Source organism: Durio zibethinus, chromosome 23, assembly GCF_047325235.1.
Source record: "Durio zibethinus cultivar Kanyao isolate XHJ-2024 chromosome 23, ASM4732523v1, whole genome shotgun sequence".
Classification (NCBI taxonomy): Eukaryota; Viridiplantae; Streptophyta; class Magnoliopsida; order Malvales; family Malvaceae; genus Durio; species Durio zibethinus.
In genome coordinates this window covers 15,706,136-15,778,224 of record NC_143184.1, presented here as the reverse complement: position 1 = coordinate 15,778,224, position 72,089 = coordinate 15,706,136, and the positions used below count along the sequence as shown (strand labels likewise).

Sequence of the window (72,089 nt, the reverse complement as noted above, 5' to 3'; positions counted from 1 at the left end):
AAGAAAATTTTGAAGGGAAAAAGTTATTGAAAATTTATAAAATAAAACAAAAAATAGCAAAAAAAATAGTCAAAAAAATAGGAAAATGAAAAAATAAAAAATTTTGAACTTTATAAAAAATTTTTAAAATATAAATAAAAAATAAATTAAGAGAAAATATTAATATAAAAGAAAAAATTAAATAAAATACCAAAAAAGGAAAAAAATGAAAAGTAACAAAGTAAGAAAATAAAAAATTTACGAATCAAAAAAATATAAAAAGAATAAAAATTTCAAATACAAAATGGAAAAAACTTTTAGTTTAGAACGTACAAAGAAAACAAAAAAAAAAATATATATATATATATATATAACAAATAGAGGAAAAAGATGAAAAATAAAATAAAAGTTAATAAAAAATAAAAATAAAAATAAAAGAATGTGCACAAAAAAAGAAGTTTGAGGTTTTAAAATTATAAAGAAGAAATAAAAAAAGTGCGAACAAAAAGATTTAAGAGAAAGCAAGAAAAAAATAAAAAATGAAAATACAAAATATATAAAATAAAATGAGAAAAAGAAGAAAAAAAATAAAAAATGAAGAGGCAAAAATATGAAATAAAACAAAAAGAAAAAAATTTATAGAAAATTTTAAAACAAAGAAAAAAGTGAACAAAAAAAAATGAAAGCACATAAAAAAAAAGAAGAAGAATTTGAAAGGAGAAAAAGTTAATGAAAAATTATAAAAATGCAATAAAAAATAACCGAGAGTGATAAAATAAGAAAAAAAGATAGAAAAATAAAAAATTTGAAAACTTAACAAAAATTTATGAAACTATAAAAAAAGAAAGAAATAAAAAATAAAAATAAAATAAGAAAAAAAATTAAAGCAAAAGAAAAAAGATAAATAAAGCACAAAAAAAAGAAAAAAAAAACAAAAATACAACAAAAAATATAAAAAGTAAGAAAATAAAAAAGGAAAAAAATTGAAAAACATATAAGCCTAATAATAAAACAATATAAAAAGTGAGAAAAAAAATTAAAAAAGAGAAAAGTTAATGCAAAATAAAAAAAGTATGAGAATTTAAAAACGCAAATAAGAAATGAAAGGAAATCTGTGAAAAAAAAAAATAAGAAAAGCAAGAAAAGAATAAAAATGAAAAGACAAAAGATTTGGAATAAAAAAGGAAAAAAGAAATATAAAAAATTTTAAAACAACAAAAAAATTAAAACAAGCAACACTGAAAGCAGATGAAAAAAAAAAAAAGCAAAAAGAAAGAAAATTTTGAAGGGAAAAAGTTATTGAAAAATTACAACATAGAACAAAAAAAAATGAAAATGAAAAAAGAAAAAAGATTCAAAAAATAAAAATTTTAAATTTTATAAAAAATTTTTAAAATATAAATAAAAAATAGTAATATAAAAGAAAAAATAAAATAAAATACCAAAAATGGAAAAAATAAAAAAGTAAGAAAATAAAAAGTTAGCAAATAAAAAAAATATAAAAAGACAAAATGAATAGAAATTTGAAATATAAAACAGAAAAAACTTTTAGTTTAAAGAAAAAAAAAACAAATACAAGAAAAAAGATATAAAAAAATCAAAGATAAAAAAATAAAAAAAGGTTAACAAAAAAAGAAATAAAAACAAAAGGAAGTGCACAAAAAAAGAAGTTAGAGGTTTTAAAATTGTAAAAAAAAATTAGTTTATAAAATACGAACAAAAAAGAAAAAAAAATATAACAAACAATAAGAAATAAAGGTATAAAAAATGAAAGATAAAAAATTAAAAGGAGATAAAAAATGAAAAGGGATTACAAAATAGAAAAAATTAATTTAGAAAACATAAGCAAAAAAGTAATAAGAAAAAAATAAAAAAAAAATCAAAGACAAAAAAATTAACAAAGGGAAAAAGTTGATACAAAATAAAAATAAAAACAAGACAAGGAAGTGCAAAAAAAAAAAGTTAAAACAAGAAAAAAATAAAAAATGAAGAGTCAAAATTATGAAATAAAAAAAAAAGAAAAAAGTGAAAACAAAAAAAATATGAAAGCACATGAAAAAATAAGTAAAAAAAAAGAAGAAAAATTTGAAAGGAGAAAAAGTTAAAGAAAAATTATAAAAATGCAATACAAAATAACCAACAATGATAAAATAAAAAAATAAACCAAAATAAAAGATGAACAAAAATACAATAAAAATATAAAAAGTAAGAAAATAAAAAAGACAAAAATTGAATAAAAACTTCAAAAATGAAATGGAATGACAAAATAAAAAAAAAAAGTTCAAAAAATACAAAAAATTGAAAAACATATAAGACATAATGAGAAAACAATATAAAAAGTCAAAGGCAAAAAATTAAAAAAGAGAAAAGTTAATTCAAAATAAAAATGAAAACCAAAGGAGAAAGTGCAAAAAAAAAAAAAGTACGAGAATTTAAAAACGCAAATAAGAAGTGAAAGGAAATTTGTGAAAAAAAAAAAAGAATAAAAATGAAAAGAAAAGATTTGGAATAAAAAAAGCTTAAGAAATATAAATAATTTTAAAACAATGAAAGAATTAAAACAAATAAAAACAAAAGCATATGAAAAAAAGGCAAAAAGAAAGAAAATTTTGAAGGGAAAAAGTTATTGAAAATTTATAAAATAGAACAAAAAATAGCAAAAAAAATAGACAAAAAAATAGGAAAATGAAAAAATAAAAAATTTTGAACTTTATAAAAAATTTTTAAAATATAAATAAAAAATAAATTAAGAGAAAATATTAATATAAAAGAAAAAATTAAATAAAATACCAAAAAAGGAAAAGAATGAAAAGTAACAAAGTAAGAAAATAAAAAATTTACGAATCAAAAAAATATAAAAAGAATAAAAATTTCAAATACAAAATGGAAAAAACTTTTAGTTTAGAACGTACAAAGAAAACAAAAAAAAATATATATATATATATATAACAAATAGAGGAAAAAGATGAAAAATAAAATAAAAGTTAATAAAAAATAAAAATAAAAATAAAAGAATGTGCACAAAAAAAGAAGTTTGAGGTTTTAAAATTATAAAGAAGAAATAAAAAAAAGTGCGAACAAAAAGATTTAAGAGAAAGCAAGAAAAAAATAAAAAATGAAAATACAAAATATATAAAATACAATGAGAAAAAGAAGAAAAAAAATAAAAAATGAAGAGGCAAAAATATGAAATAAAACAAAAAGAAAAAAATTTATAGAAAATTTTAAAACAAAGAAAAAAGTGAACAAAAAAAAATGAAAGCACATAAAAAAAAAGAAGAAGAATTTGAAAGGAGAAAAAGTTAATGAAAAATTATAAAAATGCAATAAAAAATAATCGAGAGTGATAAAATAAGAAAAAAAGATAGAAAAATAAAAAATTTGAAAACTTAACAAAAATTTATGAAACTATAAAAAAAGAAAGAAATAAAAAATAAAAATAAAATAAGAAAAAAAATTAAAGCAAAAGAAAAAAGATAAATAAAGCACAAAAAAAAGAAAAAAAAACAAAAATACAACAAAAAATATAAAAAGTAAGAAAATAAAAAAGGAAAAAAATTGAAAAACATATAAGCCTAATAATAAAACAATATAAAAAGTGAGAAAAAAAATTAAAAAAGAGAAAAGTTAATGCAAAATAAAAAAAGTATGAGAATTTAAAAACGCAAATAAGAAATGAAAGGAAATCTGTGAAAAAAAAAATAAGAAAAGCAAGAAAAGAATAAAAATTAAAAGACAAAAGATTTGGAATAAAAAAGGAAAAAAGAAATATAAAAAATTTTAAAACAACAAAAAAATTAAAACAAGCAACACTGAAAGCAGATGAAAAAAAAAAAAGCAAAAAGAAAGAAAATTTTGAAGGGAAAAAGTTATTGAAAAATTACAACATAGAACAAAAAAAAATGAAAATGAAAAAAGAAAAAAGATTCAAAAAATAAAAATTTTAAATTTTATAAAAAATTTTTAAAATATAAATAAAAAATAGTAATATAAAAGAAAAAATAAAATAAAATACCAAAAATGGAAAAAATAAAAAAGTAAGAAAATAAAAAGTTAGCAAATAAAAAAAATATAAAAAGACAAAATGAATAGAAATTTGAAATATAAAACAGAAAAAACTTTTAGTTTAAAGAAAAAAAAAACAAATACAAGAAAAAAGATATAAAAAAATCAAAGATAAAAAAATAAAAAAAGGTTAACAAAAAAAGAAATAAAAACAAAAGGAAGTGCACAAAAAAAGAAGTTAGAGGTTTTAAAATTGTAAAAAAAAATTAGTTTATAAAATACGAACAAAAAAGAAAAAAAAATATAACAAACAATAAGAAATAAAGGTATAAAAAATGAAAGATAAAAAATTAAAAGGAGATAAAAAATGAAAAGGGATTACAAAATAGAAAAAATTAATTTAGAAAACATAAGCAAAAAAGTAATAAGAAAAAAATAAAAAAAATCAAAGACAAAAAAATTAACAAAGGGAAAAAGTTGATACAAAATAAAAATAAAAACAAGACAAGGAAGTGCAAAAAAAAAAAGTTAAAACAAGAAAAAAATAAAAAATGAAGAGTCAAAATTATGAAATAAAAAAAAAAGAAAAAAGTTTATAGAATATTTTAAAACAAAGAAAAAAGTGAAAACAAAAAAAATATGAAAGCACATGAAAAAATAAGTAAAAAAAAAGAAGAAAAATTTGAAAGGAGAAAAAGTTAAAGAAAAATTATAAAAATGCAATACAAAATAACCAACAATGATAAAATAAAAAAATAAACCAAAATAAAAGATGAACAAAAATACAATAAAAATATAAAAAGTAAGAAAATAAAAAAGACAAAAATTGAATAAAAACTTCAAAAATGAAATGGAATGACAAAATAAAAAAAAAAGTTCAAAAAATACAAAAAATTGAAAAACATATAAGACATAATGAGAAAACAATATAAAAAGTCAAAGGCAAAAAATTAAAAAAGAGAAAAGTTAGTTCAAAATAAAAATGAAAACCAAAGGAGAAAGTGCAAAAAAAAAAAAAGTACGAGAATTTAAAAACGCAAATAAGAAGTGAAAGGAAATTTGTGAAAAAAAAAAAAGAATAAAAATGAAAAGAAAAGATTTGGAATAAAAAAAGCTTAAGAAATATAAATAATTTTAAAACAATGAAAGAATTAAAACAAATAAAAACAAAAGCATATGAAAAAAAGGCAAAAAGAAAGAAAATTTTGAAGGGAAAAAGTTATTGAAAATTTATAAAATAGAATAAAAAATAGCAAAAAAAAGAGACAAAAAAATAGGAAAATGAAAAAATAAAAAATTTTGAACTTTATAAAAAATTTTTAAAATATAAATAAAAAATAAATTAAGAGAAAATATTAATATAAAAGAAAAAATTAAATAAAATACCAAAAAAGGAAAAAAATGAAAAGTAACAAAGTAAGAAAATAAAAAATTTACGAATCAAAAAAATATAAAAAGAATAAAAATTTCAAATACAAAATGAAAAAAACTTTTAGTTTAGAATGTCCAAAGAAAACAAAATATATATATATATATATATATATATATAACAAATAGAGGAAAAAGATGTAAAATATGAAAGATGAAAAATAAAATAAAAGTTAATAAAAAATATAAATAAAAAAAAAATGTGCACAAAAAAAGAAGTTTGAGGTTTTAAAATTATAAAGAAGAAATAGAAAAAAGTGCGAACAAAAAGATTTAAGACAAAGCAAGAAAAAAATAAAAAACGAAAATACAAAATATATAAAATAAAATTTAAGAAAAAAATTAGAAAAAGAAGAAAAAAAATAAAAAATGAAAAGGCAAAAATATGAAATAAAACAAAAAGAAAAAAATTGATAGAAAATTTTAAAACAAAGGAAAAAGTGAACAAAAAAAAAAATGAAAGCACATAAAAAAAAAGAAGAAAAATTTGAAAGGAGAAAATATTAATGAAAAATTATAAAAATGCAATAAAAAATAACCGAGAATGATAAAATAAGAAAAAAGGATAGAAAAATAAAAAATTTGAAAACTTAACAAAAATTTATGAAACTATAAAAAAAGAAAGAAAAAAAAATAAAAATAAAATAAGAAAAAAAATTAAAGCAAAAGAAAAAAGATAAATAAAGCACAAAAAAAGAAAAAAAAAACAAAAATACAAAAAAAATATATAAAAAGTAAGAAAATAAAAAAGGAAAAAAATTGAAAAACATATAAGCCTAATAATAAAACAATATAAAAAGTAAGAAAAAAATTAAAAAAGAGAAAAGTTAATGCAAAATAAAAAAAAGTATGAGAATTTAAAAACGCAAATAAGAAATGAAAGGAAATTTGTGAAAAAAAAATAAGAAAAGCAAGAAAAGAATAAAAATGAAAAGACAAAAGATTTGGAATAAAAAACAAAAAAATAAAAATTTTTAAAATAACGAAAAAATTAAAACAAGTAAAAATGAAAGCATATGAAAAAAAGCAAAAAGGAGGAAAATTTTGAAGGGAAAAAGTTATTAAAAAATTACAAAGTAGAACAAAAATAGCAAAAAAAATAAGAAAATAAAAAAATAAAAAAAATTTTGAACATTATAAAAATTTTTTAAAATATAAATAAAAATAAATGGAAAAATAAATTAAGATAAAATATTAATATAGAAGAAAAAATTCAATAAAATACCAAAAAAGCAAAAAATAAAAAAGTAAGATATTAAAAAATTAGCGAATAAAAAAATATAAAAGAGAAAATGAATAAAAATTTCCAATACAAAATAGAAAAAACTTTTAGTTCAGAATATACAAAGAAAAAGAAAAAAAAATATAACAAATATAGGAAAAAGATATAAAAAAGCAAAGATAAAAAATAAAATAAAAACAAAAGAAAGTGCACAAAAAAAGTCTAATAATTTAAAGATGCAAATAAGAAATGAAAGGAAATTTGTGAAAAAAATAGGAAAAGCAAGAAAAGAATAAAAATTAAAAGACAAAAGATTTGGAATAAAAAAGGAAAAAAGAAATATAAAAAATTTTAAAACAACAAAAAAATTAAAACAAGTAACACTGAAAGCAGATGAAAAAAAAAAAAGCAAAAAGAAAGAAAATTTTGAAGGGAAAAAGTTATTGAAAAATTACAACATAGAACAAAAAAAATGAAAATGAAAAAAGAAAAAAGATTCAAAAAATAAAAATTTTAAATTTTATAAAATTTTTTAAAAATATAAATAAAAAAGAAATAAAAAATAGTAATATAAAAGAAAAAATTAAATAAAATGGAAAAAAAAATAAAAAAGTAAGAAAATAAAAAGTTAGCAAATCAAAAAAATTTAAAAAGACAAAATGAATAGAAATTTGAAATATAAAACAGAAAAAACTTTTAGTTTAAAGAAAAAAAAAACAAATACAAGAAAAAGATATAAAAAATCAGAGATAAAAAATAAAATAAAAGTTAACAAAAAAAGAAATAAAAACAAAAGGAAGTGCACAAAAAAATAAGTTAGAGGTTTTAAAATTGTAAAAAAAAATTAGTTTATAAAATACGAACAAAAAATAAAAAAAATATAACAAACAATAAGAAATAAAGGTATAAAAAATGAAAGATAAAAAATTAAAAGGAGATAAAAAATGAAAAGGGATTACAAAATAGAAAAAATTAATTTAGAAAACATAAGCAAAAAAGTAATAAGAAAAAAATAAAAAAAATCAAAGACAAAAAAATTAACAAAGGGAAAAAGTTAATATAAAAATAAAAATAAAAACAAGACAAGGAAGTGCAAAAAAAAAAAAGTTAAAACAAGAAAAAAATAAAAAATGAAGAGTCAAAATTATGAAATAAAACAAAAAGAAAAAAGTTTATAGAATATTTAAAAACAAAGAAAAAAGTGAAAACAAAAAAAATATGAAAGCACATGAAAAAATAAGTAAAAAAAAGAAGAAAATTTTAAAAGGAGAAAAAGTTAAAGAAAAGTTATAAAAATGCAATAGAAAATAACCAACAATAATAAAATAAAAAAATAAACCAAAATAAAAGATGAACAAAAATACAATAAAAATATAAAAAGTAAGAAAATAAAAAAGACAAAAATTGAATAAAAACTTCAAAAATGAAATGGAATGACAAAATAAAAAAAAAGTTCAAAAAATACAAAAAATTGAAAAACATATAAGACATAATGAGAAAACAATATAAAAAGTCAAAGGCAAAAAATTAAAAAAGAGAAAAGTTAATTCAAAATAAAAATGAAAACCAAAGGAGAAAGTGCAAAAAAAAAAAAGTATGAGAATTTAAAAACGCAAATAAGAAGTGAAAGGAAATTTGTGAAAAAGAAAAAAGAAAAGTAAGAAAAGAATAAAAATGAAAAGAAAAGATTTGGAATAAAAAAAGCTTAAGAAATATAAATAATTTTAAAACAATGAAAGAATTAAAACAAATAAAAACAAAAGCATATGAAAAAAAGGCAAAAAGAAAGAAAATTTTGAAGGGAAAAAGTTATTGAAAATTTATAAAATAGAATAAAAAATAGCAAAAAAAATAGACAAAAAAATAGGAAAATGAAAAAATAAAAAATTTTGAACTTTATAAAAAAATTTTAAAATATAAATAAATAAATTAAGAGAAAATATTAATATAAAAGAAAAAATTAAATAAAATACCAAAAAAGGAAAAAAATAAAAAGTAACAGAGTAAGAAAATAAAAAATTTACGAATCAAAAAAATATAAAAAGACAAAATGAATAAAAATTTCAAATACAAAATGGAAAAAACTTTTAGTTTAGAATGTACAAAGAAAACAAAATATATATATATATATATAACAAATAGAGGAAAAAGATGAAAAATATGAAAGATGAAAAATAAAATAAAAGTTAATAAAAAATATAAATAAAAATAAAAGAATGTGCACAAAGAAAGAAGTTTGAGGTTTTAAAATTATAAAGAAGAAATAGAAAAAAGTGCGAACAAAAAGATTTAAGAGAAAGCAAGAAAAAAATAAAAAATGAAAATACAAAATATATAAAATAAAATTTGAGAAAAAAATTAGAAAAAGAAGAAAAAAAATAAAAAATGAACAGGCAAAAATATGAAATAAAACAAAAAGAAAAAAATTTATAGAAAATTTTAAAACAAAGAAAAAAGTGAACAAAAAAAAAATGAAAGCACATAAAAAAAAGAAGAAAAATTTGAAAGGAGAAAAAGTTAATGAAAAATTATAAAAATGCAATAAAAAATAATCGAGAATGATAAAATAAGAAAAAAGGATAGAAAAATAAAAAATTTGAAAACTTAACAAAAATTTATGAAACTATAAAAAAAGAAAGAAATAAAAATAAAAATAAAATAAGAAAAAAAATTAAAGCAAAAGAAAAAGGATTAATAAAGCACAAAAATACAAAAAAAATATATAAAAAGTAAGAAAACAAAAAAGGAAAAAATTGAAAAACATATAAGCCTAATAATAAAACAATATAAAAAGTAAGAAAAAAATTAAAAAAGAGAAAAGTTAATGCAAAATAAAATAATGTATGAGAATTTAAAAATGCAAATAAGAAATGAAAGGAAATTTGTGAAAAAAAAAATAAGAAAAGCAAGAAAAGAATAAAAATGAAAAGACAAAAGATTTGGAATGAAAAACAAAAAAATAAAAATTTTTAAAATAACGAAAAAATTAAAACAAGTAAAAATGAAAGCATATGAAAAAAAGCAAAAAGAAGGAAAATTTTGAAGGGAAAAAGTTATTAAAAAATTACAAAGTAGAACAAAAATAGCAAAAAAAATAAGAAAATAAAAAAATAAAAAATATTTTGAACTTTATAAAAATTTTTTAAAATATAAATAAAAATAAATGGAAAAATAAATTAAGATAAAATATTAATATAGAAGAAAAAATTAAATAAAATACCAAAAAAGCAAAAAATAAAAAAGTAAGATATTAAAAAATTAACGAATAAAAAAATATAAAAGAGAAAATGAATAAAAATTTCGAATACAAAATAGAAAAAACTTTTAGTTCAGAATATACAAAGAAAAACAAAAAAAATATAACAAATATAGGAAAAAGATATAAAAAATCAAAGATAAAAAATAAAATAAAAACAAAAGAAAGTGCACAAAAAAAGTCTAATAATTTAAAGATGCGAATAAGAAATGAAAGGAAATTTGTGAAAAAAATAAGAAAAGAAAGAAAAGAATAAAAATGAAAAGACAAAAGATTTGGAATAAAAAAGGAAAAAAGAAATATAAAAAATTTTAAAACAACAAAAAAATTAAAACAAGTAACACTGAAAGCAGATGAAAAAAAAAAAAGCAAAAAGAAAGAAAATTTTGAAGGGAAAAAGTTATTGAAAAATTACAACATAGAACAAAAAAAATGAAAATGAAAAAAGAAAAAAGATTCAAAAAATAAAAATTTTAAATTTTATAAAATTTTTTAAAAATATAAATAAAAAACAAATAAAAAATAGTAATATAAAAGAAAAAATTAAATAAAATTCCAAAAATGGAAAAAAAATAAAACAAGTAAGAAAATAAAAAGTTAGCAAATCAAAAAAATTTAAAAAGACAAAATGAATAGAAATTTGAAATATAAAACAGAAAAAACTTTTAGTTTAAAGAAGAAAAAAACAAATACAAGAAAAAGATATAAAAAATCAGAGATAAAAAATAAAATAAAAGTTAACAAAAAAAGAAATAAAAACAAAAGGAAGTGCACAAAAAAATAAGTTAGAGGTTTTAAAATTGTAAAAAAAAATTAGTTTATAAAATGCGAACAAAAAATAAAAAAAATATAACAAACAATAAGAAATAAAGGTATAAAAAATGAAAGATAAAAAATTAAAAGGAGATAAAAAATGAAAAGGGATTACAAAATAGAAAAAATTAATTTAGAAAACATAAGCAAAAAAGTAATAAGAAAAAAATAAAAAAAATCAAAGACAAAAAAATTAACAAAGGGAAAAAGTTAATACAAAATAAAAATAAAAACAAGACAAGGAAGTGCCAAAAAAAAAAGTTAAAACAAGAAAAAAATAAAAAATGAAGAGTCAAAATTATGAAATAAAACAAAAAGAAAAAAGTGAAAACAAAAAAAATATGAAAGCACATGAAAAAATAAGTAAAAAAAAGAAGAAAATTTTAAAAGGAGAAAAAGTTAAAGAAAAGTTGTAAAAATGCAATAGAAAATAACAAAAAATGATAAAATAAAAAAATAAACCAAAATAAAAGATGAACAAAAATACAATAAAAATATAAAAAGTAAGAAAATAAAAAAGACAAAAATTGAATAAAAACTTCAAAAATGAAATGGAATGACAAAATAAAAAAAAAAGTTCAAAAAATACAAAAAATTGAAAAACATATAAGACATAATGAGAAAACAATTTAAAAAGTCAAAGGCAAAAAATTAAAAAAGAGAAAAGTTAATTCAAAATAAAAATGAAAACCAAAGGAGAAAGTGCAAAAAAAAAAAGTATGAGAATTTAAAAACGCAAATAAGAAGTGAAAGGAAATTTGTGAAAAAGAAAAAAGAAAAGTAAGAAAAGAATAAAAATGAAAAGAAAAGATTTGGAATAAAAAAAGCTTAAGAAATATAAATAATTTTAAAACAATGAAAGAATTAAAACAAATAAAAACAAAAGCATATGAAAAAAAGGCAAAAAGAAAGAAAATTTTGAAGGGAAAAAGTTATTGAAAATTTATAAAATAGAACAAAAAATAGCAAAAAAAAAAAGACAAAAAAATAGGAAAATGAAAAAATAAAAAATTTTGAACTTTATAAAAAATTTTTAAAATATAAATAAAAAATAAATTAAGAGAAAATATTAATATAAAATAAAAAATTAAATAAAATACCAAAAAAGGAAAAAAATAAAAAGTAACAAAGTAAGAAAATAAAAAATTTACGAATCAAAAAAATATAAAAAGACAAAATGAATTAAAATTTCAAATACAAAATGAAAAAAACTTTTAGTTTAGAATGTACAAAGAAATATATATATATATATATATATAACAAATAGAGGAAAAAGATGTAAAATATGAAAGATGAAAAATAAAATAAAAGTTAATAAAAAATATAAATAAAAATAAAAGAATGTGCACAAAAAAAGAAGTTTGAGGTTTTAAAATTATAAAGAAGAAATAGAAAAAAGTGCGAACAAAAAGATTTAAGAGAAAGCAAGAAAAAAAGAAAAAATGAAAATACAAAATATATAAAATAAAATTTGAGAAAAAAATGAGAAAAAGAAGAAAAAAAATAAAAAATGAAAAGGCAAAAATATGAAATAAAAAAAAAAGAAAAAAATTTATAGAAAATTTTAAAACAAAGAAAAAAGTGAACAAAAAAAAAATTGAAAGCACATAAAAAAAAGAAGAAAAATTTGAAAGGAGAAATAGTTAATGAAAAATTATAAAAATGCAATAAAAAATAACCGAGAATGATAAAATAAGAAAAAAGAATAGAAAAATAAAAAATTTGAAAACTTAACAAAAATTTATGAAACTATAAAAAAAGAAAGAAAAAAAAATAAAAAGTTAAAGAAAAATTATAAAAATGCAATAGAAAATAACCAAGAATGATTAAATAAAAAAATAAACCAAAATAAAAGTTGAACAAAAATACAATAAAAATATAAAAAGTAAGAAAATAAAAAAGACAAAAATTGAATAAAAACTTCAAAAATGAAATGGAATGACAATATAAAAAAAAAGTTCAAAAAATACAAAAAATTGAAAAACATATAAGACATAATGAGAAAACAATATAAACATTCAAAGGCAAAAAATTAAAAAAAGAGAAAAGTTAATTCAAAATTGTAAAGAAGAAATAAAAAAAAAGTGTGAACAAAAAGATAAGAAAAAGCAAGAAAAAAAGAAAAAAAATAGAGAATTTTAATAGAAAGAAAAAAATTCAAACAAAAAAAATGAAAGTAAATCAACAAATAAGTTAAAAGAAAAAGAAAAAAAAGGATTAATGAAAAATTATAAAAATAGAATAAAAAATATCAAAAAATAAAAAATGAAAACAAAAATGAGAAAAACCAAAAGAATAAGAGATTAAAAAATAAAATAAATATCCATAACATTGCAAAAGTTAAAAATAAAAAATAAAAGGAAACATAAAATAAGTGAAAATAATCAAGCAAAAGGAAAATGATAAAATATGTACTAAAAAACAAAAAATAAAAAAAAAACAAAATAGAAAAAACAAAAAAGTAAGGAAATGAAGAAATAACGAGTCAAAAGAAAAAATTAAAAAAATAGAAAAATATTAAAAATGGAAAAAATGAAAAAATAGAGAAAAGTTTAGTTTATAAAATATAAACAAAAAATAACAAATAATGAGAAAAAACGATTTAAAAAATCAAAGATAAAAAATTAAAAGAAGGGAAAAGTTAATACAAAAAGAAAAAATAAAAACAAAAGAAGGAAGTGTGGAACAAAAATCACAACTTAGAAAAAAAAGCCAAGAAAACCCAAAAAAAAGAAGAAAAACGTTAAGAAAAAATAAAAAATGAGAAAAACAAAGATAGAAAGTAAAGAGAGTGCAAAAAGAAAAACATTAATAGAAAATAATGTAAATGACCAATTAGATTGAAGTAACAAAAAAGAAAAACATTAATAGAAAATAATGTAAATGACCAATTAGATTGAAGTAACAAAAAAGAAAATCAAAGTAAAAGGAAAATAAGTAATGAAAGAGTAATAGAAAGAAAACAAGAAAGAAAGTATTATGTAAAAAGAAAAAAAAAAGGAATGAAAAATTAAGAAAACGCATAAAAAGTAAAAAAAAAAAAAACAAAAAAAAGTTAAAAAAAAGGAAAAGAAAAAGGAAGTAAATAAAGAAATAAAAAAATTTTACAAAAGTTCAATCTTTAATTTATGTTTAAAACTTAATTTGAATTCGAAAGTTAGATGCAAAAGATTTTGATTTGAATTTATTGATTTAAATTTAGAATTTTTAATTTTTAAATCGTTAAAAATGTAAAAATTTGGATACATGAAGTAAATAGTGATAGATATAACAATTCCAAACTAGTGTTATTATATATAAGCCAATAAAATTCCAAAAGAAAATAACAAAGATAATTATTATCTCTTAACAAATTGTATTAAATAAAAGATAAATATTACACAATCCAAAATAATAAATAAAATAATAAGTAGTAAAGAAATAATCCAAATTGAATTAAATAAAAGATAAAATATTATACAAGATAATTTTGTTAATTAGATAAATTACACGACAAATAAAAACAAATTTCAAGATAAAATACAAGATGATCTTAATTAGATATCTAATTAGTATACATGCACATAACTCCTTCCATTTCTAATGAAGCCAAAGTCTCATTCAACAATGTTTTAATATCTATAACATTATAAAATTTTTATAAAAAAAGCAAAAAAAATAAAAGGGAAAATAAAATAAGAGAAAATTTAAAGCAAAAGGAAAAAGAAAAAAATAAGTACTAAAAAAGAGAAAAAAAATTAAAAATAAACAAAAGCACAAAATAGAAAAAATAAAAAAGTAAGGAAATGAAAAAATAATGAGTCAAAAGAAAAAAATTAGAAAAAATGGCAAAATAGAAAAAAAAAATTAGTTTATAAAATATGAACAAAAAATAAAAAATATAACAAATAAAAGATAAAATATTATACAAGATAATTTTGTTAATTAGATAAATTACACGATAAATAAAAACAAATTTTAAGATAAATTACAAGATGATCTTAACTAGATATCTAATTAGCATACATGCACATAACACCTTCCATTTCTAATAAAGTCAAAGTCTCATTGAACAATGTTTTAATATCCATAACATTATAAAATTTTTATAAAAAAACAAAAATAAAAAAGAAAAGGAAAAAGAAAAAAAAGTATTAAAAAAGAGAACAAAATTAAAAATAAACAAAAGCACAAAATAGAAAAAATAAAAAAGTAAAGAAATGAAAAAATAACGAGTCAAAAGAAAAAAAATTAGAAAAATAAAAAAAGTAATAAAAATTGAAAAAATGATAAAATAAAAAAAATTAGTTTATAAAATACGAACAAAAAATAAAAACAATATAACAAACAATAAGAAATAAAGGTATAAAAAATCAAAGATAAAAAATTAAAAGAAGATAAAAAATGAAAAGGGATTACAAAATAGAAAAAATTAATTTAGAAAACATAAGGAAAAAAATTAATAAGAAAAAAATAAAAAAAATCACAGATAAAATTTTTAACAAAGGGAAAAAGTTAATACAAAATAAAAATAAAAACAAGACAAGGAAGTGCAAAAAAAAAGTTAAAACAAGAAAAAAAAAGAAAAAATGAAGAGTCAAAATTATGAAATAAAAGAAAAAGAAAAAAAGTTTATAGAATATTTTAAAACAAAGAAAAAAGTGAAAACAAAAAAAATATGAAAGCACATGAAAAAATAAGAAAAAAAAGAAGAAAAATTTAAAAGGAAAAAAAGTTAAAGAAAAATTATAAAAATGCAATAGAAAATAACCAACAATGATAAAATAAAAAAATAAACCAAAATAAAAGATGAACAAAAATACAATAAAAATATAAAAAGTAAGAAAATAAAAAAGACAAAAATTGAATAAAAACTTCAAAAATGAAATGGAATGACAAAATGAAAAAAAAATAGTTCAAAAAATACAAAAAATTGAAAAACATATAAGATATAATGAGAAAACAATATAAAAAGTCAAAGGCAAAAAATTAAAAAAGAGAAAAGTTAATTCAAAATAAAAATGAAAACCAAAGGAGAAAATGCAAAAAAAAAAGTATAGGAATTTAAAAACGTAAATAAGAAGTGAAAGGAAATTTGTGAAAAAAAAAAAAGAAAAGTAAGAAAAGAAGAAAAATGAAAAGAAAAGATTTGGGATAAAAAAAGCGTAAAGAAATATAAATCATTTTAAAACAATGAAAGATTTAAAACAAATAAAAATGAAAGCATATGAAAAAAAGGGAAAAAGAAAGAAAATTTTGAAGGGAAAAAGTTATTGAAAATTTATAAAAATAGAACAAAAAATAGCAAAAAAAATAGAAAAAAATAAGAAAATGAAAAAAAATGAAAAGAAAAGATTTGGAATAAAAAAAGCGTAAAGAAATATAAATCATTTTAAAACAATGAAAGATTTAAAACAAATAAAAATGAAAGCATATGAAAAAAAGGGAAAAAAAAAGAAAATTTTGAAGGGAAAAAGTTATTGAAAATTTATAAAAATAGAAAAAAAATAGCAAAAAAATAGAAAAAAATAAGAAAATGAAAAAATAAAAAAATTTGAACTTTATAAAAATCTTTTTAAATATAAATAAAAGATAAATGAAAAAATAAATTAAGAGAAAATATTAATATAAAAGAAAAAATTAAATAAAATACCAAAAAAGGAAAAAATAAAAATAAACAAAAACAAATAGTAACAAAGTAGGAAAATAAAAAATTTACGAATCAAAAAAATATAAAAAGACAAAATGAATAAAAATTTCAAATGCAAAATGGAAAAAACTTTTAGTTTAGAATGTACAAAGAAAAACAAAATATATATATATATATATATATAACAAATAGAGAAAAAAGATATAAAATATGAAAGATGAAAAATAAAAATAAAAAAATGTGCACAAAAAAAAGAAGTTTGAGGTTTTAAAATTATAAAGAATAAATAAAAAAAAGTGCGAAGAAAAAGATTTAAGAAAAAGAAAGAAAAAAATACAAAATGAAAATACAAAATATATAAAATAAAATTTGAGAAAAAAATGAGAAAAAGAAGAAAAAAATAAAAAATGAAGAGGCAAAAATATGAAATAAAACAAAAAGAAAAAAATTTATAGAAAATTTTAAAACAAAGAAAAAAGTGAACAAAAAAAAATGAAAGCACATAAAAAAAAGAAGAAAAATTTGAAAGGGGAAAAAGTTAATGAAAAATTATAAAAATGCAATAAAAAATAACCGAGAATGATAAAATAAGAAAAAAAGATAGAAAAATAAAAAATTTCAAAACTTAATAAAAATTTATGAAACTATAAAAAAAGAAAGAAATAAAAAATAAAAATAAAATAAGAAAAAAATTAAAGCAAAAGAAAAAAAAGATAAATAAAGCACAAAAAAATAAAAAGTAAGAAAATAAAAAAGGATAAAAATTGAAGAAAAATTGCAAAAATGAAATGGAATGACAAAATGAAAAAAAAAAGAGTTTAAAAATGACAAAAAATTGAAAAACATATAAGACCTAATAATAAAATAATATAAAACGTCAGACAAAAAATTAAAAAAGAAAAAAGTTAATGCAAAATAAAAAAAAGTATAAGAATTTAAAAACGCAAATAAGAAATGATAGGAAATTTCTGAAAAAAAAAATAAGAAAAGCAAGAAAAGAATAAAAATTAAAAGACAAAAGATTTTGAATAAAAAACAAAAAAATAAAAAATTTTAAAATAACGAAAAAATTAAAACAAGTAAAAATGAAAGCATATGAAAAAAAAAAGCAAAAAGAAGGAAAATTTTGAAGGAACAAAGTTATTAAAAAATTACAAAGTAGAACAAAAATAGAAAAAAAGTAAGAAAATAAAAAAATAAAAAAGATTCAAAAAATAAAAATAAAAAATTTTCCACTCTATAAATTTTTTTTTAAATATAAATAAAAATAAATGGAAAAATAAATTAAGATAAAATATTCATATAAAAGAAAAAATTAAATAAAATACCAAAAAATAAAGAAATAAAAAAGTAAGATATTAAAAAATTAACGAATAAAAAAATATAAAAGACAAAATGAATAAAAATTTCAAATACAAAATAGAAAAAACTTTTAGTTCAGAATATACAAAGAAAAACAAATAAAAAATTTAGGAAAAAGATATAAAAAATCAAAGATAAAAAATAAAATAAAAGTTAATAAAAAATATAAATAAAAACAAAAGAAAGTGCACAAAAGAAGTTTAATATTTTAAAAATGCAAATAAGAAATGAAAGGAAATTTGTGAAAAAATAGGAAAAGCAAGAAAAGAATAAAAATGAAAAGACAAAAGATTTGGAATAAAAAAAGAAAGAAGAAAAACAAAAAATTTTAAAACAACGAAAAAATAAAAACAAGTAAAACTGAAAGCATATGAAAAAAAAAAGCAAAAAGAAAGAAAATTTTGAAGGGAAAAAGTTATTGAAAAATTACAACATAGAACAAAAAAAAATGAAAATGAAAAAATAAAAAATATTCAATAAATAAAAATAAAAAATCTTAAATTTTATAAAATTTTATAAATTTTTTTAAAAATATAAATAAAAAACAAATATAAATAGTAATATAAAAGAAAAAAAAATAAAATACCAAAAATGGAAAAAAAAATAAAAAAGTAAGAAAATCAAAAATTAGCAAATCAAAAAAATATAAGACAAAATGAATAAAAATTTCAAATATAAAATAGAAAAAACTTTTAGTTTAAAGAAAAAAAATAACAAATGCAAGAAAAAGATATAAAAAATCAAAGAAAAAAAAGTTAATAAAAAATATAAATAAAGACAAAAGGAAGTGCACAAAAAAAAAGAAGTATGAGGTTTTTAAAATTGTAAAGAAGAAATAAAAAAAAAGTGTGAACAAAAAGATATGAGAAAAAGCAAGAAAAAAAGAAAAAAATAGAGAATTTTAATAGAAAGAAAAAAATTCAAACAAAAAAAATGAAAGTAAATCAACAAATAAGTTAAAAGAAAAAGAAAAAAAGGATTAATGAAAAATTATAAAAAATAGATTAAAAAATAGCAAAAAATAAAAAATGAAAACAAAAATGAGAAAAACCAAAAGAATAATAGATTAAAAAATAAATAAATATCCATAACATTACAAAAGTTATATAAAAATAACAAAAGTTAAAAATAAAAAATAAAAGGAAAAATAAAATAAGTTAAAATAATAAAGCAAAAGAAAAATGATAAAATAAGTACTAAAAAACAAAAAATAAAAAAAAAATTAAAATAGTAAAAACAAAAAAGTAAGGAAATGAAGAAATAACGAGTCAAAAGAAAAAATTAAAAAGATAGAAAAATATTAAAAATGAAAAAATAGAGAAAAGTTTAGTTTATAAAATATAAACAAATAATAACAAATAATGAGAAAAAAAGATTTAGAAAATCAAAGATAAAAAATTAAAAGAAGGGAAAAGTTCGTACAAAAAGAAAAAATAAAAACAAAAGAAGGAAGTGTGGAACAAAAATCATAAATTAGAAAAAAAAATCCAAGAAAACCCAAAAAAAAAGAAGAAAAACGTTAAGAAAAAATAAAAAATGAGAAAAACAAAGATAGAAAGTAAAGAGAGTGCAAAAAGAAAAACATTAATAGAAAATAATGTAAATGACCAATTAGATTGAAGTAACAAAAAAGAAAATCAAAGTAAAAGGAAAATAAGTAATGAAAGAGTAATAGAAAGAAAACAAGAAAGAAAGTATTATGTAAAAAGAAAAAAAAAAGGAATGAAAAATTAAGAAAACGCATAAAAAGTAAAAAAAAAAAACAAAAAAAAGTTAAAAAAAAAGGAAAAGAAAAAGGAAGTAAATAAAGAAATAAAAAAATTCTACAAAAGTTCAATCTTTAATTTATGTTTAAAACTTAATTTGAATTCGAAAGTTTAGATGCAAAAGATTTTGATTTGAATTTATTGATTTAAATTTAGAATTTTTAATTTTTAAATCTTTAAAAATGTAAAAATTTGGATACATGAAGTAAATAGTGATAGATATAACAATTCCAAACTAGTGTTATTATATATAAGCCAATAAAATTCCAAAAGAAAATAACAAAGATAATTATTATCTCTTAACAAATTGTATTAAATAAAAGATAAATATTACACAATCCAAAATAATAAATAAAATAATAAGCAGTAAAGAAATAATCCAAATTGAATTAAATAAAAGATAAAATATTATACAGGATAATTTTATTAATTAGATAAATTACACTACAAATAAAAACAAATTTCAAGATAAAATACAAGATAATCTTAATTAGATATCTAATTAGTATACATGCACATAACTCCTTCCATTTCTAATGAAGCCAAAGTCTCATTCAACAATGTTTTAATATCTATAACATTATAAAATTTTTATAAAAAAAGCAAAAAAAATAAAAGGGAAAATAAAAGAAAAGAAAATTTAAAGCAAAAGGAAAAAGAAAAAAATAAGTACTAAAAAAGAGAAAAAAATTAAAAATAAACAAAGCACAAAATAGAAAAAATAAAAAAGTAAGGAAATGAAAAAATAAAGAGTCAAAAGAAAAAAATTAGAAAAAAATGGCAAAATAGAAAAAAAAAGTTTATAAAATATGAACAAAAAATAAAAAATATAACAAATAAAAGATAAAATATTATACAAGATAATTTTGTTAATTAGATAAATTACACGATAAATAAAAACAAATTTCAAGATAAATTACAAGATGATCTTAACTAGATATCTAATTAGCATACATGCACATAACACCTTCCATTTCTAATAAAGTCAAAGTCTCATTGAACAATGTTTTAATATCCATAACATTATAAAATTTTTATAAAAAAACAAAAATAAAAAGTAAAAGGAAAAATAAAATAAGAGAAAATATTAAAGCAAAAGGAAAAAGAAAAAATAGTATTAAAAAGGAGAAAAAAATTAAAAATAAACAAAAGCACAAAATAGAAAAAATAAAAAAGTAAGGAAATGAAAAAATAACGAGTCAAAAGAAAAAAAATTAGAAAAATAAAAAAAGTAATAAAAATTGAAAAAATGACAAAATAGAAAAAAATTAGTTTATAAAATACGAACAAAAAATAAAAACAATATAACAAACAATAAGAAATAAAGGTATAAAAAATCAAAGATAAAAAATTAAAAGAAGATAAAAAATGAAAAGGGATTACAAAATAGAAAAAATTAATTTAGAAAACATAAGGAAAAAAAGTAATTAGAAAAAAATAAAAAAAAATCAAAGATAAAAAAATTAACAAAAAGAAAAAGTTAATACAAAATAAAAATAAAAACAAGACAAGGAAGTGCAAAAAAAAAAAAGTTAAAACAAGAAAAAAATAAAAAATGAAGAGTCAAAATTATGAAACAAAAGAAAAAGAAAAAAAGTTTATAGAATATTTTAAAACAAAGAAAAAAGTGAAAACAAAAAAAATATGAAAGCACATGAAAAAATAAGTAAAAAAAGAAGAAAAATTTGAAAGGAGAAAAAGTTAAAGAAAAATTGTAAAAATGCAATAGAAATAACCGACAATGATAAAATAAAAAAATAAACCAAAATAAAAGATGAACAAAAATACAATAAAAATATAAAAAGTAAGAAAATAAAAAAGACAAAAATTGAATAAAAACTACAAAAATGAAATGGAATGACAAAATGAAAAAAAAATAGTTCAAAAAATACAAAAAATTGAAAAACATATAAGTTATAATGAGAAAACAATATAAAAAGTCAAAGGCAAAAAATTAAAAAAGAGAAAAGTTAATTCAAAATAAAAATGAAAACCAAAGGAGAAAATGCAAAAAAAAAAGTAAGAAAAGAATAAAAATGAAAACAAAAGATTTGGAATAAAAAAAGCGTAAAGAAATATAAATCATTTTAAAACAATGAAAGAATTAAAACAAATAAAAATGAAAGCATATGAAAAAAAGGCAAAAAGAAAGAAAATTTTGAAGGGAAAAAGTAATTGAAATTTTATAAAATAGAACAAAAAATAGCAAAAAAAAAAAGACAAAAATAAGAAAATGAAAAAATAAAAAATTTTGAACTTTATAAAAATTTTTTAAAATATAAATAAAAAATAAATGAGAAAATAAATTAAGAGAAAATACCAAAAAAGGAAAAAATAAAAATAAACAAAAAAAAGTAACAAAGTAAGAAAATAAAAAATTTACGAATAAAAAAAATATAAAAAGACAAAATGAATAAAAATTTCAAATACAGAATGAGAAAAACTTTTAGTTTAGAATGTACAAAGAAAAACAAAAATATATATATATATAACAAATAGAGGAAAAAGATATAAAATATGAAAGATGAAAAATAAAATAAAAGTTAATGAAAAATATAAATAAAAATAAAAGAATGTGCACAAAAAAAGAAGTTTGAGGTTTTAAAATTATAAAGAAGAAATAAAATAAAGTGCAAACAAAAATATTTAAGAAAAAGCAAGAAAAAAATACAAAATGAAAATACAAAATATATAAAATAAAATTTGAGAAAAAAATGAGAAAAAGAAGAAAAAAATAAAAAATGAAGAGGCAAAAATATGAAATAAAACAAAAAGAAAAAAATTTACAGAAAATTTTAAAACAAAGAAAAAAGTGAACAAAAAAAAATGAAAGCACATAAAAAAAAGGAAGAAAAATTTGAAAGGAGAAAAAGTTTATGAAAAATTATAAAAATGCAATAAAAAAAACCGAGAATGATAAAATAAGAAAAAAAGATAGAAAAATAAAAAATTTCAAAACTTAATAAAAATTTATGAAACTATAAAAAAAGGAAGAAATAAAAATAAAATAAGAAAAAAATTAAAGTAAAAGAAAAAAGATAAATAAAGCACAAAAAAAATAGAAAAAAAATACAACAAAAAAAAAGTAAGAAGATAAGAAAGGACAAAATTTGAAGAAAAATTTCAAAAATGAAATGGAATGACAAAATGAAAAAAAAAATAGTTTAAAAATGGCAAAAAATTGAAAAACATATAAGACCTAAGAATAAAACAATATAAAAAGTCAGACAAAAAATTAAAAAAGAGAAAAGTTAATGCAAAATAAAAAAAAAGTATGAGAATTTAAAAAGGCAAATAAGAAATGAAAGGAAATTTGTGAAAAAAAAATAAGAAAAGCAAGAAAAGAATAAAAATGAAAAGACAAAAGATTTGGAATAAAAAACAAAAATATAAAAATTTTTAAAATAACGAAAAAATTAAAACAAGTAAAAATGAAAGCATATGAAAAAAAAAAGCAAAAAAAAGGAAAATTTTGAAGGAAAAAGTTATTAAAAAAATTACAAAGTAGAACAAAAATAGCAAAAAAAAATAAGAAAATAAAAAAATAAAAAAGATTCAAAAAATAAAAATAAAAAATTTTGGACTTTATAAAAATTTTTTAAAATATAAATAAAAATAAATGGAAAAATGAATTAAGATAAAACATTAATATAAAAGAAAAAATAAAATAAAATACCAAAAAATAAAAAAGTAAGATATTAAAATATTAGGGAATAAAAAAATATAAAAGACAAAATGAATAAAAATTTCAAATACAAAATAAAAAAAACTTTTACTTCAGAATATACAAAGAAAAACAAAAAAAATATAACAAATATAGGAAAAAGATATAAAAAATCAAAGATAAAAAATAAAATAAAAGTTAATAAAAAATATAAATAAAAACAAAAGAAAGTACACAAAAAAAGTCTAATATTTTAAAAATGCAAATAAGAAATGAAAGGAAGTTTGTGAAAAAATAAGAAAAACAAGAAAAGAATAAAAATGAAAAGAAAAAAGATTTGGAATAAAAAAAGAAAAAAGAAATACAAAAAATTTTAAAACAACGAAAAAATTAAAACAAGTAAAACTGAAAGCAAATGAAAAAAAAAAAGCAAAAAGAAAGAAAATTTTGAAGGGAAAAAGTTATTGAAAAATTACAACATAGAACAAAAAAATGAAAATGAAAAAATAAAAAAGATTAAAAAAATAAAAATAAAAAATTTTAAATTTTATAAATTTTTTTAAAAATATAAATAAGAAACAAATAAAAAATAGTAATATAAACGAAAAAATTAAATAAAATACCAAAAATGGAAAAAAAAATAAAAAAGTAAGAAAATAAAAAGTTAGCAAATCAAAAAAATATAAAAAAACAAAATGAATAAAAATTTGAAATAGAAAATAGAAAAAACTTTTAGTTTAAAGAAAAAAATAACAAATACAAGAAAAAGATATAAAAAATCAAAGAAAAAAATAAAAGTTAATGAAAAATATAAATAAAAACAAAAAGAAGTGCACATAAAAAGAAGTTTGAGGTTTTAAAATTGTAAAGAAAAAATAAAAAAAAAGTGTGAACAAAAAGATATAAGAAAAAGCAAGAAAAAAAGAAAAAAATGGAGAATTTTAATAGAAAGAAAAAAATTCAAACAAAAAAAATGAAAGTAAATCAACAAATAAGTTAAAAGAAAAAGAAAAAAAGGATTAATGAAAAATTATAAAAATTGAATAAAAATAGCAAAAAATAAAAAAAGAAAACAAAAATGAGAAAAACCAAAAGAATAATAGATTAAGAAATAAAGTAAATATCCATAACATTACAAAAGTTATATAAAAATTACAAAAGTTAAAATAAAAAATAAAAGGAAAAATAAAATAAGTGAAAATAATAAAGCAAAAGGAAAATGATAAAATAAGTACTAAAAAACAAAAAATAAAAAATAAAAAATAACACAAAATAGAAAAAACAAAAAAGTAAGGAAATGAAGAAATAACGAGTCAAAAGAAAAAATTAAAAAAATAGAAAAATATTAAAAATGGAAAAAATGACAAAATAGAGTAAAGTTTAGTTTATAAAATATAAACAAAAATTAATTTAGAAAACACAAGGAAAAAAAGTAAAAAGAAAAAAATAAAAAAAAATCAAAGATAAAAAAATTAACAAAAGGGAAAAAGTTAATACAAAATAAAAATAAAAATAAAAACAAGAGAAGGAAGTGCAAAAAAAAAAGTTAAAATAAGAAAAAAATAAAAAATGAAGAGTCAAAATTATGAAATAAAAGAAAAAGAAAAAAAAGTTTATAGAATATTTTAAAACAAAGAAAAAAGTGAAAACAAAAAAAATATGAAAGCACATGAAAAAATAAGTAAAAAAAGAAGAAAAATTTGAAAGGAGAAAAAGTTAAAGAAAAATTATAAAAATGCAATAGAAAATAACCAACAGTGATAAAATAAAAAAAGAAACCAAAATAAAAGATGAACAAAAATACAATAAAAATATAAAAAGTAAGAAAATAAAAAAGACAAAAATTGAATAAAAACTTCAAAAATGAAATGGAATGACAAAATGAAAAAAAAAAATTCAAAAAATACAAAAAATTGAAAAACATATAAGATATAATGAGAAAACAATACAAAAAGTCAAAGGCAAAAAATTAAAAAAGAGAAAAGTTAATTCAAAATAAAAATGAAAACCAAAGGAGAAAATGCAAAAAAAAAAGTATGAGAATTTAAAAACGCAAATATGAAGTGAAAGGAAATTTGTGAAAAAAAAAAAAAGAAAAGTAAGAAAAGAATAAAAATGAAAAGAAAAGATTTGGAATAAAAAAAGCGTAAAGAAATATAAATCATTTTAAAACAATGAAAGAAATAAAACAAATAAAAATGAAAGCATATGAAAAAGAGGCAAAAAGAAAGAAAATTTTGAAGGGAAAAAGTTATTGAAAATTTATAAAATAGAACAAAAAATAGCAAAAAAATAGACAAAAAATAAGAAAATGAAAAAATAAAAAATTTTGAACTTTATAATTTTTTTTTTAAAATATAAATAAAAAATAAATGAGAAAATAAATTAAGAGAAAATATTAATATAAAAGAAAAAATTAAATAAAATACCAAAAAAGGAAAAGATAAAAATAAACAAAAACAAAAAGTAACAAAGTAAGAAAATAAAAAATTTACGAATCAAAAAAATATAAAAAGATAAAATGAATAAAAATTTCAAATACAAAATGGAAAAAACTTTTAGTTTAGAATGTACAAAGAAAAACAAAAAATATATATATATATATAACAAATAGAGTAAAAAGATATAAAATATGAAAGATGAAAAATAAAATAAAAGTTAATGAAAAATATAAATAAAAAAAAATATGCACAAAAAAAGAAGTTTGAGGTTTTAAAATTATAAATAAGAAATAAAAAAAAGTACGAACAAAAAGATTTAAGAAAAAGCAAGAAAAAGATAAAAAATGAAAATACAAAATATATAAAATAAAATTTGAGAAAAAAATGAGAAAAAAAAGAAAAAAATAAAAAATGAAGAGGGAAAAATATGAAATAAAACAAAAAGAAAAAAATTTATAGAAAATTTTAAAACAAAGAAAAAAGTGAACAAAAAAAAATGAAAGCACATAAAAAAAAGAAGAAAAATTTGAAAGAAGAAAAAGTTAATGAAAAATTATAAAAATGCAATAAAAAAAACCGAGAATGATAAAATAAGAAAAAAAGATAGAAAAATAAAAAATTTCAAAACTTAATAAAAATTTATGAAACTATAAAAAAAGAAAGAAATAAAAAATAAAAATAAAATAAGAAAAAAATTAAAGCAAAAGAAAAAAGATAAATAAAGCACAAAAAAAGAAAAAAAAAACAAAAAAAACAAAAAATATAAAAAGTAAGAAAATAAAAAAGGACAAAAATTGAAGAAAATTTTCAAAAATGAAATGGAATGACAAAATGAAAAAAAAATAGTTTAAAAATGACAAAATTGAAAAACATATAAGACCTAATAATAAAACAATATAAAAAGTCAGACAAAAAATTAAAAAAGAGAAAAGTTAATGCAAAATAAAAAAAGTATGAGAATTTAAAAATGCAAATAGGAAAAGAAAGGAAATTTGTGAAAAAAAAAATAAGAAAAGCAAGAAAAGAATAAAAACGAAAAGACAAAAGATTTGGAATAAAAAACAAAAAAATAAAAATTTTTAAAATAACGAAAAAATTAAAACAAGTAAAAATGAAAGCATATGAAAAAAAAAAAAAGCAAAAAGAAGGAAAATTTTGAAGGGAAAAAGTTATTAAAAAATTACAAAGTAGAACAAAAATAGCAAAAAAAATAAAAAAATTTTTTTTGAACTTTATAAAAATTTTTTAAAATATAAATAAAAATAAATGGAAAAATAAATTAAGATAAAATATTAATATAAAAGAAAAAATTAAATAAAATACCAAAAAATAAAAAATAAAAAAGTAAGATACTAAAAAATTAGCGAATAAAAAAATATAAAAGATAAAATGAATAAAAATTTCAAATACAAAATAGAAAAAACTTTTAGTTCAGAATATACAAAGAAAAACAAAAAAAAATATAACAAATATAGGAAAAAGATATAAAAAATCAAAGATAAAAAATAAAATAAAAGTTAATAAAAAATATAAATAAAAACAAAAGAAAGTGCACAAAAAAGGTCTAATATTTTAAAAATGCAAATAAGAAATGAAAGGAAATTTGTGAAAAAAAAAAAAAAAAGCAAGAAAAGAATAAAAATGAAAAGACAAAAGATTTGGAATAAAAAAAGAAAAAAGAAATACAAAAAATTTTAAAACAACGAAAAAATTAAAACAAGTAAAACCGAAAGAATATAAAAAAAAAAAAAAAAGCAAAGAGAAAGAAAATTTTAAAGGGAAAAAGTTATTGAAAAATTACAACATAGAACAAAAAAAATGAAAATGAAAAAATAAAAAAGATTCAAAAAATAAAAATAAAAAATTTTAAATTTTATAAAATTTTTTAAAAATATAAATAAGAAACAAATAAAAAATAGTAATATAAAAGAAAAAATTAAATAAAATACCAAAAATAGAAAAAAAATAAAAAAGTAAGAAAATAAAAAGGTAGCAAATCAAAAAAATATAAAAAGACAAAATGAATAAAAATTTGAAATATAAAATAGAAAAATCTTTTAGTTTAAAGAAAAAAATAACAAATACAAGAAAAAGATATAAAAAATCAAAGAAAAAAAATAAAAGTTAATAAAAAATATAAATAAAAACAAAAGGAAGTGCACAAAAAAAGAAGTTTGAGGTTTTAAAATTGCAAAGAAGAAATAAAAAAAAAAGATATAAGAAAAAGCAAGAAAAAAAGAAAAAAATAGAGAATTTTAATAGAAAGAAAAAAAATTCAATCAAAAAAAATGAAAGTAAATCAACAAATAAGTTAAAAGAAAAAGAAAAAAAGATTAAGGAAAAATTATAAAAATAGGATAAAAAATAGCAAAAAGTAAAAAATGAAAACAAAAATGAGAAAAACCAAAAGAATAATAGATTAAGAAATAAAGTAAATATCCATAACATTACAAAAGTTATATAAAAATAAAAAAAGTTAAAAATAAAAAATAAAAAGAAAAATAAAATAAGTGAAAATAATAAAGCAAAAGGAAAATGATAAAATAAGTACTAAAAAACAAAAAACACAAAATAGAAAAAACAAAAAAGTAAGGAAATGAAGAAATAACGAGTCAAAAAAAAAATTAAAAAAATAGAAAAATATTAAAAATGGAAAAAATGACAAAATAGAGAAAAGTTTAGTTTATAAAATATAAACAAAAAATAACAAATAATGAGAAAAAAAGAATTAAAAAATCAAAGATAAAAAAATTAAAGGAAGGGAAAAGTTAATACAAAAAGAAAAAATAAAAACAAAAGAAGGAAGTGTGGAACAAAAATCACAAATTAGAAAAAAAAAGCCAAGAAAACCCAAAAAAAAGATGAAAAACGTTAAGAAAAAATAAAAAATGAGAAAAACAAAGATAAAAAGTAAAGAGAGTGCAAAAAGAAAAACATTAATAGAAAATAATGTAAATGACCAATTAGATTGAAGTAACAAAAAAGAAAATCAAAGTAAAAGGAAAATAAGTAATGAAAGAGTAATAGAAAGAAAACAAGAAAGAAAGTATTATGTAAAAAGAAAAAAAAAAAAGGAATGAAAAATTAAGAAAACGCATAAAAAGTAAAAAAAAAAAAAACAAAAAAAAGTTAAAAAAAAAAAGGAAAAGAAAAAGGAAGTAAATAAAGAAATAAAAAAATTCTACAAAAGTTCAATCTTTAATTTATGTTTAAAACTTAATTTGAATTCGAAAGTTTAGATGCAAAATATTTTGATTTGAATTTACTGATTTAAATTTAGAATTTTTAATTTTTAAATCGTTAAAAATGTAAAATTTTGGATACATGAAGTAAATAGTGATAGATATAACAATTCCAAACTAGTGTTATTATATATAAGCCAATAAAATTCCAAAAGAAAATAACAAAGATAATTATTATCTCTTAACAAATTGTATTAAATAAAAGATAAATATTACACAATCCAAAATAATAAATAAAATAATAAGTAGTAAAAAAATAATCCAAATTGAATTAAATAAAAGATAAAATACTATACAAGATAATTTTGTTAATTAAATAAATTACACGACAAATAAAAACAAACTTCAAGATAAAATACAAGATGATCTTAATTAGATATCTAATTAGTATACATGCACATAACTCCTTCCACTTCTAATGAAGCCAAAATCTCATTCAACAATGTTTTAATATCTATAACATTATAAAATTTTTATAAAAGAAGGGAAAAAGTTATCGAAAAATTATAAAATAGAGCAAAAAAAAGAAGAAAAAATAAGAAAATGAAAAATTAAAAAAGAATCAAAAAAACAAAAATAAAAAATTTTGAACTTTATCAAAATTTTTTAAAATATAAATGAAAAAATAAATTAAGAGAAAATATTAATATAATAGAAAAAATTAAACAAAATACCGAAAAGGAAAGAAAATAAAAAATTAGGAATCAAAAAAATATAAAAAGACAAAATGAATAAAAATTTCAAATAGAAAATAGAAAAAACATTTAGTTCAGAATATGCAAAGAAAAACAAAAAAAAATAACAAATATAGGAAAAAGATTAAAAAAATGAAATAAAAGTTAATAAAAAATATAAATAAAAACAAAAGGAACTGCACAAAAAAAAGTCTGAGGTTTTAAAATTGTAAAGAAGAAATAAAAAAAAAGGTGTGAACAAAAAGATATAAAACGAAAATACAAAATATACAAAATAAAATAGAAAGAAAAAAAGGATAGAGAATTTTAATACAAAGAAAAAAATAAAAAAAAAATGAAAGTAAGTGAACAAATAAGTTAAATGAAAAAGAAAAAAAAAGATTAATGAAAAATTATAACAATAGAATAGAAGAAGGGAAAAAAATAAAAAATGACAACAAAAATGAGAAAAACCAAAAGAATAATAGATTAAAAAATAAAGTAAATATCCATAACATTATAAAATTTTTATAAAAATAACAAAAATTAAAAATAAAAGGAAAAATAAAATAAGAGAAAATATTCAAGCAAAAGGGAAAAGATAAAATAAGTACTAAAAAAGAGAAAAATTGAAAATAAACAAAAACACAAAATAGAAAAAATAAAAAAAGAAATGAAGAAATAACGAGTCAAAAGAAAAAAATTAAAAAAATACAAAGATACAAAAAATAATAAAAATGGAAAAAACAATAAAATAGAGAAAAATTTAGTTTACAAAATACAAACAAAAAATAAAAAAATATAACAAATAATAAGAGATAAAGATATAAAAAATAAAAAGAAGAAAAAATTTAATACAAAATAGAAAGTAAAAGAAAAAGAAGTATGGAAAAACGAAAAAACTCAAATTAGAGAGAAATGCCAAAACAAATTCAAAAAATAAAGAAGAAAAACCTTAAGAAAAAATAAAAAATGAGAAAAATGAAAATAGAAAGTAAAGAGAGTATAAGAAGAAAAAAATTAATAGAAAATAATACAATTGACCAATTAGATTGAAGTAACAAAAAAGAAAATCGAAGTAAAAAGGAAAAAATGTAAATGAGAGAGTAATAGAATGAAAATAAGAAAGAAAGTTTTCTGTAAAACAAAAAAAAATAATGAATGAAAAATCAAGAAAATGCATAAAAAGAAAAAAAAAGAAAAAAGTTAAATGAAAGGAAGTAAATAAAGAAATAAAAAAATTCTACGAAGTTCAATCTTTAATTTATGTCTTAAAACATAATTTGAATTTGAAAGTTTAGATGCAAAATATTTGATTTGAATTTATTGATTTTAAATTTAGAATTCTTAATTTTTAAATCGTTAAAAATGTAAAAATATAGATACATGAAGTAAATAGTGATAGATATAGCAATTCCAAACTAGTGTTGTTATATATAAGCCAATAAAATTCCAAAAGAAAATAAAAAAGATAATTATTATCTCTTAACAAATTGTATTAAATAAAAGATAAATATTATACAATCCAAATTGTATTAAATAAAAGATAAAATATTATACAAGATAATTTTGTTAATTAGATAAATTACACGATAAATAAAAACGAATTTCAAGATAAAATACAAGATGATCTTAATTAGATATCTAATTAGTATACATGCACATAACACATTCCATTTCTAACGAGGTCAAAGTCTCATTCAACAATGCTTTAATATCTATAACATTATAAAATTTTTATAAAAAAAAAATATCAAAAATAAAAAATAAAAAAGAAAAAGAAAAATAAAATAAGAGAAAATATTAAAGCAAAAGGAAAAATTAAAAATAAGTACTAAAGAAGAGAAAAAAAAATAAAAATAAACAAAAGCACAAAATAGAAAAAAAAATTAGTTTATAAAATACGTACAAAAAATAAAAAATATAACAAATAATAAGAAATAAAGGTATAAAAAATCAAAGATAAAAAATTAAAAGATCAAAAAATGAAAAGAGATGACAAAAAAGAAAAAAAAAAGTTCAAAAACACAAGCAAAAAAAATAGTAATAAGAAGAAAATTAAAAAAAAATTCAAAGATAAAAAAATTAACAAAGGGATAAAGCTAATACAAAACAAAAATAAAAACAAAACAGGGAAGTGCAAAAAAAAAAAAAATGGAAACAAGAAAGAAAAAAGAATTTGAGAAAAAAAATGAGAAAAACAAGAAAAAAAAAAATGAAGAGGCAAAAGTATGAAATAAAACAAAGAGAAAAAAAGTTTATAGAAAATTTTAAAACCAAGAAAAAAGTGAAAACAAAAGAATATGAAACCACATGAAAAAATAAGTGCAAAAAAGAAGAAAAATATGAAAGGAGAAACAGTTACTGAAAAATTATAAAAAATGGAATAGAAAAGAACCAAAAATGATAAAGTAAAAAAAAAAAAGAAAAAAAAAAGAAAAAAAAATTTTTGACACATTATAAGAATGTATGAAAATATAAATAAAGAAAATAAAATAAAATTAGAAAAAAAATTGAAGCAAAAGAAAAAAGATAAATAAAGCACAGAAAAAGGAGAAAAACAAAAAAAAAAAAATACGATAACAAATATAAAAAGTAAGAAAATAAAGAATGAAAAAAGAAAAAAATTGAATAAAAATTTCAAAAACGAAATGGAATGACAAAATGAAAAAAAAAAGTTTAAAAAGTACGAAAAATCGAAGAACATATAAGACATAATAAGAAAACAACATAAAAAGTCAAAGACAAAAAATTAAAAAGGAGAAAATGCAAAAAGAAAAAGTATGAGAATTTAAAAACGCAAATAAGAAACGAAAGGAAATTTGTGAAAAAAATAAGAAAAGCAAGAAAAGAATAAAAATGAAAAGACAAAAGATTTGGAATAAAAAAAGAAAAAATTAAAACTAGTAAAAATCAAATCATATGAAAAAAAAAAAAAAAACGAATAGAAGGAAAATTTTGAAGGGAAAAAGTTATCGAAAAATTATAAAATGGAGCAAAAAAAAGATGAAAAAATAAGAAAATGAAAAATTAAAAAAGATTCAAAAAAACAAAAATAAAAAATTTTGAACTTTATCAAAATTTTTTAAAATATAAATGAAAAAATAAATTAAGAGAAAATATTAATATAAAAGAAAAAATGAAACAAAATACCGAAAAGGAAAGAAAATAAAAAATTAGCGAATCAAAAAAATATAAAAAGACAAAATGAATAAAAATTTCAAATAGAAAATAGAAAAAACTTTTAGTTCAGAATATGCAATGAAAAACAAAAAAAATAACAAATATAGAAAAAAGATTAAAAAAATGAAATAAAAGTTAATAAAAAATATAAATAAAAACAAAAGGAATTGCACCAAAAAAAAGTATGAGGTTTTAAAATTGTAAAGAAGAAATAAAAAAAAAAGGTGTGAACAAAAAGATATAAAACGAAAATACAAAATAAAATAGAAAGAAAAAAAAGGATAGAGAATTTTAATACAAAGAAAAAAATTAAAAAAAAAATGAAAGTAAGTGAACAAATAAGTTAAATGAAAAAGAAAAAAAAAGATTAATGAAAAATTATAAGAATAGAATAGAAGAAGGGAAAAAAATAAAAAATGACAACAAAAATGAGAAAAACCAAAAGAATAATAGATTAAAAAATAAAGTAAATATCCATAACATTATAAATTTTTTATAAAAATAAAAAAAATAAAAAATAAAAGGAAAAATAAAATAAGAGGAAATATTAAAGCAAAAGGGAAAAGCTAAAATAAGTACTAAAAAAGAGAAAAATTGAAAATAAACAAAAACACAAAATAGAAAAAATAAAAAAGTAAGGAAATGAAGAAATAACGAGTCAAAAGAAAAAATTAAAAAATACAAAAATACAAAAAATAATAAAAATGGAAAAAACAATAAAATAGAAAAAAAATTAGTTTACAAAATACAAACAAAAAATAAAAAAATATAACAAATAATAAGAGATAAAGATATAAAAAATAAAAAGAAGAAAAAATTTAATACAAAATAGAAAGTAAAAGCAAAAGAAGTATGGAAAAACAAAAAAACTCAAATTAGAGAGAAATGCCAAAACAAATTCAAAAAATAAAGAAGAAAAACCTTAAGAAAAAATAAAAAATGAGAAAAATGAAAATAGAAAGTAAAGAGAGTATAAGAAGAAAAAAATTAATAGAAAATAATACAATTGACCAATTAGATTGAAGTAGCAAAAAAGAAAATCGAAGTAAAAAGGAAAAAATGTAAATGAAAGAGAAATAGAATGAAAATAAGAAAGAAAGTATTCTGTAAAACAAAAAAAAAAAAAAAAGAAAAATAATGAATGAAAAATCAAGAAAATGCATAAAAAGAAAAAAAAAGAAAAAAGTTAAATGAAAGGAAGTAAATAAAGAAATAAAAAAATTCTACGAAGTTCAATATTTAATTTATGTTTTAAAACATAATTTGAATTTGAAAGTTTAGATACAAAATATTTGATTTGAATTTATTGATTTTAAATTTAGAATTCTTAATTTTTAAATCGTTAAAAATGTAAAAATATAGATACATGAAGTAAATAGTGATAGATATAGCAATTCCAAACTAGTGTTGTTATATATAAGCCAATAAAATTCCAAAAGAAAATAAAAAAGATAATTATTATCTCTTAACAAATTATATTAAATAAAAGATAAATATTATACAATCCAAATTGTATTAAATAAAAGATAAAATATTATACAAGATAATTTTGTTAATTAGATAAATTACACGATAAATAAAAACGAATTTCAAGATAAAATACAAGATGATCTTAATTAGATATCTAATTAGTATACATGCACATAACACCTTTCATTTCTAACGAGGTCAAAGTCTCATTCAACAATGCTTTAATATCTATAACATTATAAAATTTTTATAAAAAAGAAATATCAAAAATAAAAAATAAAAAAGAAAAAGAAAAAAAAATAAAAATAAACAAAAGCACAAAATAGAAAAAAAATTAGTTTATAAAATACGTACAAAAAATAAAAAATATAACAAATAATAAGAAATAAAGGTATAAAAAATCAAAGATAAAAAATTAAAAGATCAAAAAATGAAAAGAGATGACAAAAAAGAAAAAAAAAGTTCAAAAAACACAAGCAAAAAAAAAAGTAATAAGAAGAAAATTAAATAAAAATCAAAGATAAAAAAATTAACAGAGGGAAAAAGCTAATACAAAACAAAAATAAAAACAAAACGGGGAAGTGCAAAAAAAAAAAAATGGAAACAAGAAAGAAAAAAGAATTTGAGAAAAAAATGAGAAAAACAAGAAAAAAATAAAAAAAAAATGAAAAGGCAAAAGTATGAAATAAAACAAAAAGAAAAAAAGTTTATAGAAAATTTTAAAACCAAGAAAAAAGTGAAAACAAAAGAATATGAAACCACATGAAAAAATAAGTACAAAAAAGAAGAAAAATATGAAAGGAGAAAAAGTTACTGAAAAATTATAAAAAATGGAATAGAAAAGAACCAAAAATGATAAAGTAAAAAAAGAAAAGAAAAAAAGATAGAAAAATAAAAAATTTTGAAACATTATAAAAATGTATGAAAATATAAATAAAGAAAATAAAATAAAATTAGAAAAAAAATTGAAGCAAAAGAAAAAAGATAAATAAAGCACAGAAAAAGGAGAAAAATAAAAAAAACAAAAATACGATAACAAATATAAAAAGTAAGAAAATAAAGAATGAAAAAAGAAAAAAATTGAATAAAAATTTCAAAAATGAAATGGAATGACAAAATGAAAAAAAAAAGTTTAAAAAGTACGAAAAATCGAAGAACATATAAGACATAATAAGAAAACAACATAAAAAGTCAAAGACAAAATTAAAAAGGAGAAAAGTTAATGCAAAAAAAAAAAAGTATGAGAATTTAAAAACGCAAATAAGAAACGAAAAGAAATTTGTGAAAAAAATAAGAAAAGCAAGAAAAGAATAAAAATGAAAAGACAAAAGATTTGGAATAAAAAAAGAAAAAATTAAAACAAGTAAAAATCAAATCATATGAAAAAAAAAAAAACAAAAAGAAGGAAAATTTTGAAGGGAAAAAGTTATCCAAAAATTATAAAATAGAGCAAAAAAAATATGAAAAAAATAAAAAAATTAAAAATTAAAAAAGATTCAAAAAAACAAAAATAAAAAATTTTGAACTTTATCAAAAATTTTTAAAATATAAATGAAAAAATAAATTAAGAGAAAATATTAATATAAAAGAAAAATTAAACAAAATACCGAAAAGGAAAGAAAATAAAAAATTAGCGAATCAAAAAAATATAAAAAGACAAAATTAATAAAAATTTCAAATAGAAAATAGAAAAAACTTTTAGTTCAGATTATACAAAGAAAAACAAAAAATAACAAATATAGAAAAAAGATTAAAAAAATGAAATAAAAGTTAATAAAAAATATAAATAAAAACAAAAGGAACAGCACAAAAAAAAGTCTGAAGCTCTAAAATTGTAAAGAAGAAATAAAAAAAAGGTGTGAACAAAAAGATATAAAACGAAAATACAAAATATACAAAATAAAATAGAAAGAAAAAAAGGATAAAGAATTTTAATACAAAGAAAAAAATTTTAAAAAAATGAAAGTAAGTGAACAAATAAGTTAAATGAAAAAGAAAAAAAAAAGATTAATGAAAAATTATAAGAATAGAATAGAAGAAGGGAAAAAAAAAAATGACAACAAAAATGAGAAAAACCAAAAAAATAATAGATTAAAAAATAAAGTAAATATCCATAACATTATAAAATTTTTATAAAAATAACAAAAATAAAAAATAAAAGGAAAAATAAAATAAGAGAAAATATTAAATCAAAAAGGAAAAGATAAAATAAGTACTAAAAAAGAGAAAAATTGAAAACAAACAAAAACACAAAATAAAAGAAATAAAAAAGTAAGGAAATGAAGAAATAACGAGTCAAAAGAAAAAATTAAAAATACAAAAATGCAAAAAATAATAAAAATGGAAAAAACAATAAAATAAAAAAAAATTTATTTTACAAAATACAAACAAAAAATAAAAAAATATAACAAATAATAAGAGATAAAGATATAAAAAATAAAAAGAAAAAAAAATTTAATACAAAATAGAAAATAAAAGCAAAAGAAGTATGGAAAAAAAAAAACTCAAATTAGAGAGAAATGCCAAAACAAATTCAAAAAATAAAGAAGAAACACCTTAAGAAAAAATAAAAAATGAGAAAAATGAAAATAGAAAGTAAAAGAATATAAGAAGAAAAATAAATAGAAAATAATACAATTGACCAATTAGATTGAAGTAGCAAAAAAAAAAATCGAAGTAAAAAGGAAAAAATGTAAATGAAAAAGTAATAGAATGAAAATAAGAAAGAAAGTATTATGTAAAACAAAAAAAAAAAAAAAGAAAAATAAAGAATGAAAAATCAAGAAAATGCATAAAAAGAAAAAAAAAGAAAAAAGTTAAATGAAAGGAAGTAAATAAAGATATAAAAAAATTCTACGAAGTTCAATCTTTAATTTATGTTTTAAAACATAATTTGAATTTGAAAGTTTAGACGCAAAATATTTGATTTGAATTTATTGATTTTAAATTTAGAATTCTTAATTTTTAAATCGTTAAAAATGTAAAAATATAGATACATGAAATATATAGTGATAGATATAGCAATTCTAAACTAGTGTTATTATATATAAGCCAATAAAATTCCAAAAGAAAATAAAAAAGATAATTATTATCTCTTAACAAATTGTATTAAATAAAAGATAAATATTATACAATCCAAATTGTATTAAATAAAAGATAAAATATTATACAAGATAATTTTGTTAATTAGATAAATTACACGATAAATAAAAAAAAATTTCAAGATAAAATACAAGATGATCTTAATTAGATATCTAATTAGTATACATGCACATAACACCTAGAATTTCTAAGGAGGTCAAAGTCTCATTGAACAATGCTTTAAAATCTATAACATTATAAAATTTTTATAAAAAAGAAAAAGAAAAATAAAATAAGAGAAAATATTAAAGCAAAAGGAAAAATTAAAAATAAGTACTAAAAAAGAGAAAAAAAATAAAAATAAACAAAAGCACAAAATAGAAAAAAAATTAGTTTATAAAATACGTACAAAAAATAAAAAATATAACAAATAATAAGAAATAAAGGTATAAAAAATCAAAGATAAAAAATTAAAAGATCAAAAAATGAAAAGAGATGACAAAAAAGAAAAAAAAAAGTTCAGAAAACACAAGCAAAAAAAAAAGTAATAAGAAAAAAATTAAAAAAAATCAAAATTAAAAAATTAACAAAGGGAAAAAATTAATACAAAACAAAAATAAAAACAAAACAGGGAAGTGCAAAACAAAAAATGGAAACAAGAAAGAAAAAAGAAATTTGAGAAAAAAATGAGAAAAACAAGAAAAAAATAAAAAAAAATGAAGAGACAAAATTATGAAATAAAACAAAAAGAAAAAAAGTTTATAGAAAATTTTAAAACCAAGAAAAAAGTGAAAACAAAAGAATATGAAACCACATGAAAAAATAAATAAAAAAAAGAAGAAAAATATGAAAGGAGAAAAAGTTACTGAAAAATTATAAAAAATGGAACAGAAAAGAACCAAAAATGATAAAGTAAAAAAAAAAAAGAAAAAAAGGTAGAAAAATAAAAAATTTTGAAACATTATAAAAATTTATGAAAATATAAATAAAGAAAGAAAATAAAATAAAATTAGAAAAAAATTGAAGCAAAAGAAAAAGGATAAATAGAGCACAGAAAAAAGAGAAAAACAAAAAAACAAAAATACGATAACAAATATAAAAAGTAAGAAAATAAAGAATGAAAAAAGAAAAAAATTGAATAAAAATTTCAAAAACGAAATGGAATGACAAAATGAAAAAAAAAAGTTTAAAAAATACGAAAAATCAAAGAACATATAAGACATAATAAGAAAACAATATAAAAATTCAAAGACAAAAAATTAAAAAGGAGAAAAGTTAATGCAAAAAAAAAAAAGAGAATTTAAAAACTCAAATAAGAAACGAAAGAAAATTTGTGAAAAAAATAAGAAAAGCAAGAAAAGAATAAAAATGAAAAGACAAAAGATTTGGAATAAAAAAAGAAAAATTAAAACAAGTAACAATCAAAGCATATGAAAAAAAAGCGAAAAAAAGAAAAATTTTGAAGGGAAAAAGTTATCAAAAAATTGTAAAATAGAGCAAAAAAAAGACAAAAAAAATAAAAAAATGAAAAAATAAAAAAGATTCAAAAGAACAAAAATAAAAAAATTTGAACTTTATCAAAAATTTTTAAAATATAAATGAAAAAATAAATTAAGAGAAAATATTAATATAAAAGAAAAAATTAAACAAAATACCGAAAAGGAAAGAAAATAAAAATAAAAAAGAAACAAAATAAAAATTTAGCGAATCAAAAAAACATAAAAAAATAAAATTAATAAAAATTTCAAATACAAAATAGAAAAAACTTTTAGTTCAGAATATACAAAGAAAAACAAAAAAAATAACAAATATAGGAAAAAGATTAAAAAAATGAAATAAAAGTTAATAAAAAAATATAAATAAAAAAGAAAAACCTTGAGAAAAAAATAAAAAATGAGAAAAATGAAAATAGAAAGTTAAGAGAGAATAAAAAGAAAAAAATTAATAGAAAATAATGCGATTGACCAATTAGATTGAAGTAGCAAAAAAGAAAATCGAAGTAAAAAGAAAAAAATGTAAATAAAAAAGTAATAGAATGAAAATAAGAAAAAAAGTATTCTGTAAAACAAAAAAAAAGAAAAACAATGAATGAAAAATTAAGAAAATGCATAAAAAGCAAAAAAAAAGAAAAAAGTTAAATAAAAGGAAGTAAATAAAGAAATAAAAAAATTCTACGAAGTTTAATCTTTAATTTATGTTTTAAAACATAATTTGAATTTGAAAGTTTAGATGCGAAATATTTGATTTGAATTTATTGATTTTAAATTTAGAATTCTTAATTTTTAAATCGTTAAAAATGTAAAATATAGATACATGAAATAAATAGTGATAGATATAACAGTTTCAAACTAGTGTTATTATATATAAGCCAATAAATTTCCAAAAGAAAATAAAAAAAATAATTATTATCTCTTAACAAATTGTATTAAATAAAAGATAAATATTATACAATCCAAATTGTATTAAATAAAAGATTAAAATATTATACAAGATAATTTTGTTAATTAGATAAATTATACGATAAATAAAAACAAATTTCAAGATAAAATACAAGATGATCTTAATTGGATATCTAATTAGTATACATGCACAAAACACCTTCCATTTCTAACGAGGTCAAAATCTCATTCAACAATGCTTTAATATCTATAACATTATAAATTTTTTATAAAAAAGAAATAACAAAAATTAAAAATAAAAAAGAAAAAGAAAAATAAAATAAGAGAAAATATTAATGCAAAAGGAAAAATTAAAATAAGTACTAAAGAAGAGAAAAAAAAATTAAAAATAAACAAAAGCACAAAATAGAAAAAATAAAAAAGTAAGAAAATGAAAAAAAATAATGAGTCAAAAGAAAAAAATTAGAAAAATACAAAAAGTAATAAAAATTTCAAAATTGAAGAAAAAATTACAAAATTAAAAAAAAAATTAGTTTATAAAATACGTACAAAAAATAAAAAATATAACAAATAATAAGAAATAAAGGTATAAAAAATCAAAGATAATTTCATTTTTGAAATTACTCAGATATTACCTGCAACCCATGATGGGTGTCCATCATAGAAGTCACACCATCAAATCTAAACCCATCAAACTTGTACTCTTCCAGCCACCATCTTGCATTTGAAAGAAAAAACCTCAGTACCTAAAGCAACAAGTAAAAATTAATATTTACACACAATAGGATGGATGGAAGCCAAAATTTTCCAACAAGCTATTGTTTAAGAGAAGTTTCAGTAGAAGTACATACTACCCGCTTCCATAATTAAAAAGGTGAGAATCCCACATCCAATGGAGACCCTTTGACCCCGAGTGGAAGTAACGAGCATTGGTTCCATCAAACATTTTCAATCCATCTAACACATTATTAGATGCATGATTGTATTTATCAAACAACAGTTAGATACAAAGATGGATGAGAAAATTAATTAATAACTTAATTTAACTAAAGAATAAAAATTCACAGAGATTTATGGCAAAAGATTACTTACGCAAAGCAACAAAACAAATACTTGAATAAAAGTTTGCTATAGCTTAGAAATGAATGACTTGCAAAAGATAAAAACTTTCATTGTAAACAATACAATAAGATTCCATTGGTAGTTGTTTTTGCTACTAGCTTTTTGCCTCCAAAAGCAGAGAGTACATTTGGGTAGAAAAGACAATAATACTTTAAAAGAAATAAAAATAAAAAATACAATCTCTTGTAGAACAAAATACTACGATTTCTCATTTAATAGAACAATTATACTACAAATTCTATTAAATTTAACATATATATTTTCAAACAATTATGACTTTGCTTTCTCCCTCTTAGGTTTGTTCTTTAGAAACCTTTTAGGAAGCCAACAGCAACTAGTAAAAAACATAGTAAGAGTAAGGACCAATAGCAGCCTAAATTCTTATGGCCATACAGTCTAAATACTCGCATCAAGTCTTTAGGAAGAATGACCATACAGTCTAAGCAGGAGAAGAAGAAGAAAAAGTGTTTATATTTTCGTTTTTGGTATAAAAAAGCTGGGAAAAACCGTTTAAACAAAAACTGTAATAGCAAATAAAGCTGAAGGGTGTGTTTCTAGAAATGATATTCTCCTGCAAGTCCAATTATTACCTGTGTACAATATCCATAAGAACAAGTAGACCGAACTCGTGGGCCCTATCTATCAGTGACTTAAGATCATCAGAGGTTCTAAAACGGTTGCTTGGTGCAAAGAAGTTTATCACATGATACCTGCAACATATTAAATGCAACTTGTTAAAAGCATAAGAGGTTAGTTTCCATAACCAAAACTAAATTCTGAAGAAATATTTCTGTTTACATCCAAAACATAATATTTTAGTACAAATTAACAAACATAAACAGCAACAAATAAAGATGAGCTGATACTTTGGTGGAGATAATACCCAAATTTAGCAAAATACGAGTGCTCTTGAATTGCCATGATTTGAGCAGCATTATATCCAAGTCCTTTAATGCGGGGAAACATATCATCTCTGAAGTTGGCATATGTGCTAATTACTGGCTCCTGCATCTTAGAGTTGATAATATTAAGAAAACTAGGAAATGGATTAAGCATACCAACATGTAGCATGGAAGATGAAGACAGAAGGTGTTTGTGGGACAATTTTCTTTGAATGACAAGATGATGAAAACTAGAGATAAATTTTGGTTTATTTACAAATTTAGGCTTCTTAATGGGTTTTAGATATGGGTGAAGAATCATAATGAAATGCAATCAAACCAACTTCTATGTTATTGATTTGAAACTGCTATTTAAGATATTTCTATACACAAAGCAGTTAATAGAGATCTAAGTCACTAGCTGTTTGGTATTTGCATTATCATTAACTAAAATAATACTCATTATTTAGTATAATCCAAATGGAAGGACTTCCTTTAGCCAAAGAACACAAAATGTAGGCCGTATACACCTATGTCGCTTTTTGCTAGCTTAATTTGATAGGTTTTCTCTTTAAGAGAGGCCACCCTGCCTACGAGATGCAAGCAAGTTCCATTTCAAAATTTAAAGGCCTTTCCAGACAGCTATATTGTTTGATGCTCTTAGAGATATTCAATGCAAGTCAAAATGTCTCTCGGTCTTCCTTTTTCTTTTTTGGAGGGGGGTTAAAATTGATAGTTAAAATACAAATACTAAGACAAGTTTTCCTGTAAAATGTGTTGTCTTATAAAACCTGTTGCTTTACTTTTCGGTCTCAAAACCTTACAAGAACACTTCATAGAAAGGGTTGAAATAAATAGCATAAAAAATATGATCCCACATATTTTTTAATGAAGCTTTTTATCAAACTTAAGGTTTTCTCTTTTAAGATTAAATAAATCAAGGAAATGCAATTCAACACAGAGACAAAATAGTTGAATAACAATTTGCTACATACAAGGGAAAGGAAGATGCATACCATGCTGCTCATTCCAACATGTGATTTTGGTCTTTTTGGCTGGGGGTGTTTGAATACATACTTTTCTTGTTACAGTATAAAAATCATTAGTTAAGTTAGAAAGTACAAAAATTTGAGATAAAACACATATTACAGACTAAACTAAGTTGGTTGTGTTGTGTAGCGAGTAAACTTGAATAAGCGAGAACACAATTTAGAAACTGACTTCATATATGAAAACAAACCAATCAAAATTGTTTTCTTAAAAACCTTTAAGGGCATTGATCTTAATATTAACGTTATAAAGGAAGACATTCATCAAAACAACCAATCCAAGACAAATAAGAAATTCATTATTTGTTTATATAATCAATTAATCATAATTGTGTGCATGCATGCATGCATGCATGCTTTTGTCTATGTATCTTCACACACATGCAGTCATATTAAATTATCATAAACATTAGTTGGTATTTCTGATTTTCTCCAAGCTCCAAATATTTCAGCTGTTTATAGTTCGAAAAGAATAAGTTATCTAATCTTTCCAATAAAACCAAAAGATCAAACAGCCACCAACTGTACCTCTTCTAGCGAATCATAGTATATTCCGTTGTATGGGATTTCACCTGGTGCTTGAACAGAGAACTTGATCCAAGCAGGAATAGAGACCTTAATCCCAAATGGAGTTTCCATACGAATCTACAATTATATGGTCAAAAAGTTAAAATGGACACATGAAAAGCGAGGTTTTGATGAATGATAATTGACATGATCATACTAGTGAACCAGAAAAATGTTTTTTTTTTTTACATCTTCATCTTTTCTTTCTTTCTCCCTTCTTTTTAGGGCGGGAGTTAGTTGGATTTGAACTCAGCTACCTTGAATAATTTTGCTACTCAAACCATATGCACATGCAATAGGATCAGTGTAAAAAAAAAGCATCATGCTTAAAGGTTCCTGGTCCAGAAGTCATGATCAAAAGGATAAATACATTGTTGATCTACAAGGAAAGAGTTGCAAGTTTTTATAGTTTCTTTTTACTCTGACTTAAAATGTGGAAAAAGGAAATAATAAACAAGTAGCATTTGAATGCAAGCACAATTACTTTCAAGAGCCAAACTTATGTTCATCTACAGGTAATTTACCTTCACTTGAGAACCATGGGGAATTGGTGGTGAACCATCAGCATTATTCGGCCAAAAGATCTCCCAGACACCAAACTCATTATATTAAAAAACAATTAATATTTGTAGAATTAAACATTAGATGTTAGTTAAATATAGAAATAGACAATAGATCACTGCCAATGTAAATCAACACAGCTTTCTAAGCACTTAGAACACAGTCACCTTCCCTTTCATACTTGGGACTGCATGGCATTAAATATATGAATTTGTTGATACAATTAATTGTTACATAAGCAAGGTTACTTTTGCACTTAATTATAAAAACTTTGACAACGCTTGTCTCCTTAACTTTTCTATTTGGAGCTTTTAAGAATACCAACTACACTAGACTATACACCTAATCTTCGGTCCTTTAAGAAGAATATTTATGCTCACATATACATAAAAAGATCCACCTTTGCATTCAGATTTAACATTAAGCTAAGTGTTTTGACAAACCAAGCTTAAATAACTTTTAACTTCTTTCAGCATGAGCATTTAGAGAAGATATAAGCATTGACTTATGAACAGCTGGCATTGCAAATACTACAGTTTCTTAAGGCATACATCTCAGAGCAAATAGGTCAGAGTCAAAGAGAAATGCAGAGGAAACAGTAGCTCATTAAAAGCAATACAAATGATGTGTAGTTTCATCAATAGATATAAAATTGCATGAAGGCTGCCTCAGAAACAAAGTGCGGAGTTACTGAGATTTTGACAGCACCAATTCCATCTTGTGACTGCGTTATGTATGTCATGCATAGGAGAAAAAGATTCAGAAAGCAATCAAAGAAAATCACTTGTAGGTGCACCTACTAAAGTATTGCTAAATTATTATCAACTTCACTACACTTAATGTCAACTAACCCATCAATGGCAGGTCAGTTCTTACAGACATGGAAAATATCAATTCAATGCACACGTGGCATTTCTTCTTGCAGAAGAAAGCATAACATACCCAGCTCATAATATTTGCATTAGGGTTCCAATTGTTAAAATCTCCAATCAGTGCTACTAACTGAAAAAGAAAATGCAGTAAAATAATCACAAAAATTGATGAGAAAACAGAAAACATAGAAGTTAATAAAGACTTTTTTTGTTGCATAGAAGTTAGTAAGATTAAAGGTTAAAATCTCAAAATGTTAAAATGATGCATAACAAACCCTAGCTCTTGGTGCCCACTCCCTTAAAGTTATTCCTATCTCACTGAAAGCCAGATGAGATTATAATCAGAGAGAGCAATATCAGCTTATCATAAAACAACTTCTAAGACCAAAAAAATAAAATAAAATAAATGGAGAATAGCATTTTACTAAAAATTAAAGTTAACAAGTTAGATATTAAGCAATGTAATACAAAAAAATGATAAAGGAAACAAGTAGAAGACATTCACAAATAAATAAAATAAACATATAAAAGTGAAATAATAGAGAAAGGACTAATTCTAATGGCCTTAGTAAAATTCTCAATTTTTTCTTGCACCAAAGGACCAAATACTTGCTCCACACTTTGTTGAGCATCAAGGAACTGATTTCTTTCTTAGATTGATCTGCCTAAATTTTAAACATATAAAAGTAAATGATCTGGAAAATCACGTACACAGTTCCCACACACTAATCACAAGAAAAACATGTACAATACACATATGTTTGGTAGGCTTACACACACACAAGTACATGTGTGCAAACTTTTTCAAAACAATTTCTACACTTAGCATCCTCATGGATCATGTAAAAAACTATTGAAACCCCATTCCATTTACGCAACCCAGCGCAATAAATGTTGTTATAGAAGAGACAGGGGACTTAGAGCGGACATCATAATTCTGGAACAGATAAATGACTATAAGTCGAAGGATGCTTAATGTGACTCAAAGAAGAGTTATAGAACATACATCTTCACCAATGGTGGCAGCCTCAGGATATAGCCCATGAATCATATGATTAACTAGCATCAGATAGACAGCAGCATCTACATCAGTTGCATATCTACAGTACTCATTGTAGTTTCCGGTAAATGCTACCCACAGCAAGTTCAAGAAAACAAAGGTTAAGCCGGGATAATATATTATAAAGATGCAATGACATTGACACCCTTTGGTCATCAAGAGAATTTAGTTAAAAAACAAACATAGAGAAATGATGCTTCACCACTTATAAGAACCAAAAGTTACATCAGTTCTACTTCTCTATATAACACAAAGTCAAAACTTTGATAATTAACATCTGAACATGCAGGTAACTTATTATATAACACCAAGCAAAATAGAAAATCTGCAAACTTACTCGGATATTACCTGCAACCCTTGATGGGTGTACATCATAGAAGTCACACCATCAAATCTAAACCCATCAAACTTGTACCCTTCCAGCCACCATCTTGCATTTGAAAGAAGAAACCTTAGTACCTAAAGCAACAAGTAAAAATTAATATTTACGCACAATAGGATGGATGGAAGCCAAAATTTTTCAACAAGCTATTGTTTAAGAGAAGTTTCAGTAGAAGTACATACTACCCGCTTCCATAATTAAAAAGGTGAGAATCCCACATCCAATGGTGACCCTTTGACCCCGAGTGGAAGTAACAAGCATCGGTTCCATCAAACATCTTCAATCCATCTAACACATTATTAGATGCATGGCTGTATTCGTCAAACATCAGTCAGATACAAAGATGGATGAGAAAATTAATTAATAACTTAATTTAACTAAAGAGTAAAAATTAACAGAGACTTATAGCAAAAGATTACTTATGCAAAGCAACAAAGAAAATACTTGAATAAAAATTTGCTATAGCTTAGAAATGAATGACTTGCAAAAGATAAAAACTTTCATTGTAAACAATACAGTAAGATTCCATTTGGTAGTTGTTTTTGCTACTAGCTTTTTGACTCCAAAAGCAGAAAGTACATTTGGGCAGAAAAGATAATAATACTTTAAAAGAAATAAAAATAAAAAATATAATCACTTGTAGAACAAAATACTACGATTTCTCATTTAATAGAACAATTATACTACAAATTCTATTGCATTTAACATATATATTTTCAAACAATTATGACTTTGTTTTCTCCCTTTTAGGTTTGTTCTTTAGAAACCTTTTAGGAAGCCAAAAGCAACTAGAAACAAACATAGTAAGAGTAAGGACCAACAGCAGCCTAAATTCTCATAGCCATATTTGCATCAAGTCTTTAGGAAGAATGACCATACAGTCTAAGCAGGAAACGAAGAAGAAAAAGCGTTTATATTTTCATTTTTGGTATGAAAAAGCTGGGAAAAACCGTTTAAACAAAAACTATAAGAGCAAATAAAGCTGAATGGTGTGTTTCTAGAAATGATATTCTCGTGCAAGTCCAATTAGTAGCTGTGTACAATATCCATAAGAACAAGTAGACCCAACTCGTGAGCCCTATCTATCAGTGACATAAAGATCATCAGAGGTTCCAAAACGGTTGCTTGGTGCAAAGAAGTTTGTCACATGATACCTGCAACATATTAAATGCAACTTGTTAAAAGCAGAAGAGGTTAGTTTCCATAACCAAAACTAAATTCTGAAGAAATATTTCTGTTTACATCCAAAACATAACATTTTAGTACAAATTAACAAACATAAACAGCAACAAATAAAGATGAGCTGATATTTTGGTGGAGATAATACCCAAATTTAGCAAAATATGAGTGTTCTTGAATTGCCATGATTTGAACAGCATTATATCCAAGTCCTTTAATGCGGGGAAGCACATCATCTCTGAAGTTGGGATATGTGTTAATTATTGGCTCCTGCATCTCAGAGTTGATAATATTAAGAAAACTAGGAAATGGATTAACCATACCAAAATTTAGCATGGAAGATAAAGACAGAAGGTGTTTGTGGGACAAATTTTCTTTGAATCACAAGATGATGAAAACAGGAGATAAATTTTTGTTTATTTACAAATTTAGGCTTCTTAATGGGTTTTAGAAATGGGTGAAGAATCATAATGAAATGCAATCAAACCAACTTCTATGTTATTGATTTGAACCTGTTATTTAAGATATTTTCATACACAAAGCAATTAATATAGATCTAAGTCACTAGCTATTTGGCATTTGCATTATTATTAACTAAAATAATACTCATTATTTAGTATAATCCAAATGGATGGACCTCCTTTAGCCAAAGAACACACAATGTAGGCCATACACACCTACATGACTTTTTACTAGCTTAATTTGACAGATTTTTTCAAGAGAGGCGACCCTACCTACGGGATGCGGGAAAGTTCCATTTCAAAATTTACAGGCCTTTCTAGACAGCTATACTGTTTGATGGTCATAGAGATGTTCAATGCAAGTCAAAATGTCTCTCTGTCTTCCTTTTTTTTTGGGAAGGGGTAAAAATTGATAGTTAAAATTCAAATACTAAGATAAGTTTTCTTGTAAAATATATTGTCTTATAAAACCTCCCGCTTTACGTTTCGGTCTCAAAACCTTACATGAACACTTCATAGGAAGGGTTGAAAGAAATAGCATAAAAAATATGATCCCACATATGATAGCATTTAATGAAGCTTTTTATCAAACTTAAGGTTTTCACTTTTAAGATTAAATAAATCAAGGAAATGCACATCAGCACAGAGACAAAATAGTTGACTAACAATTTGCTACATGCAAGGGAAAGGAAGATGCATACCATGCTACTCATTCCAACATGTGATTCATAGACTCAAGTGATTTTGGTCATTTTGGCCGGGGTTATTTGAATTAATACTTTTCCTTTTACAGTATAAAAATCATTAGTCAGGTTAGAGAGTACAAAAATTTGAGATAAGGCACATATTACGGGCTAAACTAAGTTGACTGTGTTGTGCAGTGATTAAACTTGAACAAGCAAGAACAAAATTTAGAAACTAACTTCATATATGAAAAAGAACCAATCAAAATTGTTTTCTTAAAAACCTTTAAGGTCATTGATCTTAATATTAACGTTATAAAGGAAGACGTTCATGAAAACAACCTACTCCAAAATGAATAAGAAATTCATTATTTGTTTATATAATTATGGGAAAACACTTATTTACAGTTGATTGTAATTTTGTAATCTGTACATTTATATTTGTATCTCTAGAATTAAGGATAAAAAATTAGGATAGACAATCTCTCAATTATAGGATCAGTTTTTAGGAAGATTTAGTTTCTTAGCTTAACCCCTAGTTAGTTGTATATAAAGTTGTATAATTCTTAAGGAGCAGTTTTTCAATATACATTCAGTTTTACTCTTTGTTTTTCATACAATTTTATTTCTTAGTTTTTCCACATGCAATCAGAGCTTTAAGCTTCTTCTTGGGAAGTAAAATTTTCAGCCTTCGTTGCTGACTTTTATTTTAGGCTTTCATTGTAGAACCCTATTTAGGCCTTCATTGCCGAAACCTGTTTAAGCCTTCATTGCCATTTTATTTTTCCCTTCTTTAGCCTTTATTGCTAAGAGTCATTTCTAGTTATATCTTAAGACTTGTTTCAGTTTAGAAAAAGATATCACTACCACCCAATTTGACGAAGTGTTAACTGAAAAATCATCGAAGTATTACAAATGTCTTGAAAACAAAGAGAGTTGAACAGAAAAGAGATTCAAAAGCTGAGAAACATATTGAAAACCCTTGAAAAGCCTACTGTGGTATGTTCATTGGGTAAGGTTTCTAGTTCAGATAAAGCTTCTGGTTCTCACGAATTAAATGTCTTAGTTAAGCTTATTACGAGTTCTTGGGTCTTTGACTTAGGAGCCACAGACCATATGACACATTCTTCAGAGAAGTTTAGTACATATATCCTATGTCTTAGTAGTATGAAAATTGTTGTTGCATATGGTTCACTTACTATAGTGGCAGGATTAGGAGATGTTCAAATTAATCTCTCATTTGTTCTTAAAAATGTTTATGTTCTCAGATTGTCTATTAATCTGATATCTATACAAAAATTTACCAGATATATGAACTGCAAAATGACTTTTTATCCCTCCTATTGTAAATTTCAGGACCAGAGTTCAAGGAAAAGGATTGAACTTGCTAAGGAGAAGGATGGACTATACTATCTTGACACATCAAATAAAACAAGTAATATCAAGAATAGTTTACCTTTGTCATTTCTTTCTGAAAAATCTTCCAATAAAGATAAAATCTGGCTTTATCATTTTTGTTTTAGACATCCTTCTTTTGGAACTTTGAGAAACATGTTTCCTTCTTTGTTCAAAGGATTAAACATTGAAGATTTTCATTGTGATGTTCCTGAACTTGCAAAGCACAAACATGTCTTTTCCAATTAGTAACAAAAAAAGTTGTACTTCCTTTTACTTGATTCATAGTGACATTTGGGTCCCACTATAATCCCTTATATTTATGATGCAAAATGGCTTGTTTCATTCATAGATGATTGTGCCAGGGTCTCTTGGGTTTTTTTTTACTTAAATCCAAATCAGATGTGAATTGTGTGCTTTTAAGCTTTCAAAACCTGATCCAAAATCAATTTGGAGTGAGAATCAAGACATTTAGGTCTGATAATGCAAGAGACTTTCAACCAGGGTCTATCCACCTATTTCCAAAAGGAAGGGATTATCCATAACTCATCTTGTGTTAATACTCCATAGCAGAATGGATTGACAGAAAAGAAAAACAACCATTTACTAGCCACAAGCTGAGCCTTCTTTTTTCAAGCAACTACACCCAAATCTTAATGGGGGGAAGCTATTTTCACTACCACACATATTATAAAATAAATTGCCTTCAAGGGTTCTGGGATTTAAAACTCTTATGGAACTACTCTCACAATTCTATCCCAACCTTAATACTACAAACAACCTTACACCTAGGATATTAGGCTGTACATCTTTTGTTCATGTTCACAATCATAATAAGGGAAAGTTGGATCCAAGAAAGATTAAGTGTATATTTGTGGGGTATTCATCAACTTAGAAAGGGTATAAGTGCTATCATCCTCCTACCAAAAAATTCTGTGTCTACAAATGTCACTTTTGAAAAAAGTAAACCATTTTTTACTCAACTTTATCTTTAAGGGGAAACTTCATTCATGGAAGATAAGGATAAAAACTTTTTTGCTTGATTTTCCTCTTCTTCAACATTTTTACCCATTAATTCTTCTAAGTTGAAACCCGTTTTTGTTGAGACTAAGTCAAACACTGAATTTGAGTTTAAACCCATTCCAAACACAAAAGATGTGACAAAGGATAATATTGTTCTTGATTCTATGAAGGAATTACAGGTGTACTCAAGATGAAAAGTTTCAGATCCTGAACCAATGCCGGTCCAAGAACCTGATCCTAACTCTAGAAATGCAGTAACTATAGTTTTTGACTCTGTTTCTCAAAATGAGCATGAATCACCTAAAACTATAACTAGTGATTATGATTTGCCTATTGCCATTAAGAAAGGAACCAGAGAATGTACTAAGCATCCATTATACCCAATCTCTAATTTCGTGTCATTTGAAAAATTTTCACCATCTGACAAAAATTTGCTTGAGCCTAAACACTATTTCTATTTCAACTACATTATCTGAGGCATTACCCAAAGAGAAATGGAAGCAAGCCATGAAAATAGAAATGGAGGCCTTGGAGAAAAATAAGACATAGGAATTGGTAGAGAAGTCAAAAGGAAAGAAAATCTAGTGGTGTAAATGGGGTTTCACTATAAAATACAAGGCGAATGGTACTGTTGAAAAGTATAAAGCCAGTTAGTGGCTAAGGGCTATACTCAAACCTATGGAGTGGATTATCAGGAAACCTTTGCTCCAGTTGCCAAGATGAATACATTTAGGATTTTGTTATCATTAGCTGCAGATCACAATTGGCACCTTCAACAATTTGATGTAAAGAATGCTTTTTAACATGGTGATTTGGAAGAAGAAATATATATGAAGGTTCCATCGGGATTTGGAGGTCATCTAGAAGCAATCAAAGTATGCAAGCTGAAAAAGGCTTTATATGGCCTTAAACAATCTCCTAGGGCTTGGTTCGGGAGATTTGCCAAAGTGATTCTAGCAATGGGATATAAATAGAGTAGAGATCACACATTGTTTATCAAGCACTCTGATTCAGGGAGAGTCACAGTTTTATTAGTGTATGTTGATGAAAAAGAGAAAGAATCTCTAAAACAGTGTTTGACTAGAGAATTTGAGATAAAAGAGCTAGGGAGATTGAAGTACTTCCTAGGAATTAGAGTAGCTCACTTATGGCATGGAATTTTCATCTCACAATAGAAATATGTGATGGATCTTTTGAAGAAAACTAGGAAGCTTGCATGCAAACCTACAAATACCCCTACAGATCCTAATTATAAAATTAGAGAAGCAAATGAAAATTCTGTTATAGATAGAGAGATGTACCAAAGATTAGTTGTAAGACTCATTTATCTCTCGCATATTAGACCTGATATAGCATACGCTATGAGTGTGGTAAGTCAATTTATGCATAGTCCTAAAGAAGTGCACCTAAAGGGTGTCTATTGTCTATTGCACTATTTGAAGGCCAATACCGGGAGAGGTATCTTATTCAAAAGAAATTTGAGGCTAATTCTAGAAGCATGTACAGATGCTGATTAACAGGTTCAGTAACTGATAGAAGATCCACCTTGGGCTACTGCACTTTCTTAGGTGGTAATCTTGTGAGTTGGAGGAGTAAAAAACAGAATGTAACGGCAAGATCAAGTGCTGAAGCAGAGTTCAGAGCAATGACTCAAGGAATTTGAAAACTACTATGCTTAAAGATTATCCTAGAACACTTGAAGATTAAGTGGGATTGACCAATTAGACTCTATTGTAATAACAAGCCTGCAATAAGCATTGCACACAATCTTGTGCAACATGACAACAAAACATATTAAAGTAGACCGACATTTCATAAAGGAGAAACTAGACAGTGGGTTGATTTGTACACCTTATGTATTAACCAAGAGTCAACTTGCAGATGTGCTGACTAAAGGTCTCAGCAGTGCAACATTTCAAGAATTATTTTCAAGCTGGGAATGGAAAACACCTATTCACCAACTTGAGGAGGAGTGTGGGAAAACACTTATTTACCGCTGGTTGCAATCTTGTAATCTGTAGATTTATATTTGTATCTCTAGAATTAAGTATTTGTATCCCTAAAATTAAGGACAAAAAATTAGGATAGATAATCTCTCAATTATAGGATCAAATTTTAGGAAGATTTAGTTTCCTAATTTAACCCTAGTTAGTTGTGTATAAACCTAGAGTTCTTGTATAATTCTTAAGGAGCAATTTTTCAATATATATTCAGTTTTACTCTTAGTTTTTCACACAGTTTAATTTCTTAGTTTTTCTACAACAATCAATTAATCATATTTGTGTGCACGCATGCATGCATGCTTTTGTCTATGTATCTTCACACACAAGCAGTCATTTTAAAATTATCATAAACATTAGCAGGTATTTATGATTTTCCCCAAGCTCCAAATATTTCAGCTGCTTATAGTTTGAAAAGAATAAGTTATATAAACTTTCCAACAACTGTACCTCTTCTGGCAGATCATAGTATATTTCGTTGTATGGGATTTCACCTGGTGCTTGAAAAGAGAACTTGATCCAAGCAGGAATGAAGCCCTTAATCCTAGATGGAGTTTCCATATGAATCTACAATTATATGGTCAAAAAGTTAAAATGGACACATGGAAAAGAAGGTTTGGATGAATGATAATTGACATGATCATAACAGTCCACTCAAAGGAACAGAGCAAATACTTGAATAAAATTTGCTACAGCTTAGAAAAGAATAATGACTTGCAAAAGATAAAAACCTTCATTGTAAACAATACAATAAGATTCCATTTGATAGTTGCTTTTGCTACCAGCCTTTTGCTTCCAGAAGCATAAAGTACATTTAGATAGAAAAGACAATAATATTTTAAAAGAATTAAAAATAAAAAATATAATCTCTTGTAGAACAAAATACCATGATTTCTCTTTTAATAGAAAAATTATACTACAAATTCTATTGCATTTAACATATATATTTTCAAACAATTATGACTTTGCTTTCTCCCTTTTAGGTTTGTTCTTTAGAAACCTTTTAGAAAGCCAAAAGCAACTAGAAAAAACATAGTAAGAGTAAGGATCAATAACAGCCTAAATTCTCATGGCCATATTTGCATCAAGTCTATTGGAAGAATGACCATACAGTCTAAGCAGAAAAAGAAGATGAAGAGTTTATATTTTCATTTTTGCTATGAAAAACCTAGGAAAAACCATTTGCACAAAAACTGTAACAGCAAATAAAGCTGAATGGTGTGTTTCTGGTAATGATATTCTCCTACAAGTCCAATTATTACCTGTGCACAATATCCATAAGAACAAGTAGACCCAACTCTTGAGCCCTATCTATTAGTGAGTTAAGATCATCAGAGGTTCCAAAACGGCTGCTTGGTGCAAAGAAGTTTGTCACATGATACCTGCAACATATTAAATGCAACTCGTTAAAAGCAGAAGAGGTTAGTTTCCAAAACCAAAACTAAATTCTAAAGAAATATTTCTGTTTACATCCAAAACATAATGTTTTAGTATAAATTAACAAACATAAACAGCAACAAATAAAGATGAGCTGATATTTTGGTGGAGATAATACCCAAATTTAGCATAATACGAGAGCTCTTGAATTGCCATGATTTGAACAGCATTATACTCAAGTCCTTTATTGCGGGGAAGCACATCATCTCTAAAGTTGGCATACGTGTTAATTATTGGCTCCTACATCTCAGAGTTGATAATATTAAGAAAACTAGGAAATGGATTAACCATACCAAAATGTAGCATGGTAAATAAAGACTAAAGGTGTTTATGGGACAAATTTTCTTTGAATGATAGTATGATGAAAACTAGAGATAAACTTTGGTTTATTTGCAAATTTAGGTTTCTTAATGGGTTTTAGAAATTGGTGAAGAATCATAATGAAATGCAATCAAACCAACTTCTATGTTATTGATTTGAAACTGCTATTTAAGATATATCTATACACGAAGCAGTTAATAGAGATCCAAGTCACTAGCTGTTTGGCATTTGCATTATCATTAACTAATGTAATACTCATTATTTAGTATAATCCCAATGGAAGGACTTCCTTTAACCAAAGAACACGAAATGTAGGCTGTATGCCCCTACATGGCTTTTTTCTAGCTTAATTTGACAGATTTTCTCTTTAAGAGAGGCCACCTTGCCTACGGGATGCAGGAAAGTTCCACTTCAAAATTTACAGGCCTTTTCAGACAGCTATATTGTTTGATGCTCTTAAAGATGTTCGATGCGAGTCAAAATGTCTCTCGATCTTTCTTTTTTTTGAAAGGGGGTAAACTTGATCGTTAAAATACAAATACTTAGATAAGTTTTCCTGTAAAATGTATTGTCTTCGAAAACCTCCTGCTTTACTTTTCAGTCCCAAAACCTTACAGGAACACTTCAAAGGAAGGGTTGAAAGAAATAGCATAAAAAATATGATCTCACACATGATAGCATTTAATGAAGCTTTTTATCAAACTTAAAGTTTCCTGATTAAATAAATCAAGGAAATGCAATTCAGCACAGAGACAAAAGAGTTGAATAACAATTTGCTGCATGCAAGGGAAAGGAATATGCATACCATGCTACTCATTCCAACATGTAATTCATAGACTTAAGTGATTTTGGTCTTTTTGACTGGGGGTGTTTGAATACATTTCCTGTAACAGTATAAAAATCATTATTCAGGTTAGAGAGTACAAAAATTTGAGATAAGACACATTACAAATTAAACTAAGTTGACTGTACTTGAATAAGCGAGAACAAAATTTAGAAACTGATTTCATGTATGAAAAAGTACCAATCAAAATTGTTTTCTTAAAAACCTTTAAGGGCATTAATCTTAATATTAACGTTATAAAGGAAGACGCTCATCAAAACAACTTACTCTAAGATGAATCAGAAATTCATTATTTGTTTATTTAATCAATTAATCATATTTGTGTGCAGGCATGCATGCATGCTTTTGTCTTTGTATCTTCACACACATGCAGTCATTTTAAAATTATCATAAACATTATTTGGTATTTCTCATTTTCTCCAAGCTCCAAATATTTCAGCTGCTTATAGTTTGAAAAGAATAAGTTATATCATCTTTCCAGCAAAACTAAATCAAATAGCCACTAACTATACCCCTTCTGGCTAATCATTGTATATTCCGTTGTATGGGATTTCACCTGGTTCTCGAATAAAGAACTTGATCCACGCAAGAATGGAGTCCTTAATCCTAGATGGAGTTTCCGTATGAATCTACAATTATATGGTCACAAAATTAAAATAGATGCAAGAAAAAGGAGGTTATGATGAATGATAATTGACATGATCATAACAGTCCACGAGAATTTTTTTTTATTCATATTCAGCTTCTCTTTCTTTCTTCCTTCTTTTTAGGGCGGGAGTTAGTTGGATTTGAACTTAGCAACCTTGTTTCCGAGACATTTGTAGTACTCTAGTGATTTTTTCAGTTGATATTTCATCAAATTGGGTGGTAGTGATATCTTTTTTTGAAAGGGTTCGGCAATAGAGGCCTAAACAGGATTCGGCAATGAAGGCCTAAAATAGAATTCAGCAATGAAGGCTGAAAAATTTTGCTTCCTAAGAAAAGCCTAAAGCTCTGATACCATGTGAAAAAACTAAGAAATAAATTAGTGTGGAAACTGAATGCATATTAAAAAACTGCTCGTTAAGAATTACACAAGAACCTTAGGTTTATATACAACTAACTAGGGGTTAAACTAAGAAACTAAATCTTCCTAAAAAACTAATCCTATAATTAAGGGATTGTCTATCCTAATTTTTGTCCTTAATTCTAGGGATACAAATACTTAATTCTAGAGATACAAATATAAATATACAGATTACAATATTACAACCAGCTGTAAATAAGTGTTTTCCCACAGTTACATCAGTTCTACTTCTCTATATGACATAAAGTCAAAACTTTGATAATTAACTTATGAACATGCAGGTAGCTTATTATATAACACCAAGCAAAATAGAAAATCTGCAAACTCACTCAGATATTACTTGTAACCCATGATGGGTGTACATCATTGAAGTCTCATCATCAAATCTGAACCCATCAAACTTGTATTCTTCTAGCCACCATCTTGCATTTGAAAGAAGAAACCTTAGTACCTAAAGCAACTTGTAAAAATTAATATTTACACACAACAGGATGGAAGGAAGCCAAAATTTTTCAACAAGCTATTGTTTAAGAGAAGTTTTAGTAGAAGTACAAAGCTTCCATAATTAAAATGGTGAGAATCCCACATCCAGTGGTGACCCTTTGACCCTGAGTGGAAGTAACGAGCATCAGTTCCATCAAACATGTTCAATCCATCTAACATATTATTAGATGCATGCCTGTAGCCGTCAAACATCAATTAGATACAAAGATGGATGAGAAAATTAAATAATAACTTAATTTAACTAAAGAATAAAAATTAACTAAGACATGTAGCAAAAGATTACTTACTCAAAGCAATAGAGCAAATACTTGAATAAAAATTTGCTACAGCTTAGATAAGAATAACGAATTGCAAAAGATAAAAACTTTCATTGTAAACAATACAGTAAGATTCCATTTAGTAGTTGTTTTTGCTACTAGCTTTTTGCTTCCAAAGGCAAAAAGTACATTTGGGTAGAAAAAACAATAATATTTTAAAAGAATTAAAAATAAAAAATATAATCTCTTGTAGAACAAAATATTATGATTTCTCTTTTAATAGAACAATTATACTACAAATTCTATTGCATTTAACATATATATTTTCAAACAATTATGACTTTGCTTTCTCCCTTTTAGGTTTGCTCTTTAGAAACCTTTTAGGAAGCCAAAAGCAACTAGAAAAAACCATAGTAAGAGTAAGGACGAATAATAACCTAAATTCTCATGGCCATATTTGCATCAAGTCTACTAGAAGAATGACCATACAGTCTAAGCAGGAAAAGAAGAAGAAAAAGAGTTTATATTTTTATTTTTGGTACGAAAAAGCCAGGAAAAACAGTTTGCACAAAAACTGTAACAGCAAATAAAGCTGACCCAACTATTATTACCTGTGCACAACATCCATAAGAACAAGTAGACCCAACTCGTGAGCCCTATCTATCGGTGACTTAAGATCATCAGAGGTTCCAAAATGGCTGCTTGGTGCAAAAAATGTATGTCACATGATACCTACAACATATTAAATGCAACTTGTTAAAAGTAGAAGAGATTAGTTTCCATAACCAAAACTAAATTCTGAAGAAATATTTCTGTTTACATCTAAAACATAAATTTTTAGTACAAATTAACAAACATAAACAGCAACAAATAAAGATGAGCTGATATTTTGATGGAGATAATACCCAAATCTAGCATAATACGAGTGCTCTTGAATTCCAATGACTTGAACATAATTATATCCAAGTCCTTTAATGTGGGGAAGCACATTATCTCTAATGTTGGCATATGTGTTAATTATTGGCTCCTGCATCTCAAAGTTGATAATATTAAGAAAACTAGGGAATGGATTAACCATACCAAAATGTAGCATGGAAGATAAAGACTAAAGGTGTTTGTGGGACAAATTTTCTTTGAATGACAGTATGATGAAAACTAGAGATAAATTTTGGTTTATTTGCAAATTTAGGCTTCTTAATGGGTTTTAGAAATGGGTGAAGAATCACAATGAAATGCAATCAAACCAACTTCTATGTTATTGATTTGAAGCTGCTATTTAAGATAATTCTATACACAAAGCAGTTAACAGAGATCCAAGTCACTAGCTGTTTGGCATTTGCATTATCATTAACTAAAGTCATACTCATTATTTAGTATAATCCAAATGGAAGGACTTCCTTTAACCAAAGAACACGAAATGTAGGCTGTGTACACCTACATGGCTTTTTGCTAGCTTAATTTGGCAGATTTTCTCTTTAAGAGTGGCCACCCTGCCTACGGGATGCAGGAAAGTTTCTTTTCAAAATTTACAGACCTTTCCAGATAGCTATACTATTTAATGCTCTTAAAGATGTTCAATACGAGTCAAAATGTCTCTCAATCTTCCTTTTTTTTTTTTTTGGGTGGGGGGGTAAAATTGATAGTTTAAATACAAATACTAAGATAAGTTTTCCTGTAAAATGTATTGTCTTATAAAACTTCCTGCTTTACTTTTCGGTCTCAAAACCTTATAGGAACACTTCATAGGAAGGGTTGAAAGAAATAGCATAAAAAATAAGATCCCACACATGATAGCATTTAATGAAGCTTTTTATCAAACTTAAGGCTTCCTCTTTTAAGATTAAATAAATCAAGGAAATGCGATTCAGCATAGAGACAGAAGAGTTGAATAACAATTTGCTACATGCAAGGGAAAGGAAGATGCATACCATGCTACTCATTCCAACATGTGATTCATAGACTTAAGTGATTTTGCTCTTTATGGCTAAGGGTGTTTGAATACATACTTTTCCTATTACAGTATAAAAATCATTAGTCTGGTTAGAGAGTACAAAAATTTGAGATAAGACACATATTTCAGACTAAACTAAGTTGACTGTGCTGTGCAGTGATTAAACTTGAACAAGCAAGAACACAACTTAGAAACTGACTTCATATATGAAAAAGAACCAATCAAAATTGTTTTCTTAAAAAGCTTTAAGGGCATTGAGCTTAATATTAACGATAGAAAGGAAGACGTTCCTCAAAACAACCTACTCTAAGATGAATAAGAAATTCATTATTTGTTAATATAATCAATTAATCATAATTGTGTGCAGGCATGCATACATGCTTTTGTCTATGTTTTTCCACACATATGCAGTCATTTTAAAATTATCATAAACATTAGTTGGTATTTCTGATTTTCCCCAAGCTCCAAATATTTCAGCTGCTTGTAGTTTGAAAAGAATAAGTTATCTAATCTTTCCAACAAAACCAAAAGATCAAACAGCCACTAAATGTACCTCTTCTGGCAGATCATAGTATATTCCATTGTATGAGATTTCACCTAGTGCTTGAACAGAGAACTTGATTCAAGCAGGAATGGAGCCCTTAATCCCAGATGGAGTTTCCATACGAATCTACAATTATATGGTCAAAAAGTTAAAATGGACACATGGAAAAGGAGGTTTGGATGAATGATAATTGACATGATCATAACAGTCCACCAGAAAAATGCTTTTTTTTTTTGTCCATCTTCATCTTTTCTTTCTTTCTCCCTTCTTTTTAGGGCGGGAGTTAGTTGGATTTGAGCTCAGCTACCTTGAATAATTTTGCTTGACTTGGAGACCACCCCATTAAATACTTCAATGCCTTTATGTCATGAATTCTAGTAATTAATTATTGTGAAGGTTGTAGTACAAACCAATGATTTATTCAAACCATATGCACATGCAATAGGATCAGTGTAAAAAAAAAGCATCATGCTTAAAGGTTCCTAGTCCATAGGTCATGATCCAAAGGTTAAATACATTGTTGATCTACAAGGAAAGAGTTGCAAGATTAAATAAACAAGTAGCATTTGAATGTAAGCACAATAACTTTCAAGAGCCAAACTTATGTCCATCTATAGGTAATTTACCTTCACTTGAGAACCATGGGGAATTGGTGGTGAACCATCAACATTATTAGGCCAAAAGATCTCCCAAACGCCAAACTCATTCTATTAAAAAACAATTAATATTTGTAGAATTAAACACTAGATGTTATTTAAATATAGAAATAGACATTACCAATGTAAATCAACACAGCTTTCTAAGCACTTAGAACACAGTCACCTTCCCTTTTATACTTGAGACTGCATGGCATTAAATATATGAATTTGTTGATACAATTAATTGTTACATAAGCAAGGTGACTTTTGCACTTAATTATAAAAACTTTGACAAGGTTTATCTTCTTTTCTATTTGGAGCTTTTAAGAATACCAACTGCACCAGACTATACACCTAATCTTTGGTCCATTAAGAAAAATATTCATGCTCACATATATATATATATATATACATAAAAAGATCCATGTTTACATTCAGATTTAACATTAAGCTAGTGTTTTGATAAACCAAGCTTAAATAACCTTTAACTTCTTTCAGCATGAGCATTTAGAGAAGATATAAGCATTGACTTATGAACAGCTGCTATTGCAAATACTACAGTTTCTTAAGGCATACATCTTAGAGCCCATAGGTCAGAGTCAAAGAGAAAAGCAGGGGAGACAGTAGTTCATTAAAAGTAACACAAATGATGTGTAGTTCATCAATAGATATAAAATTGCAAGAAGGCTGCCTCAGAAACAAAGTGTGGAGTTACTGATATTTTGACAGCACCAACTCCATCTTGTGACTGCATTATGTATGTCATGTATAGGAGGAGAGGAATCAGAAAGCAATCAAAGAAAATCATTTGTAGGTGCTTCTACTAAAGTATTGCTCAATTATTATGTACTTCACTACACTTAATGTCAAGTAACCCATCAATGGCAGGTCAGTTCTCACAGACATGGAAAATAACAATTCAATACACACATGGCATTTATTCTTGTAGAAGAAAGCATAACATACCCGGCTCATAATATCTACATTAGGGTTCCAATTGTTGAAATCTCCAATCAGTGCTAATGACTGAAAAAGAAAATGCAGTAAAATAATCACAAAAATTGAAGAGAAAATAGAAAACTTAGAAGTTAATAAAGACGTTTTTGATTGCATAGAAGTTAGTAAGATTAATGGTTAAAATCTCAGAATGTTATTAAGATTCCAAAAATTATTAATTAAAAGATTTAAAAAATTAATCTATTTACCAAAAAAATTTAAATAATTATGACTATTTGAATAATTATCTATTTCAAATTACTATAACCTTTTGTTTTGTCATAAAATGATTTTTTCTGTTCGTAGAAGCTTATTTCGAATAAGATATTACAAATTTATTAATATTAAGACAATTAATAAGTAAAAGATTTAAAAAATAAATCTATTTACCTAACAAGTTCAAATCTTTATGAGTATTTGAACAATTATTTATTTCAAATTGTTATGTTATTTTGTTTTGTTACAAATAAATTTATTTCTATTTATAAAAGCTTTTTCTAAATGAAATAGTACTAATTTATTAAAATTAACAAGAAATTTGGAGATCAAATTAACACCATGAGAAAAATCACAGGCATCGTAACATATAAGTCTATAAACTTGACCACTAGATATAAAAATAAGTAGTTATCAATTTTTTTTTATTTATGTGAAATTGGTCAACTTATTGAATTTATCTTATTTTAAAAAAATCCTAAGCTTGACTAGGAGTATAAAAGAATAGACTATGGTTTTTTAAATAGAACTTAGTTCAAAAGTTTAATTACGTGTGAGAAATTAGTATCAATTAATCATATATTATTCTAAAATTAATCTTAATTAAAATGATATTTAGAGTCATTTTTTTTATCTTTTCTTAATTAAAAGTAAATAAAAATTCTTTTTATTGGAATATATTTTATATTTTCTAAAAATATACATAATAAATAAATAAATAAATAACGATAAATTAATAAATGAATAATAATAATAAAACAAAATTTTTTTTAAAAGTAAATGAATGACAGGAAGGAAAGGAATGACAATACCAAAGTTGGGCAGATTTAAATTTTTGGGCTTGATCTTTATTTCTTCAAGTGGACATATCTAAGTTGTCGAATTAAAGGACTGGGAAGACAAATATAGCTTTGGAGCGGCGGGTCAAATTGAACAAACCTGTTCCTTCATCTTCTTTATTTTAATGATTTTGTACCTCCCACAAACAAAACGTCTAGTTTCAAAGAATGTCCGTTATTCTAAAAATAAACCCTGATTTTTCTTTCCCTTTTTACCCTTAAAGTCAGACAGTACTTCCCCTAAATAAACAGAACACAAATTTCAACAAATTTCAAATTACTTATTAGTCAGACCTACTGGATCAACAAAATTTCAATTTAGTTAATGCTGAACCATACAATATGTTTAGTTAACCATGTTTGTTTTAATCGAAGGTAAAATATGTTTATTTACTTACAAGTCAATTATGTTAATCATGTTTGTTATAGTTGTGATTTTGGATGATGTATTTGATTAATTGAAGGTTTTTTTTACATGTTCATATATTCATTGCTACAGCCGGTTCTTTCTTATGACGACCTTGTCTGCCACCAATAGAGAGCAGCCCATGTGGTGGAAAAAATAATTGTATGCATATATAAAGCCTTTTCTAATGGAGATCTTCCTAGAAATTTATCATAGTAGATTTTGCTTTGAACAAATTTCAGAGTCTCTTTACTAGAAATTGTATACATATAAAAGCCTTTTCTAATGCAGCCTTTTCCATTAAAGATGTTGTAAGCTGTGAAAAAAATGCGCTTAAGTAAATTTCTTTCTCATGAGTTTTGCACCGATTAGTCAAAAGTTGATGGTAGAAGAAATACTCAAGCCATGCAAAATACAAGGGAGGTCTGAATGTTGGTTGAAAGGTATTAAAGTTTGATGGAATCCAAGGGTTAACATAGGATTCTGTTTTGATATGTTCATTTATGCTTTAATCAGACAATTAAAGTATCCTAAGCCTGAAGTCAGATTTGAATCAGACAATTAACTTCTACAATATATTTTGATGATGTCTGCTTATTTTGGAGAGTAATGTTTTTTTTTTTTTAATTTCCTATCTGCAGGACTATTTAATTTCTTATGACCCTATTTTTAATGCAATATACCACAAGGACTCCATTGCCTGGAAAGCCACTGATGTATAATATTATAAATAATTTTATCTGCAGGACTACGGTTGGGGTTATTTAATAGTATAAATTATTTCATTATTTCATTATTTTTGGTTGTCTATAATATAATTTTAATAATATGAATATTCCCTAAATCATATTTTTAACCTTATGTTTGAGATGTGGTTTCGATAACAGAAAGCTTAATGAAAAACTCAAAAGGAAGACTATGTACAAGCAATGGCATAATCTTGAAGTGACAGAGTTAAAAGGAGCATTACCTCAAAGAGTCAAGATTGTCCAATTTGACGACGTCCAAGTTTGAACAATACCCTACATCAAGGCAATAAGAGGAGCAAAAGTAGTTAGACAAGACATAAAGAAGAGACAACGGCTCAACCCTGTATGATTGATGTAGGAAGGAGAGCAGTAAACCTCTATTTGTCCGCCTTGCTACGGCATCTTTGTTTGTTGGTCAAATCATGTTATTCATGGAATATGCGATACATGATATTAGGAGCAGTGTCATTTATCACCCCAAACCCCCAAAAGGCAGGTAAATAGATTATTAAAATAATCGGGAAATAGAAGACACGTAATAAACGAAATTGTGAGATACATTACCTCTTTCAAACTTTCCTTGTGTGATTACCAACGATTACCCTTTTGAACAGAAAAATGTACAGGAAAAAAGTAAATATCTGCAATACGAGAAAAATTGGTATTAAATAAAAGACAAGAGTCCAATGTTGGCAAAGCAGAAGTCCCTATTCATCTCAAGTCATGTCAGACACATCCCAGAACACTACTTTACATCAACGGACTACTGATTGCTGCAAAATAATGAAATCGATCAATGAGACATTATCTGTTTGGAAGAGAAAGCGGGTAAAATAGAGGAAAACCTGTTGCAAATAGAGGGATTGTGTGCGTCGCCAGAAATCGAAGATGTAAAACCTGTTACCAATAGAGGGATAGTTTTCCTCCCGATTCAGAAACCCTAATAAGATGGGGAGGGCAGGTATCTGAACTGGTGTAGGCGGGACCATCCAAATTGACTTGGCAAAATAAACTTTTATCCGAACACAGATACGGTGCGCTTCCGCGAAAAATGTTGGTTCCGCTTTCATTCGGTAATTATGGTCTATCAATTATTAAAACGGTGCGTTTAAGTAAAATTAGGGTGTGCTTTAAGTGGTGATGTATCCATCCCAACTTCAAATGGCGATAGCTTTGCGCCCGGTGGTCGGATCGAGACAATTTTTTTTTTATTCCATGTAACTTTTTGAGATCTATGCGTTGGGCAGTTTGCCGACAAATTTTCTCAAAAAACCCTTGTTTTGGGTTTGAAATTTAATTTTTTTATTTTTTTAATGAATTTTAAAATATTAAATTGGCTCATTAGCCTTCTTTGTTGAGATCAAAATTGAATTGGATTGTATGAAATCAAGGTGGATTAAATGTGTGCCATCAAAGAGTCCAAAATTTTATTTCCTTATAACACTTATTATAGCTAATATAAAAGTTAGTTTAATATTGTTAAATTTAAAATATTGTATTGGATAATATTTTGTTGTCTAATTTCTACTGCTTGGGTTCAAATCTTTTTAATAGCGATTCAAAAGGTTTTTTTTTTTTAATATCCAAGTTTCTTTCACATAAGTCATGAGTCATAGGCTTTTTTTCAAATAACTCTTTTAAATATCCAAGTTTCTTCTACAAAACTCTTACATATCTATGTTTCTTCTACATAACTTATGAACCATAGACTACAACTTTTTTTCACATAAATTCTATTATTGTGCTTAAATTACTCGTTTTGAAGCTAAAACAATTGGTGGGGAATTCCTTTCAATTTGTTATTAACACATTTACAGATAGTTAATTTTAATTTATCAATTGTCACTATATTGATTTAGGTACTTAATTATGTGGTAACTAAATTGGTCAAACCTTAAGTTGTTCGAAAGAAGAGTTGTGTCGATGGTGGTCGAGACAAGTGCTCATTCATAGGCAAGACTTCAACTCCAAAACTTGATTATCCAAGATTAGCCTTCAATCAAATAAGGTGCTCTGGAACTCAATAAGATTAGCCTTCAATCAAATAAGTTATTGCAAAACACACATCACACATAAAAATTACAAATGATAGAAAGAAAATAAGGTAATATAGGCAAGAATAATTTATATTCACTCAATGGTTGTTGTGTACAAATGAGGGTGGTCTTTTTACATTAATGGCTAAGATTGAACGAATCTAGTAGCTCTCATAAAGTCTATAGATTACATTGGTTAACAAGATTACATAGAATCCATGATTACATAGAGATTACATCGATTAACAAGATTACATAGAAGATGTCTTAGAGATGATTTAGTACCATGATTACATAGTCAATCCTTGATTCTAGGAAGTGATTTAGCACCACAATCTTTAGCATCTTTGATCTTCTAGAAAGATGTTGATTAATTGATGGTAGTGATTAAGACTCTAGAAGCTTAAGCATGGTGTTCAGGTTTGGCAGAATTAAGCTAGGCCCAAGTGTAAGAATTGATGAGTGGTGCACGGGCACACAATCAGACGTTTAAGCATATAGAGTTTATTCACATTCCATCCAAGACAGCACGGTGTTTGGTTTGAGACTAGAGCCTGTGACATCAGCACCTACAGAAGAGGTGTTCGGGGGATTAAGTGCTAGGTACCTATCAAAGAAGAGCTTGAGGCAACATCTTGGGGCAACAACGAGCCAGCATCTGCAGTCAATGGTGTTGGACACAATTGGCTACACTAGCCAAAGGTCAGATGCTATCGATGACGTTCGAGGTAACAACCTGCATCGAAGGCCAGCGTGTAGCGATGGAGTTCGAGGGAAGTGCCCAACACCCGAGCCCAGGTGTGGGCGCTTGGTACGCAACCTAGCATGTGCTGATGGTGTTTGAGGGAATTGCCTGCATAAAGGGTCAGCATGGGCCGATGTTGGTCGAGGCAAGTGCTGAGACCAATGGCCAACATGTCCCAATGGTGGTCGAGGCAAGGGCATGTGTCATAGTCAGCAAGCAAGCTGGGACTAGCCCTGGGGTTTTGGCCAATGATGGTCGATGCATGTGCTACACCATATGCCAGCATATGCCGTTGATGGTCGATACCTTGGCTAAAGTTCAATTTTAGGCCACGATGCACATACTGGGCTTGAGCATGTGCTGATGCTATATTTTTTTACCTAAGGCACCATCATCGGAGCATTGTCGGAGAACCTAACTAGCGGCATGAGGGTTTCGACGATTGAGGGTGGGAGGTCGAGGGGTGTGCGCACATAATGTGCGATGGGTATTGGTACTTGGCCCTTATATTGTCCCCCTATCTTGCATGTAACTTCAAGAACTCACACCCTCTTAGAAAGCATTTGAGCTTTTAAATGTTTACTGCCAGTAGTAATTTAAATATCTAAAATGGGGATACTTCTTTCAAATGGTGACAAAATCTTTTACACTTTAATTTTTTAGCTAAATTGTTTTAGGCATGCCAAAAAAATACAAAGATTAGGTCTACCAAATTTGGGGTCGAAACTCTTTAAAAAATTTTAGAGAAATCTTGAACCATAAAATTTTTAAAAATCGTGAAAAATATAAAATCAGTCATCTTGCTATGAAACTTCACATGAAGGCTTAAGGGACCATTGTATGAATTTACAAGCCATAAAAAATGGCATTGGCACAGTAAAAATATGAAGATGTACCTAAACCTATCCACTACTTAATCGAGATGCGCATGGTGCTCGAACTTGGCTCAAGACACTGATGCGTAGTGCACAGGCAATGGGGAACGCTTATATAAATTCACAGGCCATAAAAATGGCTTTGGCATGACAGAAATATGAGGTTGTGTTTAAACCCACCTATTGTCCGATCGTGGTACACATGGTGTGTGGCCTAGCTTAGGTACAGAAGTTTAGTGCTCGACCCAGTATATGTCAATGGTATTAGAGGGAACTGCCCGCATAAAAGACTAGCATGTGCTGATAGTGGTCGAGGCATGTGCCATGACCAAGGGCCAACATATCTCGATGATGGTTGAGACAAAGACATGTGTCACGATCAGCAAGCAAGCTGGTACTAGTCTTGGGGTTCTAGTGGGATAGGGTCTGATAGCCTAGGGGACTAGGCCTTGAGGTTTACTTGAGGCACAGGTAGAGGGAACTAGATCAGGATAGTGGTACGGGCAGCAATTAGGACTCCAAAGGCTCAAGCACAGTGTTCAGGTTTAGCAAAATTAAGCTAGGACTAGGTCAGTTGATAGTGGTGCACCTACGAAGGATTTCACCAATTAGCTTTCTTATGGCTTACAGGTTTTCTAACCTATTGACTCACACACATATCAGGCTCCTTAGTCCATGTTTCAAGATGTGTCGGATGAGGACTTCGCAGGTCGATGTCAAGAGCACTCCGATTTTGGGGCACACAGAGACGACGCATGCTGCGTTCCACGATTGTAATGATGATGTCTTCGTAGGCATATTGAAAGCTCAGGCTTGGGCTATCATCATGACCCGTGTTAGTTTACACCTTAAGCCAATTGGTCGACCAGCTCTCGTCGTTCCACATCTGACCGAGGCATATTGTTAGGCTTCATCTGACTTGAGGTGATAATGTGAGCATCAGTTGAGTGATACAGGGGTTTCGACGAGCTTTAAGAGGATAATGAGAGTGCATCACCAAAGACGAGGCATGCTATGAGCTTTACCATTAATAGTCATAATGCTGTCATTATCGGGGACTCACTTTTGGGCCAACCATAATCGATCGAATCATGAGAGGCCATTTTTTACCTCCTTCCCTCCCTTTGAGTAAGATGAGTAAGTGGGTCAGAGAGGGGTGATAGTGCATTACACCCAAGTAGGTATGCCTTCAACCTAGTGCCTTAGGATATACCAAGGGCCAGCATGTGTTGATGGTGTTTGATGTAACTGCCTGCACCTAGGGCCATCTCTTATCGATGTTGATCGAGGCATGTGCCTGTTGTTTGAGGGATGCATGTATTGATGGTGGTTAAGGAAAGTGCTATACCAATGGCTAGCTTGTATCGATGGTGGTCGAGGCATGTGCTCACTCTAAGGCTTAGCATACGTCGATGGTATTCGAGGTAGATACCTGAACCAAGGCCCAACATGTGCTAATGATGCTTAAGGCAACTGTCTACATACACCAAAGGCCATCTTCTATCGATGTTGATCGAAGCATGGCACGTGTCAATGGTGGTTGAGGCTAGTGCCCGTACCAAAGGTCAGCTTATGCTGATGGTGGTCAAGGCATGTGCTTGCATCGATTCCAGATTATGCTAATGTTGATCAAGGCATGCATGTGTCGATGATGATTAAGGTAAGTGCATGTGCCAAAGGCCAACATGTACCGATGGTGGTCAAGGCAAGTACCTATACCAAGGGCCAACTTGCACCGATAATGGTCAATACATGTGCTCGCACTATATTCCAACATGTGCCGTTAACTGTTGAGGCCTTGGTTAAAGTTTAATTTTGGGCCATAGTGTACATGTTAGGCTTGAGCATGTGCTAGTGCCGTATTTTTTCACTTAGGGCACCATCGTCGGGGCATCGTTAGAGAACCTGACCAGTTGCATAGGGGTTTCAGTGATTGGGGTAGAGAGTCAGGGGGTGTGTGCACATGATTTATGATGGGTATTGGTACTTGGCCCTTATATTGGCCCCTTATCCCACATGCAACCTCGAGAGCTCACAATCTCTTAAAGAGCATTTGAGCTTTTGTAGGTTTGTTGTCAATAGCCATTCAAGTGTCTGAAATGGAGACACTTCTTTCAAATGGCCATAAATCATCTACACTTTGATTTTTTAGTTGAATTTTTTTATGCATGCCAACAAAAATACAAGGATCAGGTATACCAAATTTAAGGTCGAAACTCCTAAAAAAATTTAAAAAAAATCTTGAACCATAAAAAATTTTAAAAATTATAAAAAATAAAAAATGAGTCCTCTTGCCATGAAACTTCACATGAAGGCGTAGAGGACCATTGTATGAATTTACAAGCCATAAAAAATGGCATTGGCACAATAGAAATATAGAGATGTGCCTAAACCTACCCACCACCTAGTCGTGGCGTGCATGGTGCTTGAATTGAGCTCAGGACATCAATGTGTGGTGCACGAGCACTGGAGAGTGCTTATATGAATTCACATGCCATAAAAATGGCTTTGGCACGATAAAAATATGAGGTTATGTTTGAACCCACGTACTGCCTGATCGTGGTGCGCAGTCCGAGCCTAAGTGTGGGTGCTTGGTACGTGACCCAGCATGTACGAATGGTGTTTAAGGGAACTACCCATATAAAGAGCCAGCATGTGTCGATGGTGGTCGAGACATGTGCCGAGACCAAGGGCCAACATGTCTTGATGGCCATCGAGGTAAGGGCATGTGTCACGGTTAGCAAGTAAACTAGGATTGGCCTTGGGGTTCTAATGAGATAGGGTCCGACTGCTTAGGGGACTAGGCCTTAAGGCCTACTCAAGGCATAGGTATAAGAAACTAGATCGGGATAGTGGTACGGGTAGTGATCAAGATTCTAGAGGCTCAGGCATGGTGTTTAGGTTCGACAGAATTGAGCTAGGCATAGGTAGGTCAGTGATGATACAGCCACGAGGGATCTCACCAATTAGCTTTTTTGCATCTTATGAGTTTTCTAACCTATTGACTTGCACACATGTCAGACTCTTTGGCTCGTATTGTAAGATGGGCTAGATAGGGAACCCACAGGCTGATGTCGAAATATGCCAGTGTCGGAGCACACCAAGATAACGCTTATTGTGTTTCATAATTACGACGATGACATCTCCATGGGCATATTGAAAGCCTGAGCTTGGGCTATCGTTGTGACCTATATCGATCCATGCCTTGAACCGATTGGTCAATCATCTTTCATCGTTCTACATCTGACTGAGGTGTATCGTCAGCCCTCATTTGACTTGGGGTCATGATGTGAGCATCGGTCTAGTGATGCGGGGCATTTGATGGGGTTTGGGTGGACAACGAGAGTGCATCACTAGAGACAGGGCACACTAAGAGCTTTACCATAGATGATCATGATGCTATTGTTATCGGGGACTCACATTTGAGACAACCACGATCGACCAAATCACAGGAGGCCATCTTTATTTCCCCTTCCTCCTTTTGGTCCAAAGGGTAAGGGGGTCGGAGGGGGGACGATGGTGCATTACACCTAAGTAGGTGTACCTTCAACCTAGTGGCTTGGGGCACACAAAGGGCAGTATGTATCGATGGTGTTCGAGGTAATTATCTGCACTTAAGGCCATCTCTTACCAATGTTGATCGAGGCATGTGCCCACATAGATTTCAGATTGTGTCAATGTAGATCGAAGCATGCATGTGTTGATGGTCATCAAAGAAAGTGCTCGTACCAATGGCTAACTTGTGTCGATTGTGGTTAAGGCATGTTCTCACTCCAAGGCCTAGCATGCACTGATGGTGTTTGAGGCAGATGCCCGGACTAAGGCCCAACATATGCGATGGTGCTCGAGGTAACTTCCCCTGTACTAAGGGTTATCTTCTGTTGATGTTGATCAAGGTATGGCACGTGTCGATGGTGGTTGAAAAAAATGCCTGTACCAAGGGTCGGCTTGTGCCGATGGTGGTTGAGGCATGTGTTCACATCGATTCTAAATTGTACCGATGTTGATCGAGGCATGTATGTGCCAATGGTGGTTGAGGTAAGTGCTCGTACTAAGAGCCAACATGTGTCAATGGTGGTCGAGGTAAGTGCCCATACCAAAGGCCAGCTTGTGCCGATGATGGTTGATGCATGTGTCTGCACCATATGTTAGCATGTGCCATAGATGGTCGAAGCTTTGGTCGAAGTTTAATTTTGGCCACGGTGCATATGCTAGGCTCGAGCATGTACTGGTACAACATTTTTTTACCTAGGGCACCATTATCGGAGCATCGTCAAAGAACCTGACCAGTAGTATGGGGGTTTCGACGATTGGGGGTAGGAGGTAGGGGGTGTGTGCACATGTCGCATGAAACGAGTCATTGAGTGTCGATGGTAAAGCATGTGTTGGTGCCTTATTTTTTCACTCGGGACACCATCATCGGAGTATCATCGGAGTAATGCTAGAGAACCTAACAGACGGAATGAGGGTTTCGATGATTGAGGATAGGGGGTCAGGAGGAGTATGCACATGATGTGCAATGGGTACTAGTATTTGGTCCTTATATTGACCCCCTATCTTGCATGCAACCTCAAGAACTCACACCCCTTTAAATAGCATTCGAGCTTTTATAGCTTCGCTGTCAGTAGTCATTCAAGCATCTAAAATGGGGACACTTCTTTCAAATGGCTATAAAATCTTTAACACTTTTAATTTTTTAACTGTATTTTTTTGTGCATGCCAACAAAAACACGAGGATCAGGTCTACCAAATTTATGATTGAAATTCCTTCTAAAAAAATTTTTAAAAAATCTCAAATCGCATAAAATTTCAAAAA

The 72,089-nt window shown here is 24.4% G+C and overlaps 2 protein-coding genes across 71 annotated transcripts; both read right to left on the bottom strand.

The window, feature by feature from the left end:
- Window positions 1-37,260: 37,260 nt before the first annotated feature.
- On the bottom strand, window positions 37,261-46,429 carry LOC149512359 (1,4-alpha-glucan-branching enzyme 1, chloroplastic/amyloplastic-like). 21 transcript variants are annotated; one of them, XR_016332815.1, is made up of 13 exons: window positions 46,294-46,429; window positions 46,075-46,185; window positions 45,673-45,797; window positions 44,942-44,984; window positions 44,737-44,796; window positions 43,758-43,817; window positions 43,195-43,311; window positions 42,634-42,693; window positions 41,620-41,747; window positions 41,327-41,446; window positions 40,466-40,571; window positions 40,250-40,360; window positions 37,261-39,861 (listed from the first exon to the last, which is right to left on the bottom strand). XR_016332815.1 is itself a non-coding variant. In XM_089753070.1 (11 exons), the coding sequence occupies exons 3-11, from the start codon at window positions 45,708-45,710 to the stop codon at window positions 40,354-40,356; spliced, it is 633 nt and encodes a 210-aa protein (XP_089609196.1). In that variant the 5' UTR covers window positions 45,711-45,797; window positions 46,075-46,185; window positions 46,294-46,429; the 3' UTR covers window positions 40,059-40,353. The 21 variants fall into 21 exon arrangements, 1 of the variants encoding a protein (XP_089609196.1); XR_016332816.1 differs by lacking the exon at window positions 37,261-39,861 and having other exon boundaries at window positions 40,059-40,360; window positions 46,064-46,185; XR_016332814.1 differs by lacking the exon at window positions 37,261-39,861 and having other exon boundaries at window positions 40,059-40,360.
- LOC111314672 (1,4-alpha-glucan-branching enzyme 2, chloroplastic/amyloplastic-like) lies at window positions 46,294-64,650 on the bottom strand. 50 transcript variants are annotated; one of them, XM_089753059.1, is made up of 18 exons: window positions 64,463-64,641; window positions 64,182-64,258; window positions 63,993-64,019; window positions 63,839-63,890; window positions 61,378-61,437; window positions 60,400-60,480; window positions 59,783-59,899; window positions 59,207-59,289; window positions 58,184-58,305; window positions 57,890-58,010; window positions 56,847-56,968; window positions 56,008-56,080; window positions 55,413-55,491; window positions 54,405-54,526; window positions 54,112-54,231; window positions 53,300-53,416; window positions 47,436-47,525; window positions 47,005-47,262 (listed from the first exon to the last, which is right to left on the bottom strand). In XM_089753059.1, the coding sequence occupies exons 13-18, from the start codon at window positions 55,422-55,424 to the stop codon at window positions 47,187-47,189; spliced, it is 537 nt and encodes a 178-aa protein (XP_089609185.1). In that variant the 5' UTR covers window positions 55,425-55,491; window positions 56,008-56,080; window positions 56,847-56,968; window positions 57,890-58,010; window positions 58,184-58,305; window positions 59,207-59,289; window positions 59,783-59,899; window positions 60,400-60,480; window positions 61,378-61,437; window positions 63,839-63,890; window positions 63,993-64,019; window positions 64,182-64,258; window positions 64,463-64,641; the 3' UTR covers window positions 47,005-47,186. The 50 variants fall into 50 exon arrangements, 46 of the variants coding, with proteins under 46 accessions (XP_089609168.1, XP_089609166.1, XP_089609185.1 ...); XM_089753061.1 differs by having other exon boundaries at window positions 56,847-56,939; XM_089753042.1 differs by lacking the exons at window positions 54,405-54,526; window positions 55,413-55,491; window positions 56,008-56,080 and adding exons at window positions 46,294-46,419; window positions 57,070-57,196 and having other exon boundaries at window positions 47,178-47,262; window positions 64,463-64,650.
- Window positions 64,651-72,089: the final 7,439 nt, after the last annotated feature.

Bases quoted from the DNA above. Each gene is read 5' to 3' on its own strand.
- LOC149512359 (XM_089753070.1), bottom strand. From the start codon at position 45,710: ATGGGCTATATCCTGAGGCTGCCACCATTGGTGAAGAT. The intron at 44,797-44,941 runs GTTTGTTATGCA...TTTCTTTTTCAG, and splicing joins AGTGGGCACCAAGAGCTAGG to TTAGTAGCACTGATTGGAGA. The intron at 43,312-43,757 runs GTAAATTACCTG...ATATAATTGTAG, and splicing joins CCCATGGTTCTCAAGTGAAG to ATTCGTATGGAAACTCCATT.
- LOC111314672 (XM_089753042.1), bottom strand. The intron at 54,232-56,846 runs GTGAGTTTGCAG...AATATGTTGCAG, and splicing joins GGGTTACAAGTAATATCTGA to GTATCATGTGACAAACTTCT. The intron at 47,526-53,299 runs GTACAGTTGTTG...TCCCAACTTCAG, and splicing joins ACTATGATCTGCCAGAAGAG to AGATGATGTGCTTCCCCGCA.